The 64,563-nt window shown below is 39.6% G+C and overlaps 2 protein-coding genes across 2 annotated transcripts; both read left to right on the top strand.

Moving 5' to 3' along the window:
* The first annotated feature begins 6,674 nt into the window (after positions 1 to 6,674).
* prpf6 (pre-mRNA processing factor 6) lies at positions 6,675 to 21,614 on the top strand. Its single transcript, XM_004070505.4, has 21 exons — positions 6,675 to 6,912; positions 7,344 to 7,506; positions 7,591 to 7,709; positions 7,821 to 7,899; positions 9,453 to 9,629; positions 11,287 to 11,415; positions 11,517 to 11,611; positions 11,959 to 12,115; positions 13,272 to 13,434; positions 14,475 to 14,593; positions 14,701 to 14,919; positions 16,926 to 17,048; positions 17,184 to 17,305; positions 17,450 to 17,588; positions 17,686 to 17,805; positions 19,200 to 19,376; positions 19,454 to 19,587; positions 19,822 to 19,913; positions 20,399 to 20,513; positions 20,699 to 20,825; positions 20,918 to 21,614. The coding sequence occupies exons 1-21, from the start codon at positions 6,725 to 6,727 to the stop codon at positions 21,068 to 21,070; spliced, it is 2,910 nt and encodes a 969-aa protein (XP_004070553.1). The 5' UTR covers positions 6,675 to 6,724; the 3' UTR covers positions 21,071 to 21,614.
* A 1,103-nt stretch (positions 21,615 to 22,717) lies between these two features.
* Positions 22,718 to 27,485, top strand: aar2 (AAR2 splicing factor homolog). Its single transcript, XM_004070504.4, has 7 exons — positions 22,718 to 22,987; positions 23,545 to 23,679; positions 23,915 to 23,971; positions 24,302 to 24,442; positions 24,540 to 26,307; positions 26,384 to 26,613; positions 27,162 to 27,485. Exons 5-7 carry the CDS (start codon positions 25,545 to 25,547, stop codon positions 27,327 to 27,329), a joined length of 1,161 nt encoding a protein of 386 aa, XP_004070552.1. The 5' UTR covers positions 22,718 to 22,987; positions 23,545 to 23,679; positions 23,915 to 23,971; positions 24,302 to 24,442; positions 24,540 to 25,544; the 3' UTR covers positions 27,330 to 27,485.
* The last annotated feature ends 37,078 nt before the right edge of the window (positions 27,486 to 64,563 follow it).

Below are 64,563 nucleotides of genomic sequence, written 5' to 3'. Positions count from 1 at the left end.
ATTCATTAAAAAAAAAAAACTTTAAGAAGGGTTGCACATTATCTCTTTTCTTATCCTATTTTTTGTTTGGTCTTTTGGTTTTCCACCTTTTTTTTCTGTCTCACAGCTATTCTTCATGTGTCAGTGATGGAAGGAATTTCTAGCCGATACAGAAAACTGCTCGGCCACTTGAACATCACACTTTTATTGTTAAAGTTAATTTTCAACAGAGAATCTGTCATTCCTGTGGGACTTCCGTCTCCTATGGATAAGCTTGTTCAGTGGGACCAGTATTACACAACTTGATCAAAAATCACAGAAAAAGCTTTGAAGACTGGGTGACATCATTTTCAATGTTAACTCCAAAGGTTTGGAGCTAAAATTACAAACTATGTCAAGATTCCCTGTGGTTAAAACAGTAACATGATTAGAAACCCATCAGTTTCCCAAAATCCTCATTTCCTTAAAGAGCCATGGGGATGCTGGTTGACGGTTCACCAGTCCATCCACAAAGAGACGGACAAGCACACACTTACATTCACACTAGGGGATGATTTAGAGTCATCAATTAACCAATAAAGCATGCTTTGGAGTGTGGGAGGAAGCTGGAGTGCCTGGAGAAAACCCACACAAGAACATAGAAGAACATTGCAAATTCCCCTCAGATAGGTCCTAGTTGGGATTTGAACCAGGACCCCTCACTGTGAGACAAGAGTGCTAACCACATCATCATCAAACAGCCCAAAATAAGAATCCAACCACCAAATGAACATTTTAATCCTCATTTCACAGTTTCAAACATACGAGAGAAGAACGCCTCTGTTTTTTTTGTTATTTGAAAGCCTTTGAAAATTGTTGTAGAAAATATGAACATGTGAGGGAACTAAGTTGTGAAGCAGACATCCAGAATAGACGTTTTCTTTCTCAGTTTTACATTTTTGTTCCACAATTAACAGTTCTTTATGGTTTATGGTTTGTATTTCATATCCTCCTAATACCCGCAATGCAAATTTATTCTCTGCAGAGGACATTTCTAAACCCAAACATGTCCCAATTGATGCATACTACTAAATTAACTCCTGTTGGTATCTACAGGGGACATTTCGGGCTTTTCAATGTTACCAAATGTGACGGGACGGGGTTCTGGCAATTGTAGTTTTCGGTGGATTCAAATAAATTTTGACTGGACTGTTTTTTTTTTTCTGGAAGTCGGGAGGATCTGCATTTTCTGGCATCTCACAACAGGAAGACACTACAAGTACAGTCTATCCTCTTGAGACCTGGCGTCCACCTACGAGGACATCACATTGTGGATTTTATTATCACTGTGGTTAACTCTGATAACCTGGGGATCTGTAACTACGACATGAAAAAAAGGCATGTCAAACAAGAGCTTGGGTCTCAAGAGGCTATGCAGAGAAACTTGTACAAGTTTGGCAGAGAAGCAAACAGTAGGATGAAGGAGCTGCTAAAAGTTTTGTCCTTTTAATTTTTCAAAGACCTGACATACTCATTTAATCCGCTTAAAAAAACGTCAATTCTTTTATTTTTGTTGCAAATGAATTTGGTTGCTTTTGATAAAAGGTAATAAAACACATTAAATATTGTCCTTTTGCAAGGACAAGCCTGTTGTTTCAGAAAAACAAACCATTGGTGATCAATCATTAATTCATGTGCATGCAGACTCCTTTCAGCTATTAGCCTGTAATTTAGTATAACATTATTGGATAATTTGGAAAAATGATTAAGTCCAGTTCCTATTTTTCCCAACAGACAGGATTTTCATGAACAATGAGCTAAATATAGCTCACAAAATGCTACAGGCAGTGTGAATTGTCTGTTTCTTTGTGTTTGTACATGATCGTTTGCAATGCACCTTCCACATCAGAATACCTGTCATCCTGTCAGGCCTTTTGCATTTTCTCTCTGGCTGTCAGCAGCTTTCAGTCAGCAGTTTGATAGTAAATGGAACATAATGTTTTCATCTCTCTACAAATTTCTGTGTACTGATGCTAATGGAGAAATCTGATGTACATAAAAGAGGAGACGGTCTGGTGGTGAGCTAAAAATAAACATGTTTGCTGGCTATGGATTCATAAACAATTTAGAAAAATCATAAAAGAAAGTTGTTTTTTCGTAAAGCTCCTCCTTCTGGAATGTCTAAATTAAATTAGTATGGGGCCAAACTAGGGTCAGCTTAAAGTGAGTGCAAAATCATCTTTTAAATTTGAAAAATAAAAATTGAAATGTTCAAACACTGTTCAAATACTGAAAGTATGGTACACGGTGTAAACTTGAAAGAAATATTGGAATTTTTAAAAAATAGTTTCATTTTGAACATTGAATTAAAAAAAGAAGAGATGACACAAATGGGTGAATAAAACAGATGCTGTTCTGGAGCATAACTGACTTCTGTCCACTGATGTCAATCATGTCCTAGCAGCCAATGGACTCAAAGCCCCAACCTCAGAAAATATTAGGATGAACTAAAAAAGTGATACTGAATTTTGAATTCTGTGAATCTGTAAATCTGTAAATTGAGAACTGAAATTAAAGAGGGAGAGAAATAAACAAAACACAAGTTGAAAATTCAAAACAGCAGGTGTTACAAACACTACTTTTCTTGGACTTTTTTTTTTTTTTTTACAATTTTAGGTTGTTTTTTTTTAAATTAAGTGTCAGATTTACCTTGTCTTGAATTTTAAATACTTTTGTTCAGGTTTAAAATATATTTATTTCAAATTTACAATGTATTTTTTCAAATGTTCAATTTTCCCTTCACGTTTGAAATGTGTACTTTTGAGATTTAAACTGTTATCAAGTGTTCAATTTTTTTAATTATTTTTAGTGTCTCTTCTCTTAAATTACATCCGTTTTTTTCATTCACTTTGATGTTTAGTCTTTGTACAGGATTTATAAGGACTGTATTTTGCTGGCAAAGAGAAATCAAATTATGGGAACTTTAAAAGAATATATGTATTATTTTAAATAAAACAGTAAACCAACATTGCCCCTTTTGTTTTTAACAACCTATCTTTTTTTCAATTGGCTCAAAATCCTACATTTCACTGCAAAGTAAACATGGAGGTCATAGTATTGCCTTCTAAGCATCAGTCATAACATTGAACTGTCTATAAAGGAGGTAAACTGCAAAATGTTTCAAGGCTTGTTAATTTTAGTCAGTTTCCAGCTAACAGCTCCGATCAGAGAGCACTGCCAAATGTTTTATGGCAATAAATCAGAGGAAATGATGATAGTATGATCTCTGGCAGGGCCATAATTACCCCAGTGAGCATTCACAACCCCTATAAGGAGATATTGGCAATCTTCTTTGTGCTTGAGGTTGACTGGTCTCTACTGAGGTGTGAAAACATTTTTGATACTAAAACAGATCGGATCACTTTGAATGCAGTTGCACAATAATAATTTGGGGGAACAATCTACAAACCCCTGTTTGCATTCAGAACTGTCTTAATCCATCGTGGCATTGATTCAACAAGGTAATGGAAACATTCCTCCGAGAGTTTGGACTATAGTGACATGACAGCATCACGCAGTTGCCGCAGATTTGTCGGCTGCACATCCACTGTGCCAATCTCCCGTTCCACCACATCCCAAAGGTGCTCTGTTGGGTTGAGATCTGGTGACTGTGGAGGTCATTTGGTCCAGTGAACTCATTGGATTCCAGCTTCACAACATGGTGCGTTATCCTGCTGGAAGGAGCCGTCAGAAGATGGTACACTGTGGTCATAAAGGGATGGACATGGTCAGCAACAATACTCAGGTAGGGTTTGCCTTTGTAACCATGCTCAATTGGTACTAAGCGGTCCAAAATGTGCAAAGAAAATATCCCCTACACCATGACACCACCACCAACCTGAACCGTTGATGCAAGGCAGGATGGATCCACGCTATCATTTTGTTGATGCCAAAAGTCTGACCCTATCATCCTAATGTGGAAGCAGAAATCGACCAGATAATGTTTTTCCAATCTTCCATTGTCCCGTTTTGGTGAGCCTGTGCAAATTGTTGTCTCAGTTTCCTGTTCTCCAGCTGACGGAAGAGTCACTCATTGTGGTCTTCTGCTGCTGTAGCTCATCTGCTTCAAGGTTGGACGTGTTGTGTGCTCAGATGCTCCTTTGCAGACCTTGGTGGTAACCAGTGGTTTTAGAATTACTGTAGCCTTTCTATCAGCTGGAACCAGTCTGGCCGTTCTTCTCTGACCTCTGGCATCAACAAGGCCTGTCTTCCTGTCTTTTTGGATCATTCTCTGCAAACCCTACAGATGGTTGTGCGTGGTTGTGTCCATCTGGCACCAACAACCATGCCACGTTAAAAGTCACTTCAATCACCTTTCTTCCAAATTCTGATGCTCAGTTTGACCTGCAGCAGATCGTCTTGACCATGTCTATGCAATGCATCCATGCCTGGATGCATTGAGTTGCTGCCAGGTGATTGGCTGATTAGAAATTTGCGTTAATGAGCAAATTTTTGGACAGGTGTACCTAATAAAGTGCCCAGTGAGTATATGTGACTGTTTCCTCCTCATTCTTAGAACATGCTAAAAATATAAATGAATTAGTCATAACTTTTCAGTCTGACCTTGATCAGTTTTTCATGAGTGATCTTTGGTCATTTTGTTACTTTCTCTAAGCTTGCTCACAAAGTTGATGTGCCAATGCTGTCCTAGCAACCTTATTGTCCAATTTAATCAATTATTTCAGTGATTACAAGACAGTAAAGTGAAATTGCTGGGTTTGAGCTAAGCTTAGCTTTTAAACAAGGCCTTCGACGTGTTAGCAATATATCTCTGAGTTGGTCTGACAGGCCATTTTCATCACAACATCTTTTCGCAGGAGTGAAATAATGTCTACCCTTCAGCTGATGCAAATGAAGAAAAATGAAAAGGCTCAAGCCAAGGCTCAGACTTTGGATGAGGGAAGTTCATGGGATTGAAACTAATTGATGTATAGTCTCAACTGATCTCATGGGATGAAACCCAGAAATGTCATGTTAGAGTGTAATTACTTTATTGAATTCTCATCTTTGGCTATTGCATTGATAGTATGCATGGATTTCAGTAATAATATTTGATACCTCATCCCAACAGGAAGTTGACAGTGGTATAACAGAAAAGTATTGAGTCAGCGTGCTCACAGAGGACAGAACCACCTTTTATTAGAAAGCGGTCTTCTCTATTTTTGCATTGCTAATTGTCAAGTCTGTGCAAGCCATATTTATTTGCCCTTTCTGATGACAAGAATTGTGCATAAAGTGAAATCTTTTATTGTAACTAAAAAAGAAATAAAATGTCTGTTGAAAAAATAAAAGTGTAATGTAGCATTCTGTTGATTTTTAACACAAATATTTAATACAAGAGGGACTTTCTATTAGAATAGCAAGATGGCAGCATCTCTTGCTAAAAGGCCTTAATTTATAATAGATTTTTCTTTGAATTTGTTGAAATAGTCAAGCTAATGTGTATCAACGCACCTCTATTACTCTGCAAATGCTCATTCTTGGTCTGAGGGCTGAAAGCAACAGTCAAAGGCAGCTGAAGCAGGATTTATGAATCCCAAATGGCAAGGCGTGCAGTTTGATTTGTAAGGCACAAACAAATGCTGAAACAAATTGACAACATCATCACGAAATCAGTTTTTGGAAAAGTCAAGGCAAACCACAAGTAAAACAGTAATAATTCTTCAGATAAAACAGATTCTCCACATCCATGCGTGGATTTTCTCTATCTTTCTCCCTCAGTCCAAAACATGCTTCATAGGTTAATCGATTACTTAATTTGCCCCTAGATGTGCGAGTGAGTGTGGCCCTGCAACAGAGTGGCCTTCGCCCAGAAGTGGCTGGGTTGGCACCAAAATGGATTCTGTGGGTTCAGAAAATTGATGGATGGATGGATGGATGAATGGATGGATGGAATAAACAATTCATGCAACATCCAAGTTGTTAATCTCAATTAAGATTTAATAAGCTTTCAGATTTTATACAATATTCATGTGACATTAGAGTTTCCAATCCCAATTAAGATTTATTAGGATTTCATATTTAATAAACCACAAATTGTGTTTTTTCTTGGACTCAGTTTGATCTTCTCTTGTCTGGTTCATTCTTTTGTAGCTTCTCAGATTTGCAAAGTTTTATCTTGGTATTTGTTGATGTAAAAACAAACCAATATTCCACATTAACTACATTTGATAATTAAATCAACACCCCATTTTACTGTTTGTTTGTTTTTTACGATTCTCAATTGATATCATTATTCTAAAATTTAAACTTCTAGTCCATATACTTTGAAATTTCACTTTGCAAGCTGTGATGTTTGACTGACTTTCTCGAACTCTAAAGACGAACCATTTCCATTTAACAAAATATTTCATTTTAGTGTTTTTACAGAACACTTGTGCAGCACTCCATCCTAAATTGAAAACTTCCGCCCCCTTGTGGCAATCATAAACAAAACTTACAATTTAGAAAAACATAATCAATAATTCGATAAAACATTCAAAGGTCAATGATCACAGAACTGTAAAATAAACGTATTATACAGACACCAGAAAATAATTTAAAAAATGTAAAAGTTATTTTTTGAATGTATTAGTAACGAGCCTGACCTATAGAGGGCGCTGTTACAAAAAAGGAGCGGATATTTCTAGAACGGCAGTGTTTTGATGGGAACGGAAGTCTTTCTGTTGTTCATCCGCCAGTAATCCACCTCGTCGTGTGAGCAACGATGGCTACCTCTGGGGCTAAACAAGGCACCAAAATTGTGTCCAAAACATCAGCGGGAGGCGCCGGGGCTACGGCAGCCAGCGGCGGGGCTCCCATAATACCCCTGGCCTCCCCGCTCATGGGGAAAAAGAAGAAGCCGTTCCTGGGCATGCCCGCTCCGCTGGGATATGTGCCTGGTCTCGGCAGAGGGTAAGCTAACCGATGCTAGTAGTAGCAAATTGTAGCTTTGCGTGCAACCAGGCAGCCGGTTGTTTTGGTTAAGTGTTGTTGTTTCTATAACCCTGTCATTGTTGTAACAATAAAATATTATGTGATGTAAAGCTACTGTGGCACTATTTTTCAAATTTTCATCGGAAAGAATACATTTTTGGGTGCCAGCATAAGAATCTTGTTACTCAGGAGGCAGATTTTTACTTTTGCACCGCACTACTAGCTAGGCTAGCCACACAGATTTGGTTTTTGACGTGAATTATACAGGCCAGTGTCATAAATAATAAAAAAAAAAATCAGCATTACTAAAGGTATTTTGCAATGTATTTGTACCTTTATTTATTTTTCAATTAGCTCATTCCTTCTACAGTGTCCAATTCTGTAACGTTTGAATGGAAATTCCCTTCTAGTGCCACTGGATTCACCACCCGGTCTGACATTGGTCCTGCTCGAGATGCCAATGACCCAGTGGATGACAGACATGCTCCCCCAGGGAAAAGAACCGTGGGAGACCAAATGAAAAAGAATCAGGAGGAGGATGAGGAAGATCTGAATGACACCAACTACGATGAGGTTCATCTATGGATTGTTTGACAGCGACTTTGCGACTGTGCTGTTTCTCTAAACACCATTGCTGTCGTTTTGTTTGTTTTGTAGTTTAATGGTTATGCGGGTAGCTTGTTCTCTAGCGGGCCTTATGAAAAAGATGACGAGGAGGCAGATGCTATATACGCAGCCCTGGACAAGAGGATGGACGAAAGACGCAAAGAAAGAAGGTTTCTCTCAAAATTCCTCCAGCTTTCCATGTGCCATTTGTGCATTTTTATTCTACACTGTTAAAAGTTAAGACTGTGTTCTGGGGTTGAATGTTGTCTTTGCTTTTGCAGAGAGCTAAGAGAAAAGGAAGAAATTGAAAAGTATCGTATGGAGAGGCCTAAAATCCAGCAACAGTTTTCCGATCTGAAGGTACAACACTTGCACATCAAATCATTGTTGTTTTTAAAAAAAACTTTTGATCAAATGAAAGTTCTCAGTTGACATTGACAATAAGCTTTTTTAATTTATCATTAAATTCATTAGCTTTGTCTAAAGACATATAATACTTTTAAATTATGCTTAAGCCATAAAAATTAGCTCAGTTACTTCAACAAGTTAAACAGAGCCAGTGGTGGAATTTATTGTGAAAGACACTTATTTAAATCAGATAATAAGGATTTCTATTTTGCCAACATCTATTTACTGGGGTTTTTGCCTTCTAAGGTTTGTGTTGTGTGAGCTAAAGTAAAACAAATGTTACATCAGTGTTGAAACTGTTCTGTTCGATTTTAAACTGTTGCCAAGAATGCAAAGACATGGGTTTAGTGTAATAGTTGATATTTTGATATTTCTTTCCTGATGCTGTAACTTGGCTAGAGTAGAGAGAGAGAGGGATCTTTCCAAAAGTTGAGATATGTATGCCAATACCGGGAACCCAAATGTAGTATTGGTTTCTAAATATTGCCTTTTTTTAAATGAAAATGAAGAAATTATGTTTAGCAAAAATGCATAAATTTGGATCTCAAAAACATTTTTCCGTGTTTAAATCTTTTCACATACATATCTGTCCCTTAAACCACTAAACAAAAAAAAACAAGCATTAAAGGAACAATATGTTATCAAAACAACATATCAGTTCACTCAGTATGACTTTGTAAATGCGAGGCTTGCTAAAGATAACCTGAATCAAACATGCTGCACTCAAGTAGCCCACTGACACCGACTAAATGATTCATGGGTCACTTGAGGGCCGCACAGATGGAATCCACTACTTACATTATTTCCAGATTATTTACTATCTGGTTCTACACATTTTACTTTAGAATACTACTGGATTCTCTCCACTTGATTGATATCCGTAACTCAGTCTTGATTGATGTCAAACAGTCTTTGACTTCAAAGAAAAAGAAACTTGCATTGAATAAACAAAACCAGGAGTTCTACTCAAAATACGGATTTCTTATGGCAGGTTGTTCCCATGCACTAAGACAATTTGCTAAATAATCAGCGATCAGCTCAAACGTTATGAACTGCACTTAACTAACTGAGCTTTCCATCTGCTATATGTGGATGCTGCTGATAAGAGTTGCATACACACTGGATTCCTGTGCATTATTACATTTTGAAGATACACGTTTTAGTGCTGGTTGTGTCATAGTATTCTGTTGCATTTATCCATCACACCTTAAAAGACGGTCTTGTTCAATTCAATCAATGGCTAAAAAGAATCAAACTCAATCCTAAACAATAATCTACAGTAGTTTTTTGTCATTTATTTTTTCTTTATATTGGCTGGAAGTGATGGTGCTTTTGACAATGATTTCATTTTTGTGAATGTTGTAAACTGAAGCTATGTCTCCCAGTGTGCTGTAGTAGGTGTGCTATGTTAGTCATTTGTGTTCTGATATTGTAATAATTAGACTTTATTTTAATAATTCATACATATTTTCCAATTCTCTTTTTGTTTTCCTCTGCCTTTTTAGAGAAAGTTGGCCGAAGTGTCAGAGGAGGAGTGGTTGAGCATCCCTGAAGTTGGAGATGCAAGAAACAAGCGTCAAAGGAACCCTCGCCATGAAAAACTCACACCTGTCCCTGATAGCTTCTTCTCCAAGCACCTGCAGAGCGGAGAGAACCACTCCTCTGTCGACCCTTTGCAAGGAGTCAGTAAATACGCGCACACGCACAAGATCCAACTAGAAGCACTGAAAACCATGCATCATGCTGCAGTCCCAGTTTAGTCCAGCAGGGGTCAGGAAACTTCACCTAAAACAGTCTTAGCAACTGCCAAATGTTTATGATACTGCTACTTTGTAGCTTCTGTACAGCAGCCGTGAGCTGATGGGTATTTGGACAGTAACAAGATGGAATTAGTTTATTGGTTTTAGTGCTTTATAACTGCAGTCCTGAATTCAGGCTGTGGAACTGTGGCCCTCCTTTGGCTTGTTCTTCTCTTATTATTCATTCTTATTCTTTCGTGCGTTTTTTTGTCCGTTCATATCTTCTGCATATTTTATCTGATTTCTGCCATTCAAGTATCAAAATGTCCTGCAAATTGAGGACATTATTGCTATCTTCTGCGATTTCTGCTACAACTTATGGTTTTTCTGCAATTCAACAAAATTGCTGCAAAATGTTGCCATAGAAGTACATAGGGGAAGGCTCTTCAGCAACTTCAAACTTACTGCAAAGCTAACTTCTGCATACTTTATGCCGTTCAAAAAATTCAAACATGCATTTGTTCTGCTCTTTTGTAGACTTTTCTGCTGTCTTTAAACCATTTTGGTAACATTTAAAGTTTTTCAAAATTTTAAGTTGTTTGAATTTCAAATATAATGGAAGTCAATGGAGACAGTGCTTCAACTTCTCTGTTTTTGAAATGCATCTCCTCCTATAATTTCTCAACAATTATTTTAATCTGACGTATAGTTGAGACACAGCATCATTTTGTTTGGGACATCTGTCCATCTCAGACTCTGTAGCGTTTGTGCCTACGTAGATGACATATACAGCTGCGAGCAGTCCTGGAATTTGAACCCGTTGCCATGGAGACAGCACTCTCTTTCAGACACGCACAGACACACTGAGACGGGCTTTGCAAAAGTTCAGGGGACCTTTGACACTTTCAATGACACATAGATGTTTTTTTATTCAAAGTTTCAAACACAAATCCCCGTGTTTGGAATAAATTCTGTTTGTATGAACAGCTTTAACTAGCATAGCATTAAACCTTTATATTAACATCATGCTAGCTGTAGGTGCAAATGTAGACATTCCTTTACATTTTTGTTATGTAACCATTACATCTACATTGTGCTGGCTCACTTATGTTAGATCATTTAATTTGACATCTATCAAGGGTTTTCAAGCTAATTTGGCATTTAGCTAAAAATTTTACAGGTTTTTTTGCAATGTGAATTAATTGCAGCATTATAATGGTGATGTCTTCTGCAGCTTGGCAATCCGAAAACCTCTGCAGATTTTACGCAAACAGCTTCAGCAATTTATCCAGCCTTTTTCTTTTCAATACATTTCAGCTTCCTCTGCTAAAAGTTATGCGATTAAGCCAATAAAAGCAACCACCTTTTGCAATTAGTCAGTTAATCGTATATACCCAGGAAATGCAACTTTTCTAGTTATTCTTGGCACATTTTTTGTCATTTTCAGTTCACAGCATAGAAAAGCAGTTTCACACATTTACAGTTTGTTCACATTATATATTCTATCTTGTTACACTTGTGAGGGAACTGTAATTGGAAACCGAATTCCCTGGAACAATAATGCTCCTTCTCTTCTAACATTATTTCCTGTCTGCACTAGCTGGGGGGCCTGAACACACCTTACCCTGGGAGCATGACCCCTGGTCTGATGACACCTGGAACAGGAGAACTGGATATGAGGAAAATTGGTCAGGCCAGGAACACTCTCATGGATATGAGGCTCAGTCAGGTATGCTTTTTGTGTAATTCAGTATGACTTCCTCTTTAATCTGCTTGTGTTCTGCAGTGATATGGATAATTGTTCTGTTGCGTTTGACTTTTGCTGTGCAGGTGTCAGATTCTGTGAGCGGGCAGACAGTCGTGGACCCTAAAGGATACCTCACAGATCTGAACTCCATGATCCCAACTTATGGAGGAGACATCAGGTAACGACAGCGCGGCCGTAACTTCTTTTCTTTTATACGCGTTTGTGATCCCACCATCAGATGTTTCCACTTCCTTGCATAACAGATAAGATTTTCTATGCATTAACCAAAAAAAGCATCGGATAAACCTTTTGTGTGAAAGAAAGTGGGAAAGATTAAATCAAAGCGCTATCTAAAGCTGTGCATTTTTCTAATTTTTATTTTTATTTTATTTGGTAAGTGCGAACTGTAAAGTTGGGGAGATAGCTTCTAAATTTGCATCTCAATGAGTAAGAGGTTCCCGGGAATGTGGGAAGTTGTTGAGATTGTCTGTTTTTGATCATTTGTATCTAACTCTTTGGGTGCAGTGACATCAAGAAGGCTCGCTTGCTGCTGAAATCAGTGAGGGAGACCAACCCCCATCATCCACCTGCTTGGATTGCTTCGGCCAGGCTGGAAGAGGTCACTGGTAAACTTCAGGTGGCGAGGAACCTGATAATGAAAGGCACAGAAATGTGCCCAAAGGTAAATTTGAGGTTATTGCAGGCTTGATCGAAGGGGTGTGACAATCACAGCATCACCGCATCGGTGATGACCGCATCACAGCACGTTTTTTTCTTCTGCATATGGTGTGTGATTGGAACTAATAAACACATTAAACACATTCATCTTTGCTGATAATTTACTTTTTCTGCTAGTCCCGTGTTCAGACTTCAGGGGCTTCTGGGGGAAACCTTTTATTACTGTTCTCCTTCACTCCCTGCGCGGCTCTCACTCCCTCTTGCGCCCCACACGCTCCCTCTCCTTACACACACGTGCGCGGTTTCAGCAGCACATACAAATCCTCATTGTACAACAGAAATTCCGTCTCGCGAGGAAATGCGACAAATTTACTGCGTTCTAATTATTCATTTCCATTACAAGTTGCGTGGGTGGTGGTGTTTATTACTGTTCTCCTTCACTCCGTAACACCAAACACGAACGGGCTCTGTTAGATTTCGATGAATATCACTACATGTTTTGTTTGGGAATTATTTCGTGCAGCGCAAAGTTACGTGTCTGTATAAACAAAGGCGGAGCCTCCCGCCACGTGTTCTTCATGGGTGTCAGGCTTCATGGCTACCGGAAAGGTGACAAAGTGTCTGCAGTCTGTTTATTACTGGGCAATATATAATATTCTGAGAAGATGTCTGTACCAGAGAGCACAGGTGAAGCCTTGCTTGCAGCTCCAGAGCGGTCCGCTGCAGAAGAATTAACACACTTGTGTGCTCCTTCCTCCTACATACGCAGCGTGCTGACACACATACACATAGTCATTCTACAACACCTATATAGTTAGTTCATTAGGTGGATAGGTAGTAGTTAGTGGTTACTGTTATTTGTTAATAAAGAATACTGCGTTGTAATTGTATTCATTTGCAACGCAGCCGCGGGGGTATTTTGTGTTTGGCCGGGGGGGGGTTAACCGCCACACCGCCCCCGCTGCTGGTTCATCACCGCGGTGATCAAAAATCCCACACCGTCACAGCTCTACTTGATCGTCTGTAAAATGTTTTATTTTTGAATGAAAATATTTCACTTTATTGTGGTATCTATAAATGCAAACCGAACTTTCTAGCATTTCAGTTTTCCTGTTCATTTATGAAAGAATCTTTCATGAGGATTTGTGCCTCTCAACCAGAGTGAAGATGTGTGGCTGGAGGCCGCTCGGCTCCAGCCCGGAGACACGGCTAAAGCTGTTGTGGCGCAGGCTGTCCGTCACATGCCGCAGTCCGTCCGCGTCTACATCCGAGCTGCTGAGCTGGAGACGGACATCCGGGCCAAGAAACGGGTCCTCAGGAAAGGTACACTTCTCAAATATTGATTCTAATAAAGCCAAATTACAGTTACTCGAGTAGTGGGTCTGCATTACTTTTTATCCTGTCTGCACATGTTTTAAATTTTGTGCAAATAAGACGGATCTGTCTCCTTCTGGTCAAAATTCATGAGGAGTTTTTTCTTTAAAAGTTCTTGAACAGAATGTCTCTTTTCAGGCATATTAGGATAAGGTATAAAACATTTCCTCAGTATTACATTTAGCAGCTGTGTTTTTGGCCTCTCCTCAAGGCCAGGAACTGCATTTAACCGCGGTGTTGATGCCCCACTTCATGCTTGCACACACAAGCACGCACAGAGCAGCATTTCCCAGCAGCATACTCTGCTGACAGAGATGGATCGGATCGTCCTCTGAGGAAGAGCCCTCTTCGTTTCTACATGTTCAAATGCCTGTGTGCTGCTTTACTTTCGAACTTTTCACAGCATTCTGTCTTCCCGCCCAACACTTTTAAATACTACTGCTAATGCTCAACCAAACAATGCTGTTGAACGTGTTTTTGCCTTTTTATAGTTACTGAGATCAAAAGTACCTTTTGATGAACGCCTCTTTGCTGTCTTGTAAAATGTTGATTATGGTATAAATGCAGATTGTTGATGCTTTTCATCCAATGACACAACTCTCATAAAATACAGAAAGATATTGGGTTTTAAAGACTGGTTCTCAGAATTTAAAGAATTATTTCAGTTAAAGATTTTTCTAGTAAAATCTACACTGGAGTTTATATCTAGGTTTGTTACTGGATAGATTAGATTTATGACAACAATTCTCTCAACAGAAAGGCGTAGTCGCAGATACAACAGCTTAAGAAAACAATGCTTCCTGAGATGCAGTGTGAATGCTCCAAAACTGACCAACCACACTTGCAGAATTTTGGTTTTGTTAATGAAAAGAAAAGCATCTATCTTTTTAAAAAAAAATTATTAACTGACTGTTGTAATGAGCTAGTTGAGCTACAAAACATGCTGATAAAATGTCTTTCGTGCATTAACTTTACTGTTACCCAAATAGCCCTGGAGAATGTGTCCAAGTCGGTCCGACTGTGGAAGGCAGCTGTAGAGCTGGAGGAACCCGAGGATGCCAGGATCATGCTCAGCAGAGCTGTGGAGTGCTGCCCTACAAGTGTGGAGGTATGTCTGTGATCTTAAAATCAAATGTATCCCATTTATTATTGTGGTATGCCACACGGCGCCATGCTGCGAAGGCCATTTCCGTCCAACTGTTCCTCTTCCTGCAGCTGTGGCTGGCACTGGCGCGTTTAGAAACGTACGAGAATGCCCGCCGCGTCTTGAACAAAGCCAGAGAGAACATCCCCACGGACCGCCACATTTGGATCACCGCTGCCAAGCTGGAGGAGGCCAATGGCAACACTCAGATGGTGGAAAAGATCATTGACAGAGCCATCACGTCACTGCGGGCCAACGGCGTAGAAATCAATAGAGATCAGTGGATTCAGGTTTGTTCAAATCTAAACGGCTTATTTCCCTTCGTCTGGTTTAGCTGTTTCTCATTTCAACTTGGGATATTCCTGTTCAAAATCCAGCAAATGTTGAAAATGTCTTATTTTAATTTGTTTAACTTTAAATGTAAGTTTTTTTTTATTATGTTAACTTATCTTTTTTTGCCTTGTTTTGCCTTAGACTAAAGAAAAACAGTTTTTAAATCTAACTGATGTGATCAAATATATTCCAAGTACATTTTACAATTTTTCAAATGATAAAATACAAACATTTGTATGATGTATCCAAAAGTCAGCTCCAAATCTTTTTATACTTATTCCCTCCCCCCTTTCACATTTGTGGTTATGCTTTCAAAGCTTGTTTTGTTTAATTACTTCCTTGCGAAATCCAAACGATTGTCAGACGATAAATCTTGAGTTTTTTCTCCTTTACATCAAGTCCAAGTCAGTTCTGAACACTTTTAAACTCACTCATTTCTTTCTTCTTCTTTTTTTTTCCTGTTAGAAAAATAATCATGCAAAAGAGCCTTTGGAGAAAATAAAAGATACACATTAAATCTACTTGTATTACATCAGGTAGATGTAATATCTGACAGAGGAACCGTTAAACTCCCTTAGATGAGTCATTTTTCCTGAGTCGTGCTTATTAAACAGCTTAAATTCCGATGTGTAATTTGGTTTTTTTCTTCTTTCCTTAACATGAGTTAAAAGAAGGCACAGCTTTGATGACCATTTATCCATCATTACACTTGAGACTACATGTTAATATGTCTCACAAAGCTGTTTTGACTCAGCCTAAAAACCTTGGAAGGAGTTTGTTGCCAACTTTTCTAACATGCCAGCATTTTGGCAAACGTCCTGTTGCTTCATTTAGGTGCAAAACAAGCCAGAACTGTGACTGACGTTTCCTTTGTTACAGTTCAGTTCTTTTGCAATAACAGGCGCTCACAGAAAACCCCCTTTTGCACAGTTTTTCTGTTTATTTTTCCTTTGACTTTTTTTTTTTTAATAACATCTGGCAGAGTGAGTGCAAATAGAGGCTGAATAACTGGGTTACAGATGCCTCAACATCAAGGTTTCATGACCGATTCTAGTAAAGAACAGATCAGTTCTTCAGTTCTGTAAGCAGGCAGAAGTGATGCAACCAAGAAACCACTGCGATGAACTAAGATGCTTTGAGTCCTAGGAGAGTTCTTTTGCTCTGAGATGTTTTTATTTCTAAAAAATCTGATCTTTAACCTGTAAATCTTCACATACATGTTAATTAGTAACTTGGGTTCATTTAAGGATTCGCTGCAGGAAGCGTCTTATTTTGAAACTGGCCTGCAGCTTTGGGCCACAATTCAAATTCTGATTTTAACTTGATTGCTTTCTCATTCATTAGAAATGAAGCTGCTGGCATGAGCGCTCATGCCAGCAGCTTTCATCTACATGAAAATATTCCTCTGCTAACCTTATACGTTAAACATAGTCATCACAGTTGTGATCGGATGGTGAAAAACCTTTATTTTGGTGAATGTCACTGTGGATTGTGCATCGTTAAAGTAACAGGAATATTTATTGAGGCTAAAGAGCCGCCGGAGATTTCAGACATCCAGAGTTCATGTCATGAATCCTTTGTCAGGGTTGTTCAACACATCCCAGGCTCCTCATCAGTTTCTCTGTTGATGTTTTTAAAAGCTGCCAGTAGAAACCGTTATTTCAGTAGTTTTTGTTCATAAATGTTAATAGTTTTTTGTATTTATTTAATCATGCCTGAATGTATTTACAGTTAGATAAAACATATTCTTTAGTGTTTTTCCATTCATGTTGGCGACGTGACAGTGTTATGCCACATATCATGGCACCTCTACCTCCATTCTTTACTGTTTGAGACTCCCTGTTGCTCAGTTCTAAGTTTGTTTTCAGCTGCATTTCTTTGCTGTATCAAATTTTTATTTCTCACATTATTTTCTGCCACCTTATCAGTCACAGTTGTTCCTCCGTCTGAATGTGTGCTGCAGGATGCTGAAGAGTGTGATAAAGCGGGCAGCGTGGCCACTTGTCAGGCTGTGATAAGGGCAGTCATCGGCATTGGCATTGAAGAGGAGGACCGTAAACACACATGGATGGAGGATGCTGACAGTGTAAGTTGGTTGAATTTGGAGCACAAGACGAGTCGGATCACTGCACAATGCACTGCTCAATTATCTGGCCAATTACATTATGTGATTTTATTTTTTTAATGGAGTAATTAAAGGCCTGTGGTTTTTGTGCTCCAGTGTGTGGCTCATGGAGCTCTGGAGTGTGCCAGAGCCATCTATGCCCATGCCCTTCAAGTGTTCCCCAGTAAGAAAAGTGTCTGGCTCAGAGCTGCCTACTTTGAGAAAAACCACGGGACCAGGTCAGTCTTTTTTTTTTTCAAACATATTTTATCATCCATGAAGTCGTGCTTTATTATCTTATTCTCCTTGCTTCATTTCCATTAATTGCATTCGATTCTATCTCTGTCACTTTTTGTTTTCTAACTTTTCATGGTGTGCCTCAGGGAGTCTTTGGAGGCCCTGCTGCAGAGAGCCGTAGCTCACTGTCCCAAAGCTGAGGTCCTGTGGCTGATGGGTGCCAAGTCCAAGTGGCTGGCTGGTGATGTGCCAGCAGCTCGAAGCATCCTCGCTCTGGCCTTTCAGGTGGCGATGAACTCCTGCAAACTCTGGACACATTATCATAATGATTATAAATTAGCTTTTAATGCAGACCAGTCCTTTGTTATTGTTTTCTTTTTAGGCCAACCCAAACAGTGAAGAGATCTGGCTTGCTGCTGTAAAACTGGAGTCTGAAAACAACGAGTATGAGAGAGCCCGCCGACTGTTGGCCAAGGCTCGCAGCAGTGCACCAACAGCCAGGGTGAGCGCCTGTGTTTGTTTATGCTCATTTCTCTTCCCTTATTAGGACCGTTGTGGTTACAACCATTCTTTTGGGAGGCGCTGGTCCTCCTGGGAATCAAAGTTTAGCTCTAAAGAGGAAAAACGTCATGTCTGCCATTAAAAATGGGGCCAAAATATCAGTAGTTTTGAAGCTGTACCTATAGAATTAGGTTTGAATTCAGACTTTGGAAAAATAAATGGAAGTCCTAATAAGGATATTGGAGTTTTAAAACTTTTTCTCCCAGACTTCTCCTAATACAAGCATTTAAATGGAGACTTCCCTAACTTTCTGATTTGCCTCCCAATATGATTGAACAGTTTATGATTAAATTAGCTCATAGTATAGTTATAATAAACCACATTTTTCACAAGATTGTCTGACAAGAGTCATGCCAGATTTGGCTATAATGTTGTGTTGTTTCCTGTCAGAAACCCGTTGTTCAATCATGATCTAAAAGAAGGTTGTCTCAGTCTTCTTTACTAATTCTGTTGAGGCCAGCAGTGTCAGTTAGTCATCTCCACTCACTTTGACAGGTGCTTTCAGAAAAGCCTGTCACCTGTCACCGTTGATCTTTATCGTGCTCCAATCCCGCCTCATATCGCAATTGTGTGCTGAGAGATGCCAACCTAAGAGAATCTACTCTGCTGTGGGCTGTGCTGATCCTGCTGTCAGACTGTTGAGGAAGCTGTTGATTTTTCAGGCTACAATGATAGAAAGTGGCATTGAATGGCTCACTTCTCAAGGCTGAAAAAAAGATAAATCAGAGTCCAAAATATAAAAAAACAGCCCAGACGTAACATCAACATCTGAAGAGACTCGAAAAATTTCCAGTTGAATATTTTATCCTGTACTTGTGTTGCCAATCACAGAAAAAAAAACATTTGATGGGACACATTTTAGGGTCTGTTGGTTCAGATACGCGTCTGATTATAGATGCTGAAATCCTTATTTTATTCCTTTTTGGGTAAAAGAGTAAAAGGTTTTATTGTTTTTGAATTGTTCATGTTTAATGTACTTGTTAAGTCTAAAATGTATATTAATTTATGTTTAGTGACCTATGTTCTTTATTTGGTAAAGTGAGTTTAAACTCCCGACTGCTTTTATTTTTATTTTTTTATAACAAAGCTCAGAAGTATTTTGCACTAATATAAATTAGCTTAATTGCAGCCATTGTTGTCGTTTTTTTGTGTATAGTGAAGAGTGTAGTAATCTTGTATGTTGGGACTGTAGCAGAAGTGTAAACTATTGTTTTATGGCTTTGTAACAAAGTCCAGACTTGAAATCTCTGACAGCCGGTATAATTCTGAATAAGGTCACATCCAGGCTTGCTGTGTAAAAAACACATTTGAACTTTTTCTTTTTTTAAATTTCAGGTCTTCATGAAATCTGTGAAGCTGGAGTGGGTGTTGGGAAACATAGAAGCTGCTCAGGATCTGTGCACGGAGGCGCTGAAACATTACGAGGACTTCCCCAAGCTTTGGATGATGCGAGGTCAGATTGAGGAGCAGTGTGAGAACATGGACAAGGCTAGAGAGGCGTATAACCAAGGGGTGAGGGGAAAAAAAAACAGACCAAACCTTAGGTGGATGAGCTCTTTAGGTGATAATTATCTTTTCTGTTTCCATAGTTAAAAAAGTGTCCACACTCAGTGGCGCTGTGGTTCCTGCTGTCTCGTCTGGAGGAGCGAGTCGGACAGCTGACGAGAGCCAGAGCGATCCTGGAAAAGTCTCGGCTGAAAAACCCTCAGTGCGCCGACCTTTGGTGAGAAACTCTTGAACCCTTCAGATTTCTCCCCCAATGAAAAGGAAAAGACATTTCTGTGTTTAGAGACACAATCTAACAGGAACATTTCTGTCTGTGGGTCTATTCTTTTGGTCTAAACTGAGCATAGACGTGCATTTAGAATCATTTTTTACCCTTACTTGTTTAAAAGAAACGTATAGAAATGAAGCCAAATGTCTATTGTTCCACGAGCTACATGTGTGTGTTCATCAGGTTGGAGTCTGTCAGGCTGGAGTATCGCGCTGGATTAAAGAATATAGCCAACACACTCATGGCCAAGGCCCTGCAGGAATGCCCCAACTCTGGTGAGTCATGAAGGGAGGCTTCTCCTTCTAGTTCAGAAATAAACAAACATACAAAATCACAGCTTCTTGTGCAAAGTTGTTCAAACACAATGAAAGAGAGAACATTTGTAAATTATTTTCATTACATTTTCTATTTGGGATTTTATTTTTTTTAATTTAATTTAATGTATTATTTTGTTTTTATGTCCTTAATTCTAAATGATAAATAAACAAACTCCTCCCAGCACAGAGCTGTTACGTCCTCAAATACACATGTCGTTATGGGATATTTTATTTTTGAACAAAACTAGAATTCAGTTACTAACTTCTGCATTTCTTTGGAAAAAACTGGATAAAAATACTCTTTTTAATGGAATTAAATGAGAATATGTGTCATGTTGACAATTGAATAAAAATGTAGCTGATGTTTACTCTTTAAAAAGGTTTTTTTGATACTTGGAGGGTTGAAAATGTGTGTTGTTGTTTTTTCTTTTCCTCCCCCAAAGGCATCCTGTGGGCTGAGGCAGTGTTCCTGGAGGCCAGGCCCCAGAGGAAGACCAAGAGTGTGGACGCTTTGAAAAAGTGTGAACACGATCCTCATGTGCTGCTCGCCGTAGCTAAGTACGTCTCCCTCTTTCCACCCTATTCTGTGGTATTTGGCTTTGCTGTCTTTTATGAAAAAACTTGTTTGACACCAAGAATTTGCTATGAAATGATTTACACCATTCCAAATTTGGATGTATTCTTCTAGATACCAGATTGCTTCTGCACTTTGAGATGCTCAACTTTTGCGTTGCGTGTTTTAGGTTGTTCTGGAGTGAGCGTAAAATTACTAAATCCAGAGAGTGGTTCCTCCGAACGGTGAAGATTGAGCCTGACCTGGGCGATGCTTGGGCTCTCTTCTACAAGTTTGAGCTGCAGCATGGCACACAGGTATGATGGATCTGATGTCTCGACTTGCACGACTTTTATCAATGATTACATCAGCACGGCAACACTTACGAGGATATTTATGTGTGTATCAGGAGCAGCAAGAGGAAGTGCGAAAGCGGTGCGAGAATGCGGAGCCCCGCCATGGAGAGCTGTGGTGTGCCGAGTCCAAACATGTCCTGAACTGGCAGAAGAAAACAGGAGAGATCTTGGAGCAGGTAGCCAGCAAGATCAAGAACACGTTCTGAAATTTGGGAAGCATGGACTGAAATCACCTGGAGGACTCTGGCAGTCACCGGCAGAGCGGAGAGCAGCTATAGACTTGATTGTGCTTTACCAAGACTTGCCCAAAGTTCACACAAGCTTTTCAGTTTGTTGTCACAGGATTATAGCATCAAGTCTGAAATGATCTGAAAGCAGGCAGAAAATACAGCTTTTCCTTTTTTTTCATCTGTTGTCTGACTTTAGCTGTCTTTGGTGATTCTTCTGTGATATTTTTGATTCTTGTGAAATTTCAGTTTTGACCGGAGCATCTCAAACTTCTGCTAACATGAGGCATCATGCTAGAAATAATGTATTTTTTTTTCTCTTTTCTACGCCGCACCCGGTATAATCCCACTCCCCAAAAATAAACACAAATTGTTTCATTTGTCTCTCTTTAGTTCTAATTTTGACCTGAATGCTCCTATATTTCTTATTAGCATGAAGCCATGAAGGTTCAAAGAGCTTAGAAGTATCTTTGAACTTATGGATCACCAAGGATTAAGTAAATAAACAGAAATATGAATTCATTTTTTAGACTTTGTTTCTGTTATAATCAGTGAGACCAACTTTTTCCTCTGACAATGACACCCCTTTGTATTGTTCAGGGAGTCTAGATAGAGTTAGCTCAGACCTTCTTTTTTGTTGAGGTTCATGTCTGTTCTTAAAGTTTCTGGCCAGAAATTAGCGCATGCATTCCCGTCCCCCTGTGCAAAAGACCCAATCCTGCTTTGCCCTGCAATTTGAAAGAAATCTGTAAAACTTTACGCAATAGAGTGTGCAAAATGACAATGTAAAAACTCCATGTTTGGTTTGTTCAACTTTTAATTTTTGTGTCTTTACTCCCAAACAAACAATGCAGACCTTCTGAAGTGAATGTTTGGTTGAGGGGAATTCTGACTCCAAACTCAGTGAGACAGACGATGATCTGCAAATGATGTTTTCAAAGTAAGGCTAAACATAGCAGCTACAATATTCAAGAGAAGTCTCTTCATGCATCTAGAAAAAGTTTTTTTTAAACTTTTGAGTCTCAATTCAGCAGTAATTATCTGGTGAGATCTTAAATTACACTAATATCTCATTTAGATTTCATGAATAAAATTTGCATTTGTTCCACAGGATTAGACAGTTCTCAAAGTTTCTGTCATTAAATGACAAAAAAATATTTCTCAAACTGAATTAAATGCTGATTCTTGTATTTTTACATCAATGCAGCTGAAATATAACTTTCTTTCTATAAAAGTGTTTTTCAGATGTCAGAATAAAATGTGAGAATATGGGAGAACAAAAACTTTCATTGTAGGAAATGTTCTGCTGGACCAGTTCAGTTACCCCCACCACCCCCACCCCCGCAGTCGGTTCCCATAGTTGTTTATTGTTATAAAATGTGGTTTCTCATTTTTTTTGTCTAAATCACAAATAAAGGGTTTCTTTATTTTATCATTCAACCATAAACTAGACCTCTAAACTTTTATTCATTAATACCATTATTATTAGAAAGTAACGCTAGTTGATGAGAAGAAAAGCTTCTCTTTTAGTGTCCTATCTTCCAAACGAAACCGAAAGCACAAAGGCAGATGATTGATTGCAGGAGTTTCCTCGACCTGAACCGACTGGAATTTGATGAAATCCTAAACCCAGCGTCAGTAGTCCATGACGGGGAGGAAATTGAGCAGCAGCAGCAGCAGCCTGGGTGATGCTGGAAAGACGCAGCGCTGCGTCGGCTGTGACTGACCCCGCTGCAGCTCTGACCTCTGCACCTGAGAAAGTGTGCAGTGCAGACAGTACCGAGAGGAAGCAGAAGGATAATGAGAGCAGCTGGAGCGTTAATTCCACGAACCTGCAAGTCACTGTCAGACATAGGTTTGCTCGTCTGAGGATCCTGCTGAAGAGCATAATAAATGGTAAGCGCACTGGTGCGTAATTACGCACGCACAGTGACAAAGTGAGTTGTTTTAGTGCTTTGATGCCAAAGCAGAGATTGAGAATTAAACCTGAGACTCGGACTTGAGTCTCACTTCAGTTTCAAAGGCAGGGATTTAAGACTTGAAAGCCTATTTAAGACTGAAACCTTAACTTCAAGAGCATCAGACTAGACTTTGAGGACTTGAGAACATTCTTAGTTTATTTTTAGTTTTACCTTAAAAAAAAAAAACAGATTGAGGTCTAATATTTTTGTGCTGTATGTGTCACTATTAGGTGGTTTAAAATACTGTAATGACATTAGTGAGAATCACACATTTTTAAAAATAATTTCCAACATTTTGGATTTGACTTGTAACCAAAGACTTAAAACCAGACTATGACTTGGGAAAAGTGGATTTCAGAGCATTTTAATGCCAAAGTCTGTGCACTTTGTCTTTCTGTCATGTGATACAAAGATGCCCAGGAGCCGAGTGATTTTATTCAGTCTTCACTGGGCTGCATTTAAGGTACTTCCACACCTCTTTCTTTTATGCAGTGTCTGACCGGAACTCTACTCCACAGTGTCCTGGTGGTTCTCTTGTTGGCCAACTCATCTGGTAAAAGTAAATGTAACTACAAAGACATACTGGGCTTCTACAGAGAAGTCATCTTCGTTGAGCTGCAGAATCTGGTATGACGACCAAACTGACCGCAAAATAAGAATTTCAATGTTTGTTTATATTCAACAGCCTTTTACCTACAGCTGACACTAAGAAAAGTGTTGGAATATATGGTTAGAGACTGCCCTCCAGTGTTTGTTTTGCAACACACACACAAAGAAAAGCCTCAAAACGAATTTTCCCACACTTTGAATGAGATGAAACTGGATTTCTAAAATAATATTTTTGATGACTAATGTTTTTCAGAATTTGACTGTTTCTCACAACTCATCCAAAGGGAGAGATCCCTGCCCCTCTGCAAAGGTGAGCATCAATGCTATAGGTACATTAGATGTAGTTTGGTGGCTGTAAAACGGAAATCACACACACAACAAATGCAGTAAACGTAGTAACAAAAATGGAAACAAATTACAGAAAACTGTTAAAATAGAACATTTAAAAATATTTTGCTTTAAAAAAAAAAAAACAATATTAAAAGTAAAAACAAAAAAACAAAAAAGGAGATTTCTTTAACCCTGATGTGACATATTTGTTTAGTTTGGCAAGTTTTGTCTACCCAAATACTTGCATTGTTTGTTATCAAGGTCTTTAAATGCTGTCTGTTTTCTCCTTTTTCCTGCCATCTCATGGCAGGCACATCGCATCCTTGTGTCCATATACATTAACACACAGCAGGTCCTCTGTTTGAAGAGCGGCAAGAAGCTGTCTGACCTGAAAAAGCCAATAGAAAACATGGAGCAGCTCATCGTTCAAAACTGCAGTCCTAATTATATGGTGAGAAAAAGTACCGATGCAGATCTTTGAAGTATGCAAAAAAACTTAAAAATCTGAACTAATTTATCTTTTTTTTCTTTTTTTCTTTTACTTCTAGGGAAAGAAAAACCCCTGTTCATCTGCCCAAAAAATACAAGGGAGAAAAGGCAAGAGATTTAGGGTGATCAAAACCATAAAGGCATTGATTAGATGTTGGGAAAAACTCAAAAGTGTCGTACCCTCTGATAAATAGTATGACTTTGGTCCCTAGGACCCGTGCTACTCTATGCACTCAAATTTCCAGATGGTTCTTCCAATCTGGTCAAGATAGACTTTGTAAAAAAAAAAACGGCTTCCTCTTTTATTGGAATGCTCAAGTTGTTTTATTCCTCCTTTTTTTAACAGTTGTCGAGATCTCCGAGTTTTGTGATTAAAAAAACGCCATCCACTGCATGTCAGCATTCCTCTTTGCAATATGAATTGTTTCCTAATAAGCCAAGATAAGCTAAAAAGTATTCACTCACCATTCAGATGTTCTCCAGTAAAATATGCACATTTTCATTCTTTGTAGCATGTTTTTTTTGAATGACATATTGACATTATACATATTTCCTGTCTTTTTTACTGTAATTTCATTTAATAAAATACTGAATATTTATTAATACTTTTATTAGAGAGGAAATTGTTGGTTTTGTTGTTTTTTATAAAAGGAAATCTTAAAGAGTGGAACTGTTCTTAAAAAGAATGTTTCCGACGGAACAAATAAGGTGTTACGCAGCGTCCGCCAGTGTTTACAGCCGAGAGTCCGCGAAGCGAATTCGCCACGAATCTGAACATTATCGTAAAGTAGCTTTTGTTCTTTGCATGTTAGTAAAAAAAAAAGTGCGAAGGGCAGTTCTTAGTCAGAATTATACTCTTTTCATTGTTTGTTTTCGTAACATTTACAGCGACGCAGAAATGCGTTTTTGTTCCTTAACAACACTCCCCTGAAGCAGCTTCTTCACTAGTCTGTGACTGTCTGTGGGACGTTCTGGGTAATCCTTTCCAATATTCAGGACACTTGTATTTTATTTTAGGAGGTTATTTGTGACACAAATTGAGTTGCGTCTGATTAAAAGCTAACATGGCTAGCAACTCTGTCGACATGGATCCTGATGTTGCTCGGAGGCTGTTTGAGGAAGGAGCCACGCTGGTGCTGCTCGGTGTTCCTCGTGGCACAGAGCTTGGGATAGATTGCAAAAGTTGGCAGGTTGGTCCTCGCTTCCGGGGAGTTAAGATGATCCCCCCAGGTCTTCATTTTCTCCATTACTGCTCTGTTAGCTCCATTAATAGTGGAGGAGAGGTGGGCCCCAAAACAGGCGTCTTCCTCACCCTTAAACCCAGAGAAATCCTCCTCGCCAACTGGGATCCCACTGCAGAAGACCTGGACTTTTCAGCCTCCAAGAATGAAGAGGAGTTGACTCGGATCCGGGAAACTCTGCAGGAGCTGGATCCTTACTTGGGGCCTTACCCGTATGAGGTGATGAGGAAGTGGGTGTCCCTCACAGACCGGATCAGTGAGGAGCTGGCTAAGAACCTGCAGCCTCTCTCAGGGCGAGTGTGCGCCTTCTGTGATGTTATTCCTGAGCTGCAGCTTAGACACACCAAAGACAGGGCAGAGCAGCCGAGAAACGACACCGCCTGTCAGAGCATGAAAGAGGGACTGGACAGACTCCCCAAGATGAAGCAGAGGGAAGGGACAGAGCTGCGCTTCTCCACGATACCCCAGAAGACCTACCCTCCTGGAGCAACTCCAGCCGAGATCACCAAATGCAGCATGGACCTGAGCTATGCTCTGGAGGCGGTGCTGGAGAAGAACTACAAGGTGGAACCTCTCAACCTGCTCGGTATGTATTGGAATTGCAAGACAAACACAAAAAATGACATCAGATGAAAAACAGCTGACCGTTTGATCCCTTTCAGGTGAGCTGCAGTTTGCGTTTGTCTGTTTCTTGCTTGGAAACGTCTACGAAGGCTTCGAGCACTGGAAGCAGATCTTGGCTCTCCTGTGTCGCGCTGAGGAGGCCATGAAGAAGCACAAAGAACTGTACGTGGGGCTCATCACTGTGCTCTACCACCAGCTCGGAGAAATCCCACCAGACTTCTTTGTTGACATTGTGTCACAGAATAACTTCCTGACCTCTACTCTGCAGGTACACTCCACACTCCAAATCTGTTTGGGCCAGTATAGATAAAGTTCAAAGGGATGATGGGAAGGCTCACTCCACGCCAACGGTCCCACCCTCAACTCAGAGCTGAATTTCTAATGAACTACTGCTGCTCTGCAGAAATTATGTCCTAGAAAATGACACAGGTTTAGCCTGAAAGCGATATAATTATTAACAGACAGGAACAATAGATGAAAAGATAATTGGAGTGGGACTTAAATCCTTATCTGTTAGTGATCTTTTAAGGTGGCACTTATTTAACTAGTCAAAGGTTTCATATAATCTGTACTTTTATGCTTTTTGATAAGTTTCCACTTTGAGCCATTTGGCATCAAACAACCTAACTTATCACCATCTTCATTTATTTTCAGCAGTCATTTGTTTATTCCACATGTAGCAGAAAGAAATCCTTTTTTCTTCAAATATTTAAACAAGTTTAGTTACTGGAGGAAATCCCGTTGGTTTTTCTGACACAGAAAGATATTCAGCCTCATTTGGCAAATCTTAACATTTAAGGATGTCTTGTGTTGCAGGACTTTTTTCAGTTTGCCTCTGGGCCCGGCATGGATGCCACACTACGGAAGAGAGCGGAGAAGTTCAAAGCCCACCTGACCAAGAAGTTCCGCTGGGATTTTGATGCTGACCTGGATGACTGTGCTCCTGTGGTGGTGGAACTGCCTGAAGGGGTCACAGTGGACTGAAAATCCTCTCAGTGGATCATAGCATTTGTTATTTCATATGTTTGCTTTTATCTCATCTTTAATTGTAAACACAAAATCTCATTTGAATAAATTTTTTTTTATTTTGAAATAATTTTGTAACTGTTTTTGATATTCAAATACATGTTCAGAAATGTATGTTTCAATGTCTGAAGCTGTTGTGTCCCTTTCCTCTACTAGATGGCAGTGATGTGCTTTCCCTGGTTAGCTTTGCAGTGGTCATATGTCCACTTAAGCATACTGAGATGCTGTTTTTGGTTTCCAGAGTGAATGTTATCACTGCCTGGGTGAGCTTCTTCTGTCGAATAATGGACACAGAAAATGGGGTTTTCCTGAAAAGTCTTTATCGATTTTTTTTCATTTCTTTATTTAGTGGGTTTGTTTTCAGCTGAACCTCTTGCATGCGGCTCCTTGAGTCAATCAAAGCTGCTGTGAAAGGCCAAGAGCCGACTAATGCAATTACGGGAGTCAACACGCTCTAGGTCTGTTGATGCAAATTTAGATGCCCTCTCACAAAGGTTGTTTTCATCCCAGAAGTCGGATTGGGAAATAGTTCAAAATGCTAAACGAGAGAAACGATGAAAACATCTTTATATTTTTTATCTTGTCTGGATGTATTTTTACAAGAAAAAAAAGCATCCTGGGACTTCAGGAGCATCACCTCAAGATAAAAGACCTATTTTTTTAGCATTTCGTTTTATCAAAATAAAAACAGGCTGTCTGTAGAAAACTAATACAGAAACAGCACTAGTGGGGTGTTTGGATGTGCTTGGTGTTGGGACCTCTCCAGAAATGACAGCAGACAACTTAGTGATTTCTCTGCAGTGTCCAACCCTGCACTTGCAGAGACACTCCTTTGCTTTTGCGCTTGCTATGGCAACCGTTTTTCTGCTGTTCTCTCATATTTCTTCTGGTGCAGTGACGCCAGGAATTGATCCGGGAAACGCTCTGCTCTGCCTTGATTGTGCAGAGCCTATAAAGCCTCGCAGGCGCTGTCAGTCACGGCGGGGCTTTCTCCAACTCTGTGTGTAATCTCCGTTTCCAAAAAGTTTGCTGGCTACTCACTTTTCCAGCATAAACACAGGAGCCTGTGTTTCTCTGTGATACTCTCATCCTCCTCCCTCCTCTCATCAGGCCAGCGAAGAGGATGGAAGTCATGAAATGTGTATACACACATGTCACTTCTTTTTATCCAACATTTCCTGTTTTTGGATTCGTATTTCTGTTTAAACAAAGCTGGTTTTTAATTGTAGAGGAACAGAATCTCTCATCTATTTAAATGAATCAGCCCATATTTACTCTTTAGAGGTTAAAAAAGTTGGTGCTTCCTATAATCAAAGTGCATGACAGTCATAGTTTTAACTATTAAATATGTTTAAAAGACTTCTGACATGGTTGTTTTGGTTAATTCCTTCAGTTATTTGATACTAAAGTATATTAATGGGTAGTCATTTATGTCTTTTACTTTATATTTCTCTCAATCAATTATTTCAAGTCTAGTCTTTAGTTGAACCCCACTTCCTGTGACCCAGTTTTCTGCTGTTTACTTCTAGATTCTCATGCCATCATTTCTGTTTGACTCGTATAGTTTAAATCCGTATCGCTTATTCTGTTTTTTAGGGTTCTGCAGCATACATCAGTTGATGTATTTATTTAAATATTTATTCTTTTAGCTATAATGTTGGTAAAACCTTCCCCTTGAGTTTAATATCCATTTAGGTATGAACTTACTTTTTTAAATTTTTTTAAATAAATATAAAATACCTTAAACTTTAATTAAATATTATGGTGAAATTTCTGTTTTTCCCTCAAACTTTTTCCCAAAAAGATAATTTTGGAGCAGAAGTGGTTTGATGCATCTCTGCATCAATAGGCATCAAGGGGTTAAATGACTTGCATTCATAGGGATCAAGTGTGATGCCAGATAAAGTTTGCTTTGGTGCATTTGAGGACTAGATTTTGTTTCCTGTTCACACACAGCTCTCCCCAGCTGCTACTTTCTACTTTTTCCTTTTTTTTTTCCGTTTGGCAGTTCCGTCCATCTCATAAACAAGAATGTGTTGATGGTCAGGGTGTGATTCCTCTGTAATCCCCCTCTTGCCGCAGTAACAGTGGGGATTCACATGTTTGACTCGCACAACCCAAATGTGAGTCAGGCACGTGTACACTTTCACAAGGCCTGCATGTGTGCTAGTTTGAAGTTCTTGTGCGTTGACATATGGACGGGGCGGGTTGTGGGGTGCTAGAGGCAGGGATGGATGAGGTTCAAAAAGCCCTCCTAGAAATGTGGGCGAGTGTGTGAACAATGCGCTCTGTTACGGTGATCTGCTGAAGTGATTAAAGGCAGAAGCTAAAAACAAGACGGCGGACCTTTGAGGTCCGGGTATCAGGCATGTCTGCCTCGCTGCTCGTGTTCCACGTAAAGAGCCCACAGCTGGACAATAAAGTCCCATTTCAGGCAGTGAAAGCTTTTAGTGGAGAAGCTTTGACTTGCGCACAGAAACTGCAAAGATCACCTTCACTTTCAGGTCTCAACATCACCAGTCTGACTTCTACCTCTGAACTGAATGTCATCCTCAGGAGCTTATCAAAACATGAGCGCGCGTGGGAGGGTGTCACTTTGAATCAAGCGTGCTTTAAACAAACCACACTAAAGACCCTTCTGTTTAGTTTCTCCTCATTCTCAGACCATCTGATATATTTCAGTCTCCCCCACTTGCCCATCAGATGACTGATCTCCGGCTTCCATTTGTACGGAGCTGATATTGTCTTTGGCTGTGGCACTCAGTGCATGAACTCTGGCAGACATGGTCACAGCAGCAAGGATCGAATACCGCTGCACTCCAAACCCACACAATCTCCCTGTATTGCTTTCAGTCTTTGCTTTTTTTTTTTTTTTTTTTTTTTTAGAACATCAGTGTGTTTGTGCACCGGCGAGTTCCCGCTGGCAGCCCCCTGCACCCAAGGGAGAACCTGCTGAATGGTTGGAGCAGTGAAAGGAAGGGCAAGAGGGAAACCCTGCAGCAGATTGAGCTTTTCAGACTGCGCCTTGAGGAGGATGAATACATTCACCCCTCACTGTTCGCCGTTGGGTATTTAGCTCATTCATGCTCTCTTCTGTTTTTCTGCTCTCTTTTTCCTCCTCAGTTTTTCTGTGCTTCTCTCTGCTTTGTTCCTGCTCACTCTCAGCCACCTGCACTCTCGCTTTTGAATAATTCACTGATTTCCAATGTATTTTTAGACGGTTCTCACCCACAGGCTGCTTTTGTCCGCTTTGATTCTTTTACCATTTGATTTCTAAGTACAGAAAAATCTCCTTTGTCCGTGTCCATGGTGGGATTTTATCTTCTGCAGACCTATTCTCCCGCACACCAGGTACATAATGTGACCTTGGCAGGAAACAAAAATAAGGAATTAACATGAGTATTCTGCTTTGAACAAAGCAGCTTTGATGAGGCTGTTCTCCCTAAAAAAAAAACAGGAGGAAAAAATAAAGATGCAAATGAGTCTGAGCATTTCTGTGGGACATCGAGCAAATGATTGTCAGGTTGAATTTCCTGGAAAATATTGTTTTCTCTTGAAAAATAATTATTTTTAATGATAGGTTTGTTTCAGTAAGTGCCCATCAATGTTCGGTTGTCTTCTCCAAGAGTCATTATTTACCACTTTTTATGTGATCTGGATTATAGATATGGAAAACTCCTCACTATTATTCCCACACCACATCTTTTTCCTGTCTCCTTTGCATACCTCCACTTTATATTCCCCTGTTTTCCACCACCGTCACATCAACCTCTCTTCCCCCTTTTTTTCCTGTGCTAAAGTTGTGCTTAAGTTGACGTATGGGGCTGTCTTTCACGATAGCAGAGCATAAAAGAATCTATCTGATCTGTCACTTTCCCAGTCTCCCAAAAGTTATTTCATAATCAAAAACAGCTCAGAAAGAATTGTCACCTCTCATGAGGATGTTTATGGTAAAATTACTCTTAATTAGCGTCTTTTATAAAGTCTGTCCATGTGTCATTTGAGCTCCAGTTCTTCTTCAGGATGATGTTCAGACCCCTGGACCCTTTTGCGCTCTTTGTCCCTAATCTGACTGTCTCATGTCCGATCCATCTGCTGTCATCACTGCTACTAAGTCTGTCTAAGTAAGCTGTCAATGTGTTTGAGTGCACGGATGTATGAGTCCGCGCTGTGGCCAGGCTCACTGGAGCCAGGTGACCACGTGTTTGGCTCGCACAGAGGAGGCTGCTATTCAATGCATGTTAAACCACAAGCAATAAACACAGCCATGGGATGAGCGCCGAGCATTATCTGATATAAAGCCAAAGGCTTGGCAGTGGATGCATGGAAAGACATTGAACAAGCAGGAATGTGATACTTGGTGGTCACACTTTTTTCCATACTTTACTGAAACAATGAAGGAGAGATAATGCCTCTGGATTTCAAGTCTGTCGCTGAACTCTAATAACTCACAGATGAGAATAAATGAGTGTGGGATCAGGAGGCTAGCTTTGGATTTAAAGACAAACAAATGAGATATAAAAAGCCAAAAGACAACCGAAACAATCTTTTTTTCTTATTACCAGGAATAAGTTCAGTGTGTTGTAATTGTGGTATGTCAGTTAATTGGGGGGCTTCACTTGCTCAAGTCACAAACAACACGCAGACGCTTCTGATCTTCTGTGATGCCATAAAAAGCTACAGAGCAGATTCCTGCCAGAACGTCCCTGAGCAGCAAAATGAGCAGGAATATCACTCCCGTCTCCACAAATACTCTTTGCTCTCTATCCACATTTTTAAAACCTTTTCCTTGTCTATACCTTTGCTCGACCTGTTGCTGTAGGTTACTCCTCAAACTCATCCCGCCTGGCGCTGGTCCTCATGTTGGACCTGCTCCAAGCTTCAGCAATGGGTCTTTTTTTGAGAACGCATTACTACTAATCCACAGCAGGATAATGAAAGTCAGGCCCTGAAGATTACTCAAGTGTCCTCAGATTACATTATGTTCATGCAATTAGACGAAAATCAGAACTAAATAAAAGTTGAGTATATTCTGAGGGTAAAACTGAATACTTACCTGGTGTCCAGAACTGTACATGGCAGTTAATAAATGTACTATATATCTGTATATATCCAAGCCAAAAAGACACCCTACTCTCACATCCACAACACCATCATCTGTGAAATCTTCAAAAGACACATTTGGAGACTCATTTGATGGTATTCCTGCCTCTGAAAATGGTTCCTGTCTATGAATTGTGTTTTGATATGAATGTTTTACACAGCCACTTAGTCCTTGTTAGCTGAAATGACAAAAAACTAAGAAAATCTGTCCTCTGAATAAAGTCTGCATCTACTCAACTTTATCTGCCATCACAGACTTCATCTGCTGAAAGTGTTTCACTCTGCTTTTTTATTTTATTTTACAGAATGAAGATGTACAATATAATGAAATGGTTGGTGAACAATGGATGTTACACCCATCCAATTTAGATTCCAGCTGTTGGCACATTTAAATCACATGCCCCACAGAGACCTCTGTCCCCACCCAAGCATGGAAGAAGAACAATGCAAAATTTCTTTGTTTTTACATGAAGAAGGAATGGCTTCATGTTTTTATGAATCAAAGCAGCTGGTTGCTAGGACTTATGTGCAGAGAGGACAAATTACCAACAAAAAGTAGTAGATCCTTTTGAGTAGCATCACTGAGCCCTGACTGCTAGAACAATTACTCTTAGATTTTCTGACTAGTTCCATGAGGAGAGGCTTATGCAACTAACTGACCTTTCATTTTTGGGAGATACATCAGTAATCATTCCAAGTCATGCACAAATCCCATTTATTTTTACTCCTTTATTTGATTAAATCATAGGAAACCATGATTTGATCATGCCGGATCAGATTTCTCAAGCCATTATTTTGTCAAAGGTTTAGATGTCCTTGTTGGGTGAATCTCAAATAATCACACCCTGAAATAATTCAGACGTTGAGTTTCACCTTCTAATATGAGTAACTGTGGATTAGAGCAAACCAAGAATGAAGTCAATTAGTACAGGAGGATTCCTGTAAAAAGGTTAAAAGTTCAATAAGCATGAAGCTGTTCTGGATGATTAACTTCCTGGGCAGAGAGTAAGCTTTAAGTCATGGGATCTAATTGCCTGTGGCCTAGTCCTGGACTCTGTCCAAATCTATCATTTTGTTTTAATAAATATTTAAGGGACAATTTGATTCACATGGCTCCAACAGAAACAATTTATAATAGGAAAAGAAATAGAACAATGTTGACTTTATCAACAGTGGTTCAGAATCCTGATAAACTGTGCATAAACTGTGCATAAACTGTGCATAAACTGCAGACAATTTCATTCAGAAAAAGTTTTTACAGTGAGGGGCTCAAACATCACTGCTGGATTATTGTTTTCCCCTCAAGAAGTCAGACTGCTGAACCAAAGCCAGCCATGAAATGACAGTCTGACTCATCGCACACAGAATTATGGTAAAATGGTAAATAATACACACTTTTGAATACTTTCTCCATTCCTAATGATGTCAGTGAAAAAAATACTGCATGCCTTTGCACAATAGGGTTCTACACATCATAATTTATTTGAGCCAATATGTCAAATCGGACATATTGGTTTATATTTGCTTTGTTGCAGGGTGTTTATCTCATACATGTTGTGATGTATGTTTTACATGTTCTACATGGGCAGTGTGCTTATGTGTACATTTTTATGGTAGTTATTGCATGAATCATTGTTGTCTTGTAGAATCTTTGACATGTTTAACAGCAAGTTACTGAAACAGGATTTTGGAGGTATGTTCAATACGTAAAAATGTGGCATTTCTGCTCTATATAGTGTTTAGATCCTAAGTAATATATGAAAAACTGCATGACTACTTTATTCAGGTTTAGGATTTTGTTTGAGGAGCAGCAAACCTTTAGAAAAGTTTTGTCTCCTCCACGGGAAAAGAGTGTTGTCATGGTACAGAGACATCAACAAGTAGCCTAATGCCTCAGTCACAACTGCCCTCACGGGTCGGTGTGGACTATCTGTGAGCAAAAAATGGGCATATCTGTACGAAGCATGCAAGTGGCTAGTGGGATATATCAAGATCATAGATTTGCTTGGAAGTAAGGGGGGAAGTAAGTGAGACCAAGAGGTATCCTACAGATTTTTCATTTTTTCCCCAAAACCTGCCTACTGTTCAAGGGGCCCATTAGTGCTGTGTAGCTTTTGTGGATATCCTACAGGCGTCCAATGTGAACATACGTCTACCCTGCATGTCTTGTGCGTGCTGAATTTGCACGTGGTCAATGAGGAGCACACGCCTTGTGGCTGGCGGGCGGCATCACGGCACCGAACGGCAGCATCACTCTTATTTCATAAGTGCCAGCAACTTACATTATCTTTACAACTTCACGATACCTTTACCACACGCACGGCAATGATACATTTCATTATCATGATGTCCCTTAAGGTGGCCGCACGAGCCACAAGGGAACTGCAAGACACACCCTTTAAGATGCTGCCTCACCTGTCCACGACCCTTAATGGGCCAGGACAACACAAAAACCTGCAGCATCTGTATGGCTGAGTAAGGCGTAAGGTGTGGATATGCAAAACGGCGAATGCACCAGTTTTTTCTCTCTAATAAGAATGAGAAAAAGCTTTACTGAGATTTATAGAATTTCACATGAAATATTTTCTTGAAGATATATCTTAACCTCATTTTTGAGCCCTCTTCTGTTTGATAGACTTTCTCCTCTCTGTGTAAATTATGAGACGAGGGGAGATTGATCGTTTAGCTGCTATATTTTTAAGATTTTTGATGGCTGATATTTTGTACGGCTTTTTATGAATCAGACACATTATCATCATTATTCAAGAGTTGCTGAGATCTCTTATCAATTACAAATAGACCTTTGATAGTTTCTTAAAGATACCTTTTATTAAATCAAGGTAAACGAGGAGGCCTACATCTTGCAATGTCATTCAGAATGAAATCACTTCACCACATACACAAGCATTTCTGGGTCAGTCAGGGAGAGCCTCAAAGCTGACACAATAATGAAAAGGGCCCCTGTCTCACCTGGCTTTAACCTTCCTAAGAATTTGCCAGCTCCTCTCAAATGGGATTAAGAGAAAAAGAAACACAAAGTGCCTCTTTGAGAAGCAGTTGTGAAGCTGTGCATAGCTGCAAAAGGTGATCATAGTGCAGGAAATGAACAAAGTAGCCACATATGAAGGACTACCATGCTGTAACGACTGGTAGGGAAGGGTTTCTGAAGGTTCCTGAAATATCAAATGTCTTATTTGGAATTTTCTTCTACATCTTTTTTCTTATTTTTTAGAAAAAAGAAATTTAAAGACAGTTTGGAAATGTTCACTTTATAATCCTGTTGCCTGATGGACAAATATTTACAGTATATTCATTTTGACAAATTAAGTCACATGAGCCTTTTTCACAAAAGTACAACTTTACAAGACTTAAGTGTTTTTAAACACAACTTCCAAAGTCTGCTAAGTTTTCGATCATTTTGAGTCTTTTTCAGATATGCAGTTCTTAGAATAAGTGGGATTTTTTACATTCAGATCTTTTAACCTATCCTAGGCACTTTAACATTGGGAGTTGGGTCATCTAGACCCACTAGACAGTACGCTAAACCTTTTTTCTTCAACGATTTGTGATCTTCACTGGTGTCCATGAATTACATGAAATCCTCTTCACCTTTGTCATGGTAGGGATAACATGTCAATGTAAGGGTGGGGTCATCTAAGACAGCACAAGGGTTAAATCCTCATTTTTGTATGTTGTGTCATTGCTGAAAAAAAAAGTGACAAATTTATATCATTACATTATTCTATGATGGAAAAAAACAGATTTTTGATACTAAAATATATGAAATCTGGAAATCAGGCCTTTGGACTTGAATGCGCATGCAGCACATTTGACGTGCATGTCCTCCAGCATCCCAGCAAAATCTGCTTTGTTACCTTTGAAATATAAAAAAAAAAAGAAAAATTTCGGTCTTTATTAAAAAGTGAAGTTTGTTTGGCCAGTATTGTGCCGTGTTGAAGATTGCTTTGCCAGATGGAATTCCGTTTAACATGTCTGTTGCCATATAAAGTGTCACTGTCTGTAACCAGGACACCTCAGTTCATGAACTTTCTCCAAACATTTCATTATTGATTTATGAACACTGTTCCAACAAACAGGCATAATTACATTCCTAACTATATTATGGCAAAGGTCCTTCTGCACTTTGTCAAACTCAAGGTTTGTGGAATCTCTTCCAAGTAATATTATGCATACTTGGACACATTTTATGCTTGTGGTTTTAAAATCCGGGTGGACAGTGTTGTCAGAGCGGTGGCACAGACAGCTGCTGAGTGTTTGGAATGCTTTCTATCTATGTGATGCTATTTGCAGCCTTTGTTATGCCATTAACTCCTTCGTGTTGTGTGCCACAAATTTGCAACGTCCCAATTTGAATCATATGCAACATACCATTTAATCTAGGACTGCTCTTAATTTAGCATCACCTTGAACAGAAAAGCAATGAAGAATACTTTTATGGAACTGGAAATAAATTTAGGCATGAAGGAGGTTCCTTTTTGAGTGACAACAAAAGGATAACAGTGAAGATTGCAATTTAAACCATTTGTGAGCCCACAGCTTATGTCAAAGACTCCATCCAAACTACACGACAAGTTTCTAAAAAATCGACAAACACCACCTAATAAATGACACAGAGTTCGTGAATTTCCAGTAAAACACACCCTCTTTGAGTTGTTCTTCCACAATGTGGAGTCTTCTGAGGCTGTAAAGAAGTATAAAGGTCCAACATAATAGACCATAAAAATTTGATCAGTAATTATGAATGCAAAATATTGTTTTATACTTAGTTTAGAAATTACAAATAACATACAAATCAAATCACATCAAACTTTATTTGTTAAGCAGTTTTCATTTTCATTTCAGTCAAAGTGCTTCACATAGTAAAAACATTGTTCAATTTTAAAAACCAACGAAAAAACAAAGACCTATACACACACACAAAATTATAAAAAACACACAAAATGCCCACCACCCCTGACCCTAATGCACACACAGCATCATAAAGCATACAATGATTTATAAACAAAATGCAAAGTAGAAATAAAAATCTGCCTGGATTCTTAAGTGGGGAAACAATATCTTGGGGACCTAAACGCACCCATTCATATCCACAGAGGATGCTACTGCAGGACCCCCCCTCTCCCCACATTAAAGCAAGGAGTAGGACCTGGGAGATACCACTGCAAAGACCCTGTTTACTGATGAGGCTTAATCACTGATGTGGAGGATCCCACTGAGGAAAACACTGGAACTAAAACTAAACATGAAAGGAACAAAATACATAAAAGTAAAACAAAGAGATTAATAACAAGACAAATAAGTATGAACTCATAAAAAATGTAAATATCAAATAAATACATTCCTAGATTTCAGATATAAGCCAGATTAAAGAGCTCTGTGCAGGTCTTGAGCCTTCCTTTAAAAACATGAAGAGTCTCTGCAGCCCTGAGGTTCTTTGGAGGGCGGCTCCACAGGCGAGCTCCATAAAAACTGAATAAAACCTGGCTGTAGATTTGGGTTCTAACTTTAGGAGTCATTACAAAGCCTGTACCAGAGGACCTCAAGGTCCGCTAGGGGTCATTCAGAATGAAATCACTTCACCACATACACAAGCATTTCTAGGTCAGTCAGGGAGAGCCAGGGATATCAGATAGATATGGTGTCCCAAGACTATAAAAACATTTATAAACTTATTAAAGAACATAAAAAAACTAAAACATAAACATAAAAATCCATCCTGAATCGCACGGGAGCAATGCAGAGATTTTTAAATGGGGGTAAAGTGTTCCCACTCTCTGGTCTTTGTCACCACATGTAACATTAAATGTTGCCCAAACTTGACCAACAAAAAGCAAAACTCTAAACTGCTTAAGTAGCTAAACTAGTACGGTAATTGGTTACAAAAACAATTAATTAATTTAAATGAAATACTTCCGCTCAGTAACTAATGTGTTGAGAAGCCATAACAAATGTACTTTTTGACACAGTTTTATCCCTCTCATAAAACAGTTCAGTTTTGTGCACCTGCTCCTTGAGTTATGAAGAGTTGAACTGCTTGTGTGATTTAGAGACTGTCCAGTTTTTGATTGCTGCAGTTCATTTTATGTCAGATAGGAGTATTTTAAGGATACTGACGACTGACCCAAAGGAGTTCAGTTTTACTGCAGTGACTTAGAGAATATGTAATTGCCCTGGCACTGTAAGTCCCAAACACATAACATCATTCAGAACTCCAGGTGCATCTTTTCTGTTTTGACCTTGCAGTGAATGAAGACTTTTGAGAGATTATTACATCTAAAAAATTACAAGAGCTTTTACTTCTTTATGACATGAATAAAGAAAAAATCTGTGGTAAATACAGAGATGTAGTGTCAGGCCTAATTAGTATGAAATGTTCAAAAGGTGACAGCATAATTGCTGAGTCACCTTTGGTTCAGGGTGTCTCAAAAACAATGTGTGGATGATGAAAAAAAATTCTGAATTTCAAGTGATGTATGCATTCTTTTTGTTAGATGGATCCTACTGTTTGCAGCTTTTATCTGTTTAGCTGAGCTAAAACGGCCTTCCCTTCATTCCTGAGCTTTTTACTGATGAGGTCACAGGGACAATGAATCTGCGCTTCCCTATGAAGGAGTGAGAAATGTGTGGACATGGGGGATGTTAGGCACTATGAAGTAAAGATGCTTTTCAGAATGAAAACTTCAAGTTTTTATCAATGCAGTAATAGAATACTACTTAATTTCAGGCTGCCAAGATGAACAGAAGCTGTCCTCTTCTTGTAGTATAACTGCCGTGAACAGTAACTTATCATTTTCAAGAGTTTAATAAGCTTAAACTCAATGATCAAAGCATCCTATGTGCCATACAGATCCGTGAATGGCATATCTATGATGGGATAACTTATTGTTTTTGTATGAACGCCATCATGATATTTGTTAAAGAAAGAGCTTGCCAAGTCACTCACACAATGCTACAAATTCGCAAACACTGACACATTTTAGGTGTATATTTATATACACATGCACCGGCATCTTTCTTAGGTACACCTTCCTAATCCCAGGTTGGATCACCTTTTGCCTTCAGAACTGCCTTAACCCATTGTGGCATAGATTCAAAAAGGGTCTTGGAAACATTCCTCAGAGAGTTTGGTCCATTTTGACATGAAAGCATCACACAGTTGCTGCGGATTAGTCGGCTGTACATCCATGATGCCAACCTCAGGTTCCACCACATCCCAAAGGTGCTCTATTGGGTTGAGAACTGGTGACTGTGGAGGCCATTTGAAACCAGTGAACTCATTGTTAAATTCAAGAAGCCAGTCTGAGATGATTCCAGCTTTATGACATGGTGCCTTATCCTGCTGGAAGTAGCCATCAGATGATGTGGTCATAAAGGGATGGACAGGGTCAACAACTACACTCAGGGAGGCTGTGGCATTGTATCCATGCTCAACTTTAACTAAGGGGGTAAAGTGTGCCAAGAAAACCACCATTAGACCACCACCACCAGGCTGAACCAGTGATACAAAGCAGGAGGGATCAATGCTTTCACGCTGTAAACACCAAAGTCTCACCCTATCATCCAAATGTTGCAGCAGAAATTGAGACTAATCAGACCAGACCAGGTTTTTCCAATCCTCTATTGGCTCTACTGGAACTAGTCTGGCCATTCTCCTCTGACCTCTGGCATCAACAAGGCATTTCTGCCCACAGAACTGCTGCTCATTGGATACTTCCTCTTTTTCGGACCATTCTCTGTAAACTCTAGAGATGGTTGTGCGAGAAAATCCCAGTAGATCAGCAGTTTCTGAAATACTCAGACCAGCCCGTCTGGCACCAACAACCATGCCACGTTCAAATTCACTTAACTTTTTAACACCAGAGCTGAAGCTTCAGTGTTGACATTTTTTAACCGCTGTAACTCTTCACGCAATTAACGTAATTCCAGTAAATTCTGAAGTGGAAAAAAGTAGCATTGCGCTGTTAAGCAAGCCTTTACATAAGTGAAGAGCTTAGGCAATCAGCTGATTCTGTCACAGACAAAAGTGGCCTGTCCTGTCATGCAACGCATTACTATTGTAAAGTTTTGCACATCAGTGCAAAGTTGGCGGAAGGAGCTGCTTTTCTCCTTGTCAGAATTAGCTGTTTCATGTTGATTGTTATCAGCAACATCTGCTGTGCTGAAGGGTTTATAGTAAAATTTGTCTGGATGAAACACATTGTGTTGTCATACTTTTAAATGTTTCTTTGCCTATTTTTAAAACTTTGTTACAAATAAAGCAAACTGCTGGTTTCTGATATTAAATCAGATTCTTAGATGTACTTTACATGAACAGGTAGACAGCTCCATGTTATTCTTTGCTCTATTGTTAGCCCTTACTCTGTCTAGCAACTAGTAACAAGCTTAGACTGGGTCAGTCACAAGGGTCAGTTACCAGCTCTTGGTAGACTGAGCATGGCCAAATCCTGACGTACATCTCTGACCTTTTAACCCCATGCTCTTGGCTTGGAGATTGATGTCTTCCAACCAACATCTCTTGAGCATTAAAACAACTAGAGCAGCGGTCGGAAACCTTTTTGGCCGAAAGAGCCATGAAAGCCACATATTTTTTAAATGTAATTTCGTGAGAGCCATATGTTTAAAACTAAAAATACAAGTGAATGTGTGCACTTTATGGAATTTCAACAATTTTTAAAGTACAATAAGGCTGTGGATTCTTTTAATAACATTGTTATTGTAGCGGAGTGAGTTGGACTGGGTGGCTGTTGGATCGCGTTCTAAGTTCTGGAGTTCATTGAACGCATCAAGCAGAGATGCTGGTTGGCCCTCAGTTCTGTCGCTCAGCCTGTCGTTGGGTAGTTTGGACCAATGGGGTTCAGCTATGGGCCGAATAAGGGAATTAGAAGGGCTGGTGCGGGAGCGAGGGAATAAAAAGTTTGGGGGAGCGCTCTCGGTGGGAGAGATTTAGGAGTTGCTAAATAAGTTGAATGGCGTTGGTTACAACCAACAGTAGCCAGAATAAAGAACCTTAAACGAGATTAAGTCTCCGTGCCTCAGTGTGGGAAAGGGACGCTATATAATGTTGTTGCTAATAAATGATGAGTACTTCTTACCAGTAATGCGACTTCTGGTGCTGCATAGTTTTGCTGATGGTTGATACGTGGTGAGTTTAAGCTTAATGCAGGCATTGAGACTTCTTTAGATGTGAGAAAGACTGCTCACATGCATACGTGGCGCCATACATTGTCAGTACTGCAATACTCACACGCTGCAGTGTTTGTTATGTGACATGCAGCATGTTCTAATCAGTGCGCCACTTCCCCCTTGCTGCCTGCGCCCACTACCACTCCCCTTTATCTTCTCACACGCAGCTCCTTCTCAGACGGCAGCATGCATCTGCCGGGATGGCAATTCGCAAGTTTCAGGCCGTTACAAGCTGGCATCGCATCGCGCCCGAGAAGGACTGGTCTAATGAAACTGTTTTTTTCTAATAATTAAAGATTTGTCTGCGAGCCAGATGTGGCCGACAAAAGAGCCAGATATGGCTCGTGAACCATGGGTTCTCGACCCCTGAACTAGAGATTTCTCTGCTGTCGCTCCTCATCTTTGAACACCCATTTATTGTCACTGCTTCAGATTGATTCCACTAAGTGTGTTAAATCCAAGGTCAAGATATTTCTATTAAGAAGAGCTTTTAGTTTATTTTAATCATTGTTTTACTATGATATTAACTTCTCTTTTGACTTTTAGTAGGCCTTGTTAATGTTGGACATCATTAACTTTCTGTGCTTGGTTTTGATTGTGTGCCATCTTTTTTTAAAGCACTTTTTGATTCTTTCTGTGAAAAGTGCTGTAGAAAAAAAGCTATTCTATTCTATTCTATTCTATTCTATTCTATTCTATTCTATTCTATTCTATTCTATTCTATTCTATTCTATTCTATTCTATTCTATTCTATTCTATTTTATGTCACCTCTGTTCAAGGCTGTCCTCTTTAAAAGCTATTTGTGCCTTTGTCTCTTGTTGCATGTAAAACCTCACCCAAAGAATTGGATACTCCCACAGGCATAACCTTTGGTTTGCAAGCAAACACTCATGTGACTACGATGGAAAATAACTGTAGAGTATAACCAGGTTACCTTTATCGTGGATACAAATTCTTTCAAACCATATCAGTCGAAAACTTAGTGGAAATAAAGCGAGTTAGGATCTTTTGGTCTGCATCCCTGGACAATGGAACTGTTTGACACACCTTCTGATAGTATACTGTTCTGTACCTACATTTATACTCTCCAAGTAAAGTGAAAAATAGACATAAAATTAAAATAAACATGTCTAACATGGTCAGTGAAATTATCTCTTGCAAAACACAGATTCCTTTGGCGATTTTTTTTTCAAGACATGGAGGTATTGGTCTATTCTATACAATGTGAATGCTTTTCCTGCTTGATTATTTTCTTGTGGTATTGGAGCTTTATAGATCTAAAAGTCCAGAGAAATCTACACAAATGCTTCCAAGATGCTGTGCGCCTGGATTCTCCAGATCAAAGATGTTTGGAATTCTTAACAGATGAGATGGCTTCATGTTTATAATCACAATCCCAGATTCAATTGTCACATGTCAGCATCTTGGCAAAACCAGGGCACCGAATGTCAAACCTTATGTCCATTGTTTTCATTACATTCCACAAATCCTCCAACGGAGATGTAGAACATTTCTGTTCCACGTAGTTTATGTCTTGACATAAATTATTTCTGTCATTTTTTATTTTCAGCTGAAGCAAACAAGTGCAGTAAAGTATATCAAAGCTAGTTTGTGTAGTTTCAAATTCTATGCATGTGGTCAAAACCTCCCCTGCAGAAATCCCACATTGATGCATTAACAATTGATACACAAATCTTCTTAGTTATTGATTTATGGTTGCTGTGGCACATATGGAAGTTATACTGAGGGACAGGGTGTGTTCAGTCAGTAGCTTGTGGGCTTCTATAGGCTTTTTTAGGACCCTCCACTGCTTATGTAACCTGGCCAGTTACTGCTGTTTCATCAGCAGCAACAACACAGTAATGTCCTTGGCGGTGTAAGCATGACTAAAGTCACACAGCACAGCATATGTGAGGGAACTGTGCAGATTAAATTGTGTGTGACTGCTTTTTAGGACCATCTGGCTGCATCAATGACAGGTGGGATTTCTTTCAATGGGCCCCCGTGTCCATTAGGTTGGCCCAGAGGTTCAGATCACCTCAGTGATGGCTTGGGAAGATGGGGTCATGCTGATGGTGCAATAAATACAACACACTAGTGAAAAGTAAAATTCCTTGGCATAGACCGCAGTTAATAAATAAATTGGGAATAAGATGAAAACCATCTGTTTTCTTGTTTTTTTTTGCATTACGAGCAGACCACAAAGACGGTCTTTATATCAGACTTGAGTATCTCTCTTTATTTATTCATTTTGCTTTCTGTTACCGTAGTAACATACAGCGGAAGCAATTGGAGCGATTGAAAATGAAGTTAAGGAGCCCATCTGATGACATGGTAGAATGTCATGAAATAGTTAAAGGTGCTAACAAAAATACTAATTTGTGGTCATTAATTAGTTAAATACGAAAGAAATGCTAATCCACAGGCCACGAATGAACTAAAACAGGGGTTCTCAAAGTTTTTGTAGCGGAGGGCCAAATTAAGAATGATGATTTCGGTGAAAAAAATAGATCAACAGAAAAAGTTGTTTTTAATAACTTTAATGAGCCATTGTTATTTGTACAATTAACCAGGCCCTCCAGATGTTTTTCCCGGAGGATGCTGTCCAGATCTTCTACTTGTCCAGTAATTGTATCATTTGACAGTCTTATTTCTTCAAACTTTTTCTTTTGCTCTGGACAAACATTGTCAGCTACTTTCAGCATACATTCTTTTTACAAACTCCCCGTCACTTAAGGGCTTGCTTTGCTGGGCCGTTTCCAAACCCACAACATAGCTAGCTTCTGTCACAGCTTCACTGGATACAGCCATTTTTGTAAACATCTGGTGTGCAGCATAGCCTCGTTACAGTTGTTGGAGCTTATTGTTGCGCTCCTCACCGGTAAGCTTGTCATAGTTTTATGATTTGTAATATAGTGACGATTTATATTGAATACTTTGAGCATTGCATTTACCTGCTTGCAAATCAGGCACATGACTTTATCCAGCCCATGTGGAACGGCAAAGTAAGCGTTTGTCCACTTAGCTTGAAAGCGGCTTTTCTTCTCCCCAACACAATGTTTTTCCTCAAAGGAACTTGCTCTGGCTCTCTTTTATTGAGGGCCACAAAAAATCTTCCCGCGGGCCGCCATTGTCGGCCATTGTCCCCCCGGACTCCTGAACTAAAACATGCTAACAATGTACTAAGTTGTAGCAGTCAAAGTTAAAATTTATGAAAGAAATTATAATTCATGGCAATGAAAGAAACCATGCAAATAAAATTCTAAATTGTGGGAGTAAGTTTTAAAATTTACTAAGGAAATAAATAAAACAACTGAAAGATGAAAAAAAAAAAGACAAATTTTTGGTCACGAAATGGTTTGCATTTGTCACTAAAATATATATATAAATAAATATATATATATATATATATATATATAAATATATATATATATATATATGAAAATGAAAATGGACCACAGAGAAGGAGTCATAATGTTGGCAACAAAGCACAGGCAGAAAGAAAATCTGTGCCAAACGTCAAGGTCAGAGATACGCTGCTGCTTAGAGATGGCGCTATCAGTGGAGTCAGCCACAGAAGAATGCAAACTTTACGTTGCCCAAGTTCTACTGTTCCAGTGATTACAGGACTCTTATCTAAAGTCTTGTACCAAGGAGTCAAACGAATAATCATCCATGTAGGTGCTGTCGATATCAGAAAAGAACAGTCCGAACGTCTGAAAAAGGACTTCATGAAGTTATTTGAAGAGATTGACAAAGTAGAGGTTGAAGCTTTCATCAGTGGACCTCTTCCTAACATCGATGGGGTATCACTCAAGTTCAGCCGTCTGTTTCAGCTGAACAATTGGCTCTCCAGAGAGTGTGCTTCCAGAGGATTGCATTACATTGAGAACTTCAATACATTCTGGAAGCGAAAGGACCTATTCATGGGAAGAGGCCCACACCTGAACAGAGGTGGAGCAAGAGAGTTAGTGAAGAACCTCCTCCACGCTCTGGGGCATAGAGGCCAAGGCCCTGAAAAGGCAGTAAGGAAGGACCGAGCCAGTGTCCCAGGAACCACAGCACAACAACAACAACTACCTCCACCACCTACGGTCAAAGACTTTGATCCGGCAGCACCAGCACCACAACCACCTCCATCTAAAGACTCAGCTCCACCAGCATTACAGCAACCATCTCCATCTAAGGACTCACCTGCACCAGCACCACAACAACTACCGCCAGCTAAGGACCCAGCTGCAGAACCACAACAACAACCACCAGATTTGGCCCCAGAAATTCCACCATCTGACCAGCTGTGGGCGCCCCCTGCCACATCTACTCCCAGTGAAGAATCACTTTCCTTTTCGTCCCCCCCACTTTCACCCATGGCCCTACCTAGCCATTTTGATAGCCTCATTAAGTCAGGAATTAAGATGGCTCCCCTAACACCTGTGAGCCTCACACCACACAGGAGCTCTCCTACCCCTCCAGCGCCCCCTCCTTATCCTTCACCCAAAGTCCCTCCAACACGGCCTTCATCCAAACCCCCTCCAACACGCCCCCTCCGTCGTTCACCCAAATCCCGTCCAGCTCCCACTCCTCCCGGTCCATCACCCAAACTACCCTCAACTCGACCTCTCCTGCGCGCCTCTAGACGTGCTATCCCCCAGAGCTAGGATGAAACGGGCCCCCAGTGTCCTAGGAAAGGTTATGTCAAACTGGGGCCCTGTGATGAACAGCTTCCTTCTGGTGCTATACCTGTTGTTGCACCACGTAGAATGCAAAAAAGGGCAGTTAGATTGTCCAATCAAAGAAATCTAGTTCACATCCCTTGCAAGAAGGTTTTGACCAGTCCCAAGGAAACTAAGCTCAAACTTGCTGCACTCAATGTCAGATCTTTATGCAACAAATCATTTTTAATCAATAATCTTATCTCTTCTTTTAATCTTTATTTTATGTTATTAACTGAAACATGGCTTGACAAAAACACAGGAAACATAGTTCTAGTCGAATCAACTCCCCCCAACTACAAACATGAATCGGAAATACGAGAAAATAAAAAGGGTGGAGGCGTTTCTGCACTGTTTAGAGATAATATTGCAACCCGCAGACTATCATTTGGTGTGTTTTCATCATTTGAGTATGTGTCCTTTAAGATTGAGCTAAAACAAACTCCTCCCTTACCCTGCATAGTTATGTACAAACTTCCTCAGCACAGCCAAAGTTTTATTGATGATTTCACTGAAATGCTCTCAGTTGTGTGCACAGACTTTGATGGTCTAGTCATTACAGGTGATTTTAATGTTCATGTTGATAATGTCAATGACAGAAATGCAAAAGAGCTCAATGCTGTCCTTGAAACCTTTGGTCTAATTCAGCATGTGAGTTGCCCCACCCACAGCAGAGGGCACACTTTGGACCTGCTCATCACAAGGGGGGTTATTATTTACAATGTCAGTGTGGTTGATGTCGCCCTCTCTGATCATTTCTGTGTATTCTTTGACCTGTCTGTTGCTCCCAAACCACCGCCTGGCCCTGCAGTTGTCCAGGGGAGACAAATAAATGAGAGCACTAGGGCACAGTTTGTAGAAATGATAAACCCTGAAAACGTCTCTGGTGCCAATGTTGATGAAATGCTGAATTCTGTTACTTCTAGCATCTTGAATGTTCTGGATGCCATTGCCCCTATGAAAGTTAAATTGAGAAAACATAGACAGAAAGCTCCCTGGATGAATGATGATCTAGTCAGGGCACAGAAACAATAGTGCCGCAGAGCCGAGCGAAAGTGGCGCAAGTCAAAACTCGAGGTTCATTATGGAATATATAAGGCGGAGTTGTACGCTTACAACCAGATCTTATGCAGAACAAGGGAAAGGTACTTCTCCGAAATAATTGGAAGTTGCAGCAGCAACTCTCGTATCCTGTTCACAACAGTTAACAGATTAACTAACCCTCCAACCCAGCTACCAATAGAACTGGTTTGTACACCCAAATGTAATGAGTTTGCTGTATTTTTCAATGACAAGGTTCAGGGCATTAAAAAAGCCATCAACTCCACAACACATATAACTATCCAACGGCCACCTACTCACTCTAAGCTGACTCACTTTGTACCTGTCACTGACCAAATTGTCCAAGAGACCATCACCCGTCTGAGCTCGTCTACATGCTGCCTTGATGTGTTACCCACTAGATTTCTAAAGTCTGTCTTAAACAGTGTGTTGCCATCAATTACTCAAATAATTAACATGTCTCTTCAATCTGGAATATTTCCAGAGGCCTTAAAAACTGCAGTCATTAAACCCCTCCTGAAAAAGAGCGGTCTTGATCCCACTGTACTGAATAATTACAGACCTATCTCTAATCTGCCATTTTTAGGAAAAGTCCTTGAAAAAGTTGTCTACCAACAGCTCACTGACTTTCTCTTATTAAACAATTTGTTTGATGTTTTCCAGTCAGGTTTTAGACCCCATCATAGCACAGAAACTGCTCTTATCAAGGTAACCAATGACATCCGCCTGAACACTGATGATGGAAAAGTCTCTGTCTTAATCCTGCTAGACCTGAGCGCTGCCTTTGATACTGTTGATCATGGGATCCTTTTGCACAGACTCCAAGACTGGGTTGGCATCTCTGGATCTGCCCTAAGTTGGCTCAAGTCTTATCTGGAAGACAGGAAATATTTTGTTGAAATTGGGAGTTGTGTCTCAGACTACATGGGCTTGAATTGTGGTGTGCCCCAGGGATCGATCCTGGGACCCCTTCTGTTCAACCTCTACATGCTGCCACTAGGGCAGTTAATACGCAGTAATAACATTTCTTATCACAACTATGCAGATGATACTCAGATCTATGTGTCACTGACAACAGGTGAATATGGGCCGGTGGATTCACTCAGCCACTGCCTCCAACAGATCAGTGCGTGGATGCAGAACAACTTTCTCCAGCTAAACTCAGACAAGACCGAAGTTATTGTTTTTGGCCCACAGAAACAAAGAGAAATTGTCAGCAGCTACCTTCATTCTCTGTCTCTTAAACCCTCAAATCAAGTCAGAAATCTAGGGGTAATCATGGACTCTGACCTGAACTTTAACAGCCATATCAAGTCAGTAACATCAGCGGCATTTTACCACCTGAAAAACATTGCCAAAATCAAAAACATAATCTCAAAGCGAGACCTGGAGATACTTATTCATGCATTTGTCTCCAGTAGGTTAGACTACTGTAACGGCCTGCTCACCGGCCTCTCCAAATGAGCTGTAAAACAGCTTCAGTACATCCAGAATGCTGCTGCTCGAGTCCTGACCAAAACCAGGAAGTATGATCACATTAGTCCTGTGCTCAGGTCTTTGCACTGGCTCCCTGTACCTCAAAGAATAGACTTCAAAGCAGCTCTGCTTGTGTACAAGTCTCTCCATGGCCACGCACCAAAGTACATCTCTGACATGTTAGTGCCATATGAACCATCTCGTACTCTGAGGACCTCAGGGGCCTGCCTCCTGTTGATACCCAGAGTCAGAACTAAACAAGGGGAATCAGCGTTTCAATATTCTGCAGCTAAAATCTGGAACAGCCTCCCTGAAGGCGTAAGACAGGCCTCTTCTGTGTTCATGTTCAAATCTAGACTTAAAACATTTCTGTTTAGCCGTGTATATGACTGAAAGGTCCTATCTGCACTTTTCTTTCCTTCCTTTCTTTTTAAATATTTTTTTTTCTTTTCTTTTCTTTTAAAGTAAATTTTATGTTGATTATTTCTATGATGTATTGTGATTTTAATGCATTTTTCTGTTTTGTGAAGCACCTTGAATTACTTTGTGTACGAATTGTGCTATACAAATAAACTTGCCTTGCCTTGCCTATATTTTCTACGTATGCGCATGTGTGTGTGTATATATATATATATATATATATAATATATACATCTATGTATATAGAACATTTAGATATAAATATATATATACACATCTATATATATATATATAATATATACATCTATGTATATAGAATATTTAGATATAAATATATATATACACATCTATGTATATATAATATTATATATATATATATATATATATATATATATATATATATATATATATATATATATATATATATATATATATATATATATATATCTTCTTTCTCTTTCGGCTTGTCCCATCAGGGGTCGCCACAGCGAATCATCCTTTTCCACCTCACTCTATCATGAACATCTTCTACCCTAACATTAGCCAACTTCATGTCCTCTGTTAAGACATCCATGTATCTCCTCTTTGGCCGTCCTCTTGCCCTCCTGCCAGGCAGCTCCATCTCCAACATCCTTCTACCAATATATCCACTATCCCTCCTCTGAACATGTCCAAACCATCTCAGTCTGGCTTCTCTGACTTTGTCGCTAACACAGGCAACATGAGCCGTCCCTCTGATGTACTCGTTCCTTATCCTGTCTAACCTGGTCACTCCTAAGGAGAACCTCAACATCTTCATCTCCGCTACCTCCATCTCAGCCTCTTGTCTCTGTCTCACTGCTACCGTCTCTAACCCATAGAGCAGAGCTGGTCTCACCACTGTCTTGTACACCTTTCCTTTGAGTCTTGCTGGCACTCTTCTGTCACACAACACTCCTGACGCTTTCCTCCAACCGCTCCAACCTGCCTGCACTCGCCCCTGTAACCTATATATATATATATATATAAAAAACGCCCCTCTCACCCTCCGCGGGTGGTTTCTCCTCCAAGCTCGGGTCCTCTACCAGAGGCCTGGGAGCTTGAGGGTCCTGCGCAGTATCTTAGCTGTTCCTAGCACTGCGCTTTTCTGGACTGAGAGGTCTGAGGTCTTTCCAGCTATCTGTTGTAGCCACTCCTCCAGCTTGGGGGTTACTGCCCCGAGTGCTCCAATTACCACAGGCACCACTGTCACCTTCACTTTCCAGGCTCTCTCCAGTTCTTCTCTGAGTCCCTGGTATTTCTCCAGTTTCTCATGTTCCTTCTTCCTGATGTTTCCATCGCTTGGCACTGCCACATCCACCACAATGGCTTTCCTCTGTTCTTTATCCACCACTACAATGTCTGGTTGGTTTGCCATTACCATCCTATCAGTCTGGATCTGGAAGTCCCACAGGATCTTTGCCCTCTCATTCTCTACCACCTTCGGAGGTGTTTCCCATTTTGACCTTGGGGTTTCGAGTTCATATTCTGCACACATGTTCCTGTATAACCTCCCCTCCTCTCTGACCTGTTGTTCTGGCTCTCCCGTGGCATTGTATTGTATTGCTTCAATCTCAAGTTGTGATAGGAGTTTCCGTTTGTGGATGTCAGAGCACTGGGCTACCAGTTGTTTGGCAGTTAGCCCTGATTGTGGGTTTCGAAGCATCCATTCATTCCACATTCTCTGCATGTAACCCCTCTGGGTGGAATTACTTGAGTAGTAGCATTCTAACAGAACCTTGTTCTCACATCTAGTCCATTTCCGTCTTGTTCCAGTAGCCCACTTTCCATCAGGGTGCTCTGGTCCCTCAGCACCTGACGCAGACCTTGTTTGACCGGGCGACGTCTGAGCCGGCATGACATGTGGTTCATTGTCTCTCATGTTGTGAGGTAGGCGGTAGCGTTAAGGGTCTTGCCCAAGGACCCTCACTGGGTGATGTTAATTGCCCGTCATTGTTATGGTAATTGCCCCATTCCATGGTAATTGCCCCATTTTTCATTGCCATTAATTGTTCATTCTGCCCTGGGAATCGAACCCGGGTTTCCTGCATGACAGTCCTGCACCTTACCAACCGAGCTACCCAGCCGGTATGTATATATGCCTGCTCCAGGTTGCCATTTGCCTGGGGAATTCCAAGGTACTTGTAACTGTCCTCGATGTCTGTTATTGTTCCTTCTGGGAGTGAGACCCCTCCTGTGTGGACTACCTTGCCTCTCTTTGTCACCATCCGGCTGCATTTCTCGAGCCCGAATGACATCCCAATGTCAGTACTGTAGATCCTGGTGGTGTGGATCAGGGAGTCAATGTCACGCTCGCTCTTAGCATATAGCTTGATGTCATCCATGTAGAGGAGGTGACTGATGTTGGCCCCATTTCTGAGTCGGTATCCATAGCCAGTCTTGTTGATTATTTGGCTGAGGGGGTTCAGACCTATGCAGAACAGCAGTGGGGACAGAGCATCACCTTGGTATATCCCACATTTGATGGACACTTGTGCAAGTGGCTTCCCATTGGCTTCAAGGGTGGTTTTCCACAGCTTCATCGAGTTTCCTATGAAGGCTCTTAGAGTCCTGTTAATGTTGTACAGCTCCAAGCATTCAGTGATCCATGTGTGTGGCATTGAGTCATAGGCCTTCTTGTAATCAATCCAGGCTGTGCACAGGTTGGTGTGTCGTGACTTGCAGTCTTGGGCGACTGTTCTGTCGACCAGGAGTTGGTGTTTGGCTCCTCTGGAGTCTCTACCAATGCCCTTCTGTGTGTTACTCATGAATTGATCCATGTGCCTGTTTATCTTGGTTGCAATGATGCCTGACATGAGCTTCCATGTTGTGGACAGACAGGTTATTGGCCGGTAGTTGGATGGGATTGCACCCTTTGAGGGATCCTTCTGGATCAGGATCGTTCTCCCTTCCGTTAGCCATTCGGGGTGAGTCCCATCCCTAAGCAGCTGGTTCATTTGTGCTGCCAGGCGCTCGTGAAGTGCGGTAAGCTTCTTTAGCCAGTAGGCATGTATCATGTCAGGGCCCGTTGCTGTCCAGTTCTTCATACCTGAGACTCTTTCTTGGATGTCAGCCACTGTGATGGTTACTGGATTCTGTTCAGGGAGGTTGCTATGTTCTTTTCTCAGAGAGACCAGCCACTGGGCATTGCTGTTATGTGCTGTCTCTTTCTCCCATATACTTTTCCAGTACTGTTCAGTTTTTAGCCTTGGTGGGTCTGCTCGGCTGTTTTGACCCAGCAACTGAGCGTACACTTTTGAAGGTTGAGTTGCGAAGAGCCTGTTTATTCGTCTGGCTTCATTGTCTCTTGTGTACCTCTTTAGGCGGCTGCTCAAGGCTAGGAGCCTTTGTTTGGCAGTTTCCAGTGCTTCAGGTATGGACATCTGGCTGTATGTCTTAGGTACTTGCTTTCTCATTGTATCTCTTTGAGCCTCTGTCAGCTTACTCACATCCTTCCGAGTTGCCTTGATTTTGGCCTCTAACCGTTGCTTCCATGGTGGGTACTGTTTTCTTCCATGGTTGCTCTTATAGCCAAGCATCTCAAGGATCACTGCTGCTGAAGTGTAAACCAGTTCATTGGTTTCTGTGATGGTTGTGGTAGGAATTGCCCTCAATGCTTCATTTACAGTTTCCAGTAGACTTTCAGACGGTCCATCACTTAACCGTTGTAGCTGGTGTCGGGGTTGCCTAGTGTCCATTGTAGACATGATCTTGTCTTTCAGGTCAGTTGCTGCCTCGCTCAGTGTAATTGTGGTTGTTGGGGCTGTGTACCCAATCTCAGGGTGGGAGTGTGGTATAACCTCCTCTCTGACCTGTTGTTCTGGCTCTCCCGTGGCATTGTATTGTATTGCTTCAATCTCAAGTTATGATAGGAGTTTCCGTTTGTGGATGTCAGAGCACTGGGCTACCAGTTGTTTGGCAGTTAGCCCTGATTGTGGGTTTCGAAGCATCCATTCATTCCACATTCTCTGCATGTAACCCCTCTGGGTGAAATTACTTGAGTAGTAGCATTCTAACAGAACCTTGTTTACACATCTAGTCCATTTCCGTCTTGTTCCAGTAGCCCACTTTCCATCAGGGTGCTCTGGTCCCTCAGCACCTGACGCAGACCTTGTTTGACCGGGCGACGTCTGAGCCGGCATGACATGTGGTTCATTGTCTCTCATGTTGTGAGGTAGGCGGTAGCGTTAAGGGTCCTGCCCAAGGACCCTCACTGGGTGATGTTAATTGCCCGTCATTGTTATGGTAATTGCCCCATTCCATGGTAATTGCCCCATTTTTCATTGCCATTAATTGTTCATTCCGCCCTGGGAATCGAACCCGGGTTTCCTGCACCTTACCAACCGAGCTACCCAGCCGGTATGTATATATGTATATATATATATATATATATATATATATATATATATATATATATATATTTGTGTGTGTGTGTGTATATATATATATATATATATATATATATATATATATATATATATATATATATATATATATATATATATATATATATATATTTGTGTGTGTGTGTATCCATGACCGGTTTCCCTCAATAACAGTCACGACAGGTTCAGGTTCCTCCACAGCCTTTTCTAATTGAAGTAATCATCCTCAGTATATTTAAGTGTGAGGGGCTCAGATGATTTGCTTTGTCACTCCTTTGCTGTTGCCTTTGTGTATGGTTTTGTTCATGTTTAAATTCATTTCTGAAATGTTTAGTGTGCATCAAAGTGGGCTCCTAGATTTTGGGCCTCTCACCGCTGGTCCCTGATGAGTGGTTAATGAAGCCCCACACCTTTCCAGTTAACTTCCAACTTAAACTACAGTTGTTGTTTTTTTTCAAATAAATGATGACAGCAAGTCTAATTCAGGACAGATAAGTGATCAAGAAGCACAATAATCTTGTGGAAGGAGCACAAACAAAACATCCAGACACACTAAGGAGAGCGCTTTAAACATTCAATGCTACAGACCTCTGCGCAAAATTTAGAGCAAAAAAAAAAGTGCAAAAGAAATTGTCAAGCAAGCAAAATGTTTTGTTTGCATAAAAGTATTTCTCCTAGGTGTTAATCTATTTTTAATGATTTTTTTTCTTAAAATATTAATGTTTATCTTGTGCTGCCCAAATGTATTTGCCACTAACAAAGCACCTTCACCTACTTCAGGTAGGCAGGTGCAAAAACTCATGTAATTTCAGCTGGTAGGCTTACAAATACACAAACCCTGGTGCTGTAATGGAATGTGAATTCAGACAATCATAAATGCAAACAAAATATTGGAAACATTAAAAAATCAAACAAAATAGTCTAGTTTTCCAAATAAACACGAATGATCAAACCTTTTTTTTACATCTGGCCTTTAAAGTAACTGCAAAGATTTTTAATTTATTATATGAAGATCAAATCTTGAGCTCCATAACAGCCTCAATTGTTAGCTGCCAGGCTTTCATTTTCTAACTTCCTGTTCTTAACTTAATCTTTTGTCCATTTATTTAACAGTTGTTGGTTTTGCACTTCAACATTTTCCAAGTTCCAGTACTGATAGAATCATTATTTTAATAACAATTTTTAATTATTTAATATTAATGTCATTTCTGATGTCCTTTTTTGATGTTATATTATATAGATTATTGCTGAATGTCATTTTTGCTGCCACAGATAAATGAAATTTCCCCATTGAGGGACTAATAAAGTCATCTATCTATCTATCTATCTATCTATCTATCTATCTATCTATCTATCTATCTATCTATCTATCTATCTATCTATCTATCTATCTATCTATCTATCTATCTATCTATCTATCTATCTATCTATCTATCTATCTATCTATCTATCTATCTATCTATCTATCTATCTATCTATCTATCTATCTATCTATCTATCTATCTATCTATCTAATTAATCAAATAACTGCCAATGGAAAATTCTTAAACATATTAAATTGGCAATTCCTCAAATATTTTTCCTAGTTTTTGCAAAATTAGCAATGATAACCGAAGGGGAATTAATCCTGTTTTGGAATTATGAGTCTTGTCATCTGCCCACCCTGTTTATTTGTAAAATGATAGACCTGAAGCCAGTAAGCTTTGGTAAGATATATCTACAGCCTGTGGAGATCTCATACTGGACTTCAAGCACCTTGGGTTCTGCTTCCTCTCTGTCTTCCTCCAAACCCTTGGACCTTGATTCCCAAATGAAAGACACACTTCACTTAAATTAGAAAACAGGAGCTTGGCCCACTGACCAATAGTCTATTTCTTCTTCTCATTGGCCCAGTTGAGACTTTTTCACCATTGGCCCAGGTTCAGAAGTGTCTTGACCAGAGGAACCGTACAGTTGTAGCCCATCTCCCGAACGAATCTATATGTGGTGGTTTTAGAGGCTGATCCTCCACCTCATTCCACTCTTTCTGGGTGTCTGCAGGTTCTTGAATCTTGTCCTTTTGATGATTCGCTGAAGCCCATGGTCGTCTCTTTTGCTGGTGCATCTCCTGCCACATTTTGTCCTTCCATTAGACTTTCTGTTGATCTGCTTGGACACAGCGATCAGTGAACAGCCAACCTCCTTAGCTAGGAACTTTTATAGGTTACCCAGACTGTGGATGGGATCAATGATAGTCTATTGGAAAGTCTGACGTCTTCCCCATATTGGACCAAACTGAGAGAATTCAACTGAATCAACATAACAACATCATGACCTGCAAAATTTGGGCAGATTTCTCCACAGTATTTAAATTTTTTGTTAATACTGTTTTTGCGGGTTTGTGAGCTGGAACTTCAATTTATGTAAAATGAATAAGCAAAATACTTCAAATCAGCTGGGCCCTGAATTTCATAGAATTTCATAGAAAAATATTCTATGAAATTACATATGTTTTAATGGATTTTTTTTTTTTGTATATTTTCCAGAAAACTCAGTTTCTTCCATAGGTCACATGAAATCAGTGATGGTTTAGTGATAGTTTTTATTTGAGATGCGGGAGTATGGAGACACCCTCTGATAAATCATGAGTCAATCAGAAATTTCAGCAACCTTGCTGGCAGCGCTACCTCACCTGATCCTGAAAGGACTTGCCTGTTTGGTAAGAAATTGCCTCCTGCCAACAGTCAATACACTGACTGATGTATGGGATCTTTAATCTCATAATTTCAGTGTCTTTACCTTGACTGACAAGGTTAACCCCAGATTTCAAAGAGATGAAAGAGTTCTGCAGGTTGAGGCACTCACTGTTCACAGCTGCTTCAGGAATTCACTAAGGGGGGAGGGGGGGTCATGGAAGGAATCTTAAAAAATAAGTCATTAAAATTGTTAAATGAGATTTTAACATATAAAACTCAAAATAAAATGAAGGAAAAAAGATGAAACAGGATGCAGACAAATACATTCTATCTTTAGAAAAAGAGCTTTGGGAAAACAAAGAGGCAGCTTAAGGGTCAGAGGTCAAAGTGCCAATAGGAGGTCCCAAAACAGTAGGACTGAGAGTCAATTGCCTCAAAAGGTCAGTTCTGTTCGTGGAGGAATCTAGCTTGTCAATTTTTATCAGTGACTCCCAGAAAACAGCATTATGTATGTGCAGTGGAATCATTGCCTCTGGCAGGTGGGGCAAAAAAACAGAAAAAAAGCATTTGAACAGGTCGTGAGCTGAGTGTGAATGAGCGAGCTTTGTGACAGCTCTGTAGAAATGTTCTATGCCTTTAATACAGCACTGTTAAAATGCAATGCTCTCAACAAAAGTACTTTGACCTCATGAGCAATGGGACAGAAGGGTGGTGCAGGAAAAAACCATAAAATTAAGATACTTCCTGGAAGGAAAAGAAGCGCTATTTGGAATATAGGGATACTGAGCCATCCCACTGTGTGTCGGAAGCTGCAGCAATAAGATTGGCTTACACAGACAGGATGGGGGCAAAACTGGCTTCCTGGGAGGATGTGCATCGATACAAAAAAGAGAGTTGTGCCTGAAAAAATCAAGAGTTAGCTGTTATCTCCCCAAAGTCTTTCTACATTTAGTGTTCTGTTTTATTTGTCAAAAGGGTTCTTTTTTTATTAAATAATTACCTCGTAAATAAAATTTAATCTTAAAACGTATTTAAACCATTTTTAAAGAAAATGGAAATCACTGTACAGTAGAAACTGTGATGTGAGAATCCATTGACGCATTAATGGACTTTGACTTGGAGCTGAAATTTGTTCAGGAAAGTCTGAGAAAATAATCCAAAGCCAAATATTGGCTGATGTTCATGGGAAAAAACATGTGTTTTCTCCAATTTGTAGTTAAGTTTTCTCTGAATGCCTCTCAAAGTATGGGATTATTATCATTTCTGTTATCTTATGTAGTATTTGTATACTGCATGGGTTAACGTTAGCCCATACTACCATTTGCTCTGGGCACTTATCAAACATATGGGAGCAGCATGTGAATAAAAGGCTTTTTGTGTATGTTGGCTTCACTTAAGAGAAAGTACAACGTGAAGAATGAAATCTGAAACGCAGAACTAGCTGTAAATTCAGTTTGGACTGCCCAGTTTGAAAGGTCACTGAGTTTAGCACGGTCACCTTCCTGTGGAATTAATGTGTCCTATTTCACGCATAATTCCCACATGAATCTTTCATGGTTCAGATCTGGAAGGTCATATTGTATTACAAGTAAATGGCAGTTATGGTGTAACAAATGCCATTGTTATGGAATCAGCTTTGTATATAAAGGGTGCTCATGAGTGGCTGCAGGCAGCTTCTCTCCAATCATCTTTTTAGCTTTTGTAAAAGCATTCCAAGTGGTCTTTTGATTATGATTATACTGGTTTTAGCCTAAATAAAAAAAATAAAAAAACCTGTGTTGTTTTCTAGGATGTTGTTTCTGCAGAGCTGTAATAGTTCATTAGAAATTCACCTCTGAGTTGCGGGTGGAAACCATTGATGAGGAGCAACACCGCTCCTCTTTCCCTTCACCTTGCTGGGAGCTCTCTGTTTACAGACTGTCCCACAAGCTTGAAGCTCCTCATGACCTAACATTACTGGTGGAACAACAATGGTGAGTAATATTGTAGCTATCCAGCAATACATTTTGGAGCCAGATGGCAGCTTGGATGAGGAAAACAAAGACATACATTGATCTTATCGTCTACAAGTGCATGCATCATAATGGAGCGCAGCAGGGAGCTTGTGGCCTGCTGACTGAGCACCTATGTCACTGCTGTAGGCTTTTTCCACTGGCATTTTTTCATCTGCTCTGTATTCACAATACTTTAAATAAAGAAATACTCATTAATTTATTTTTTAGCTTGATTGTCTTAATAAATGTCCTCCATCAGAAAAATACCACAAAAGCATGTTGAGACACCAAAAACATGATTTTCAATAAGGTGCATCTTTAAATTCACAAATATTAGTCTTTGTATTTAACTGCAGTTTCCATGGACATGTCTATGTTTTGAAATCAATGTTGACAAATTTTTGTTCTCTGAATGAACAGCAATTATTTGCAGTTTTTTCCCCCAGCTATAACATTTTCGCCACATCTGATGACCTAAAATGTGGTGGATGCCTACCTGACCCAACCCTCTACATTTATGACGACTTTAGTCAAGTATGCAGAAACCCCGGAAAGGGTTTTCATTTACTTAAAGTCCCAGTCACTCTTCAATCCAAGGATTAGCCAGTCCCAAAATCTGCTTTGAGATGAGACTATCGAGCAGATCCAGTCATGCAATGGCAAATGTTTATCCTACTATGAAAAATTAACGAATGCAAGAAAAACTAAAACATTTCAATTTAGGTGGCTATCAACTTCCTTTTAAATGTTCGACAGTATGCAAAAAATCTCGTACTTCCACATTTGGCATCAGTCTGATTTCTTACCTGTGGGCTTATGGAGCAGGTGCATTCTTAACTTGAAGGTAAAAGACTCCCACAGGGGTAGAAAAAAAAAACATTTGGCAGGTGATCTCCTGACATAATCTTTCTTAATTTCATTTCCCATCTTAAAAGGCCACTCAGAAAGGCTTAAGGGGTTGAAGCATGTCCAAATACCACCGTCATCTCCGGAGGCTCTTGGTGTCGGGTCATGTTAGTGTCAGCGGAACACATCTGTCCCCCTGCATTAAACCTCAACTGTAACCCCGAGCTCCCCAGGCCTGGGACAGACCACACCTGCTTTAACCCATCCACAGATGTTGAGTCTGTTTGGGTGAGAAAAAGGCTGGAAAAGCTGCCAAGGTTGCACAGATTTACAGTTTGAGTCAAAATGTTTGACTTCAGTCTGACATACTTCAGACAATGACGGGAAAGCAAAGGGCAGACAGGACAAGTGACCCCACCTGATCTGCAATCATTCAGTTTAAGTATGTGTGAGCTGCATCAGAGAATTTAACTTATGATAAAAAATGAAGCCAAATCTTTTTTTTTACTGAATTTACGTTTAATCTGTCATTTGCTTTGGGATGTACAGTCTTTTTGTATTTAGAGTGCTCTTTAAAAAATAAAAGCAGACCTGTCAGTTCAACGTGGTTTTCTAATTGATTATTTTTTTGATCAAAAGTAGATCTTGCTAATTAATTATTTTCTGAAGGTTTTTATGGTTTATAAAGTCAATTTTTGAATATGTTTATTAATTTAAATTACCATTGCCCAGTCATTTGAACAATAATGCTTCCTTTGTTCTTTTCAGAGGTGAAATATCCTCAGAGAGCTGGGAATTTTTTTTTTTGACTATTTCTGTTTGTTTCTCTGGAAAAAAAAAAGTTGGGACAACAAATAGGTGTTAACAGGATTAGATTATCACCAGCTGCCAACAGTTAATGAGCTTTATTCCTTAATCATAGACTGGTAAATTGTTTCTTGTTTTGCATTAAAATGACTAATTTGGTTAATGTTGTTGGTGATTTCTTCGTCTGTTTTTCAAGAAAATATGTTATAAAAACAGCTATATACAAACAAACATCAATAAATGCAAATTATTCTACATCAGAAATCTGACTCTTTTTTTGCTTTCCAGGTTTTATGCATTAACTTTTAAAAGAAAATGTAAAAATAAATAATTGAAAGGCATTATTCTAGTTATAATGCACATCACAAAGCTATACTGTTGATTTTGCTTTATTAAAGCATATGCTGTGGAATATGTCCTCAGCACAGTGGCTTTGAAAGCTCAAAAAACTGTTTATTGAACTTTTGTCCTCTATTGAATATTTACAGACTGATAGGAGCCGTCTTGGTGCTGCTTTTTTCCGATTCAGTGTCATTCCCAGGTTTCCCGTTTATGGAGTTAATTCAGTCTCAATAAACCTTTCCCTCAACTTCTGCCACTGAAGTCAACTTTAGGATCCTGTGCTTTTAAACGTTTGCAGCAAAAATAGTTGCAGATTACATCTTGTCAAATTGATGGAAGTAATTTTTAAATGGCAGTCTTAGCATGTTCCTGCTGGCACGTGCCGCCAAACAGAGTTTGGCTGGCTTGCAGTATTATGCAGCAGGTTCAGCTTTCTTTTCTTGGCCAATACACTTTTGCTATATTAGGTTGCAGGAAAGGACGAGTCAGATAATAAAATCTTCACTTTACAAAGAGGTGTACCATATTTTAATTACCTATGGGTTTGAGAAACACGGGTAGCATATTTTTGTGTAAACAGAAATATGTAAATGAAAATGCTGTTTAATAAGAACAAAATGCTTGATCTGGACACATTTTATCAGTTGTGTTTGTGTAAATTTTGGCCAAAAGTGCACAAAGATATGACATGAAAATTGACAAAAATAGATTTAGTGAAACAGAATTTAGTGTGGGATAATGACACAACTTATCATTTTTTATTAGTATTAGGTGATACTAATAAAAATTAGTTACCAGGATCATTTTATTTAGACAATCATACATACAGACATCGGCAGTCTTCATTATTCTTGTAAATTATAAACAAAACAATTTTTTTTCCGGTTATTCCAACAGACAGCTCAGAATAATTTGATATAAAAATCCAATTTCTCATGACGTTCTTCCACTCATTCATGTTTTCTGCTCGCCAATGGTCAGAAATGGCATAATTTCATAAGGGAATCCAGTTGTGCTGAATTTAACTGACTTGTTTTATTTGTACATCAAGATTCCAAAATAAGCTTTGTTACATAACACCTTACATAAGTTAAAGAAACTGTGGGAAATGAAGGTGATTTTGTTGTTTTTTCAGAATCACCTATTTGGACCAGACTTTATTTCTTCTGAAATCTTGTTTCATTTGGTAAAATTGAATGTTTAATTTGGACTGAAAGTAATAATAATCATTTCAAGCATCTTATACGTGACTTCAAGGAAAATAACCAGAAGTTTCAATCTGTGCAGTTCATAGTTCATAAAAAAATGTATCACCAAGTGGGAAGCCTGCGGTTATTATGGATAATTCTTGATTGCACATTTAAACATTATGTATTTTAAAAAAACCCACTGTAATGATCTTTTGATCCTTTTTCAAAGTGTTCCCAGTGGTCCTTTAATTATTATTGTGCAACTTTTAGTCCAAATCAAATAACCTGTCATTTTCTAGGAAATAGATACTGCAGAGCATCAGTAGTTGCAGGCAGGGCCCCTTCCCTTTGCTGAGAGCTTCGTTTACGAGCTCTCCTGCTAGCTTACTGAGCCTTAAAACCCCAAGCTTAAATTACAGGTGGAACAAAAACGGCAAACAATATTGGAGCTATCCACCCATACAGTTTAGAGCCAGATGCAGCTCAGACGAAGACAATAGGATTTTCTGTCTACAGTCACTACTGACCACTGCATATTTCCATTACCGCGATTTCCTACCAAGTCTTTATCCTTTAGTGTTTGGAGGTAAAGATGGATTGCACCTCTTTCACGTTAATGCATCTGCTCATGTTTTGGGTTTTAATAGGTTCCAGCAGCCCTTTTCTTCTTTCTTATGAGTCCAGTGTGTTCCACATGCTGACTGGCTGGGCAGGTTCAGCTGGCTCAGAACTAAAGAAGAGACACAGAGTCAGAAACAGATGAATGATGGAATTAAAAGCACCTGACAAACCTTAACTGCTCTGCCTGTCTGCAAGCATCTAAAGAATTTACAGGGGATTTTTTTTGAGTAAGAGAGAAAACAGATATGTCATGAACCAGGTAAACACCAGTTATTCTAACTTAAATTCAACCTCCTTTCAAAATAAAAATTCAAAGTTTTGTTAGTCTGATCTGAACAATGAATAAATCCATAAAAACAAGCCCACCTAGCTACAAACTAGAGGAAAGTCAAAAACTAGCAATTGTTCCCTTTTTCCACCCATCCCATTTTGTTTTTTTTCAATACATTTTCTCCAAATATATTATTTTTCTTTCAGATTTAGCTCCGTTCAGACAATAAAACAGCAATGTGTTATTCTTGCTGTCATACTTCTGCAGTTGCATCACATTGTCACACCCTCCTCATTCCAGATCTGTCGGTGAATCGTCTGAAAAAATGTCATAAAATGGTGAACACACCTTTAATATGTTCTTTAGGGAGGAAAAAAAAGAACATTTCAATAAATATTTAGACACAATCTTGTTTTATTTATTAGAGCGTTCATATAAAATTGTCTAACAGCTGTTTTCCATTTGTGCATACTGGTGCATTCTGATCTCTGTTTATTTGAGGATTTTCAACAAAAAACAAAAAAACATTGGATGGCACTTCTAAAACGACTTTTGATATTATCGGTTTTAGGGAAGGGAAGACTTTTAGGGGATAATAATTCCATCCATCTTCTAAATCCGCCTCATCCTTTTTGGGGTCAACGGGAGTCTGACCTCTTGCTACGGTTGGGCAAAGGTGGGATAATCCCTGACCAGGTCAAGATTGTCAGTCTGATGCTGACAATCTTTCATACTCACATTTACACCTAGGGACAATTTAGAGTCACTAACTAACCTATGACGCAGTTTTTTGGTCTGCGGGAGGAAGTTGGAGTGCCCGGTGAAAACCCACGCATTCACAAGGAGAACATGTAAACTCCGCACAGAAAGGTCCCATCTGGTCCTGAACCAGGATCTTTTTGCTTTGAGACGATGCGTGATGATTATTCAATTGAAAAATGATAAATTTATGGTAAGACCCATGAACAAATTCAGATGACTTTCAACTTGGATAAAAAGACTCATAAAGCCTGAGATCCTGCAGGATGCGTATTTTATTTGTGCAATAACTTAATATGACAAAACATTTAGATATCCGCATAAACATAAAAATTAACCAATTGCATTTATGGCCTTTAGAGAACAGGCTGATGGGATCATCTGTGAAAGATATGATCTACTCTATAATTTGGTATTATCTTAAATTGTTATCTTAATTTCTAGGTTTTCAGAGGCACAAAAACTGAATTTCACACTGGATAAAATCTTTACTATTGCTAATATATGTAAAAGTTGCTTCCTTTACCAAACTTTCAAAACAATTTGAGAGTTCAAGGATTTCTTTCTTTCTCTTTCAAAAATGAATCTTTAAAATGACTTTTTGAATATTTTGAAAAGTACATTTAAGACACATTTTAGATTAAGAGATTGGTAACAAGGAATATGGTTTCCAAATCCTTTTCTAGTTGACTTTTGAAAGTTTAAAGGTTTAAAACAGCTGTGTTTTCCTGCCACCCATTTTCTGTTCCAGTTTCTCTTCTACCAGCTACTAGGTTGTGCTGGAGCTGGTCCAGCCATATAAAAAACATTAGTTCTGTCACATATACGCTTGTGGCCAAGTACCAACATGTGCTTTTTGAGGGGATGCCTATAGAAACCAGTCATGGTTTCTTTCTTTTCTACTCAGTCCATAAGGTGTTCTTTTTCCAGCTGATCTTACTCAAGTTGTCAGCTGAAGGGTTTGACGTTGGGTTCATTCCTTGAGGTCAATCAACTAAGTGGACTCCTACCATTTCCTTTTAGGAATATCATAGAATATGTAAATTCCCTGACTGCTTGCATGTCTCATCTACAATATAACTTTTTTTAAACAGAAATTTAGAGAATTAATAAAAAGGAAGCAGGATTCAGATGAGAGTTTTGAGATGCGACATTCCTGAGATCACATGTAGCTGTAATCAGCTGTTGCATGTGTGAAAGAGTTCTTTGTCTGCAGGCCAGGTTCTTGAGTTCACCAGACCAAATGGATTATAGACAGCTTTGAAAGTATGCCCATTGGAAACAGCCACACATACAAAAACACACT

The sequence above is a fragment of the Oryzias latipes genome, chromosome 7 (assembly GCF_002234675.1).
Source record: "Oryzias latipes chromosome 7, ASM223467v1".
Lineage (NCBI taxonomy): Eukaryota > Metazoa > Chordata > Actinopteri > Beloniformes > Adrianichthyidae > Oryzias > Oryzias latipes.
Note: the sequence above shows the minus strand (reverse complement) of the source record. Positions and strands in the feature narration are given on the sequence as shown.

Coding starts and splice junctions, on each gene's coding strand:
- prpf6 (XM_004070505.4), top strand. CDS start 6,725: ATGGCTACCTCTGGGGCTAAACAAGGCACCAAAATTGTGTCCAAAACA. Junction 6,913..7,343: donor GTGCCTGGTCTCGGCAGAGG/GTAAGCTAACCG, acceptor ATTCCCTTCTAG/TGCCACTGGATTCACCACCC. Junction 11,612..11,958: donor ACTTATGGAGGAGACATCAG/GTAACGACAGCG, acceptor CTTTGGGTGCAG/TGACATCAAGAAGGCTCGCT.
- aar2 (XM_004070504.4), top strand. CDS start 25,545: ATGGCTAGCAACTCTGTCGACATGGATCCTGATGTTGCTCGGAGGCTG. Junction 26,308..26,383: donor GGAACCTCTCAACCTGCTCG/GTATGTATTGGA, acceptor GATCCCTTTCAG/GTGAGCTGCAGTTTGCGTTT. Junction 26,614..27,161: donor TCCTGACCTCTACTCTGCAG/GTACACTCCACA, acceptor CTTGTGTTGCAG/GACTTTTTTCAGTTTGCCTC.